Raw genomic sequence first — 72089 nt, 5'->3', positions numbered from 1 at the left:
ACATCTGAAAATAAACAAAAGAAAATGTGAAAGTGTGGCTTCACTGGCTAGCATGTTCTTCCATTGGTGTCAACTATAGGTTACTAGAAGAAATGAAGCCTCATTGTAGGCCTTATTAGAGTCTTCCTATAGGCTCCTGTACAGCTAGATGGAACCTGGTACGTTCAGGAAGAACTACAGTAAAATGTATGATAGAGAGATGCTGAGTCCGATAGGTAAGCTTGCCATTAGACAAAAGTGCAGTGAGTGATGGTGAATTGAGAGCTGTCTCCTTTTCCCTTTTGGCTATGTATACTTTATTCACAGTTATAACCTTTGCATGCGGCGTGAACACGAACATGAACACACACGCATGCACGCACGCACGCACGTCGCACACACACACACACACACACACACACACACACACACACACACACACACACACACACACACACACACACACACACACACACACACACACACACACACACACACATAAAAGTACCAGAGATGCTTGCATGCACGCAACACAACACCTTACAGCAGCAGTGGTTCTCAAAGTGGATTCCAGGGACTCTGTGGGTTCCTGTAAGGGGGCCCATACAAGTCTGTAACTCTAGCAGTGTACAAGTCTGTAACTCTAGCACCAAATGAAATTTGGTGCCATGTGTCCACTGCCAGAGTTAAGGGAAGACCTTGAAATTTGAAAGTTTGAGAAACACTGCCTTACAGGTTGTAGGGGAGGTATCCCAGTGAGAAAGCAAGATAGCAGGTGCAGGGGGAAGTCTGTGTCACTGTTCCCTTGTCTTAGACAGGAGTCTCAGCCTCACTACCTGTGGCAGGCACCAGGAAATGGCTGATCCTAATGTAAAAATAGAGCTCAGCGTTCTGCGTTCAGTCCTGCCCCATTTCATCATCTACTGATTGTGTTCTGGAAACCCCTCCTGGGCCCAGAGGAAAGGGGAGGGGAGAGTGGAGAGAACAAAGGGAAAAGAAAGCGGAACACAGTGCATTTGAGAGAGAGAGAGAGAGAGAGAGAGAGAGAGAGAGAGAGAGAGAGAGAGAGAGAGAGAGAGAGAAATGAACACATACATTTGAGCGTGATATGTGCATGCATGCATCTGTAGGAGAGCGCAAGGAGGAGAGAGGGGGTAGGGAGAGAGAGAGAGAGAGAGAGAGAGATAGAGAGAGAGAGAGAGAGAGAGATGATTTTATGAAGGAAGTTTAATATTTCAAAGCTATAATTGACACTTTTTTGTGCCAACCACAACAGTGTGAATGACAACTGCTTTATTCTCTCTTCGAACCTTTATTGTCAGTTGTTTACATTCAGAACATTTAATTTAAATGTTTCATTTGGGTTATTATTTGTACTGCAGTTGATTGTCTGCAGTTTGAGTTGAATTATTTATTACCGTTTCGTGTCATTCAATTCTATCTTATTGGTGTGTATGGATGAGAGAGAGAGGGGGGTAACAGGGAGAGAAGGAGGGAAAGCTATGTGGATAAGTGGATCTGTCCATTCTTTACCTGTGCAGATTGCATTGAAATGCAGGACAGCACAAGCAGCAAGATAGCATCACTCTTTTCACAGGACAAGAGAGGTCAATAGAACAGATGAATGAACGAAGAAAGGAATGAAAGCGGCAAAAGAAAAGAAATGCAGGGTGTGTGTGTTTGTTGGGGGGGGTAAACATTCCACGAAAGTAGCCGATCCACAGACACTATTGTGTTGTGAGCTTGTAGATCGGCTGTTTTCATAACAGATTAGGCAGATCTACAGGTTCATGCGAGTGATGCGACTACCACATAATCACTAGTGCAGGGGTCTTCAACAGGGGGTCCGGGACCCCTAGGGTGTCCTCAGAGTTACTACAGGAGGTCCTCCAAATCTTCCAATCCTTTTTATTTTAACAACTTGAACCCTAGCGTCCATATTCGGAGAACTTTAGCCAAAAATAGCAGATCTACAAGCTCGTTGTGAGCTTGTAGATCGGCTATTTTCGGCAAAGAGGTATGGTGTAGAGGGGAAAAAGAGCAGACTAAGTACAGAGTAAAAGGTCAAATTTATTAAGTATTGACGGTTCAAGTGTAAATATATGAAAACACAAATTGACATGAATCCCTAATACACTGATATTTGTGCTGTCAAACGATGAAACTATATGGAGTCTATGAAAAGGTTGTGGGGGTCCCTGCTTCATCTCTTTCTCAACTAAGGGGTCCTTGGCCTGAAAACGTTGAAGACCCCTGCACTAGTGTCTCCACAGTTCGATTCAGGCTGGAGACCTGCGTTGCGTGCTGCGCGTCGCCCACCTATCTCTGCCCTTGGATTCCTTTGTCTCTACTAGCTTATTTAAATGAAACAAAAGCTACCTGTCAGTGCAGTGGGGGTCAGGAAGGGCCATCAGCAGACACGCCCTTTTCAGCTCCATCACATTGACAGGAGGCCTTTCCAGATGTCAATCAGCGTAACAGAGGCACGGGGCCCCTATGCCTCCACCTCAACCCACCTCCCCGGCATCATTACCATCCATTCACACTGAGCATGTCACTCAATCACGCCACGCTACGCTTCGCCAGGCCCTGCCGTGCGAAGCCAAGCTGGGCCAGGCCATGCCATCATAAAACATCACAGACAGCCCATAAATCTTTTGTGCCAGACGGTATTATCTCCCAGTTGCATCCACGGTAAACCGCTATTAATAAGTGCATCCATGCCTTATTAACTTATGTAATGTGGCATGTCATAGAACATCTGCATCTGGATGTAAATCAACATAAAACACACACGCACGCACGCGCGCACACACACACACACACACACGCATGCACGCACACGCACACACACACACACACACTCAAACTGTGAGAGAGGGATGGGAGGAGCGGCTTTATTAAGGAGCTTTACATTTGAAGTTATTGTGATTTGAGTGGGATGCTGCAACAATAATGCAGCACTATGGAAATATGGCAGGATTACTGCAGCTAGGCAGATTTCATGGCTTCCCTTTAGATTAACCAGAGAGCAAGCACATGGAACGGTCAATAGATGCAGGGAGCCTATATGACACCATGACCCCTGCTGTCTAAATGGGGGACTGCGGGCATTTACCATAATGGCATCAAATGTAAATGTTCGCCATTGAGACAAAGAGTAATGTCTTCAAGCATATTACATATACTGTGTACTGTTGCTTTACTGGGAAATAAAATACACTATTTATGGAGGAAATTAGCACTGTTTAATTTTTCTAACCACACCGTTATTGCCCCTCCTTATTTTCTAAATGTATAAAGATGTGTTCATTTAACACATCCATGGAACTCAGATCTACATTTACTCTGGCTGCACTGCAAAGTCACTCACAAGCGTTAACTCATGAGCGGACTGGGTCCTTTTTAATACTCCCAAAGTTAGATTAACACTCAAGATTCTGCAGTGTAGGTACTTCATTGTCCTTGCCATGTTGTTAGTGCAATCCTAGTGTATGGTGACAACGAGAGTTAAGCTTCCTGAAGCAGGTGGAATAGATGTAATCTGACACAAGGGATGAAGAAGGAGGTGGAGGGTGGGTGGAGAAAGGAGAGGCGGAGGGGAAGGTCGGGAGACTGCGCTCTGCATGATAAAAAGGTTCTTTCCATCCTCTGGATTCTCAGTGCAATGATGCCGGGTATTACCTCTCTCCTAAGCTTTCATTAGAACACGTTCTGGCTTGATATAGGCAATGGAAAGGAGGAAAGTCTGTCTGTACAGGCACGTGAAGGATATGATTCTTTAATTTCATACACTGGTCTAAGCTCTTAACCTTTAAATGAAAGTGCTCCACCCCCACCTCTGCTTAAAACAACACATAAAAGTCCAACTTTCATTGTAAAACTATATCCCCAGCAATTATTCATCTTGGTATCCCAAAGAGGTGAAGTGGTTTCTCTTCTAATGCTCTGAGCATATAGCTTTATGCGCTGGAGGCCTGCAGGTGTTTTTGAGGTGTATTTCAGAGATGGGGAAAAAACTACAATTATTCATTTGTATCAAATTACGATGGACTGGCACACTGGTATTGCATTTTATCCCTGAGAGCACATTTAACCATTGGGGATTATGTGCACAGTAATGCACTTTATTTTGTCTGCTCTCTCGCTCAGGGACGTGCAGAGAATGTTAGAGAGGCAGGGGCTGACATTTCTAAAAGGGCCTTTTTGTTGAAATATAGAAAATAGCAGACCTCCAAGCTCACAACGCGTCGCAGCGCAACGCGTTGTGAGCTTGGAGGTCAGCTCAGTGATAGCACACTGAATGCTGCCTTCGGGTATGGCACGGAAAGGGGGCATTTATTTGCATCTCTTTCACCATAGTAAAAACTGCATTCATGGTCTGGAGAGGGCACTTTTTTTTACAGATGGATAAAAGGGCAGGGGCTCAAGCCCCCTTTGATGTCTATGTGTGCACGTGCCTGCTCTCGCTGTTTCCTTTCCCCCCTCTCACGTGAAGTGGTTCATACCGTTGGAGATGGGGCGATTAATGAAACAGACAATGTAGGTTCTATCATTAGGCTGATTTCAGCGGACTGATTAGAGGGGGTAATTACTGGAGGGCCTCAAGGTTTTCATTAGTGTTATTCCAGAGCGTCAGTAGAAGGGTGTTTTCCTGGGGTCATGAGTGCTCTTATCAGTGAAGAAGAGGTGATAGCGTCAGAGCCTGGGGAGGCTCTGACTAAAGAGCCAGAGTGAGCCTATAGCGTCCCTCCTCTGCTGGTGTAAAGTAGCTATGTAGATTTAAGTACAATTTTGAGGTATTTGTCCTTTACTTGAGTATTTCCAATTTCCAATACTTTTACTCCACTACGTACATCTCGGATCCAAATATTGTACTTTTACTCCACGACATTTATATGAAAACTTTAGTTACCATAGTTACTTTGCAGATATAACTGATTATATTATTAAACATACATTAATTCACTTTAGCCCTATTTTATACCCTCACAACGGGTCGCATCTGCTATTTTCAAACATTTTGCACTTTTACTTTTGGTACTTTAACTACATTTTGATGCCAATACTTTCATACTTTTTACTCAAGTACATTTTGAATCCCGGACTGTTACTTGTAACAGAGTCATTTCTATATTGCAGTACTGATACTTTTACTTGAGTAAAGAAGTACTTTTTCCACCACTGCCTAGTGTCCCTCTCCTGGTCCCCCGAGGGACCCAAAGTACCAGGCCTCTCTCTCGCCCAGTGGCGTCAGTTCAGCAAAAGCTAGGGTATGGCAAAGATGGGAGTCCTCATGAAAAATCGGGGTTTGTAAATTTTCCACGGTTTCTGGGGCTGGATATGGCAGCCTGGAACGGTTGTTCAAGTGCAGTGCAGCTAAACTTGACATGTTAGTAAACGTGCCACGATTAACAATAATGCATTGCTCCTGTGCAGCTGACCTGCGAATATATAATTTTGTCAAGATGGGGAGAATACAAGTGTGGAGAATATAATTATAATACATTGTTAAAGTGATAATTTTTGTAGTTATTTTACTGTAATCTAACAACATAGTAACCAGCCAGGAGAGACAAAGAGACATTCATGGATTTATATTTAAAAGTAACTTTTATTTTCCTCCCTGGACCATGTCAGCTGCATACCCGTGCCATACCTAATTGACGCCACCCTTATACCCCCACCCAGCAGTGTCCTCCCCATTGATCTCCTCCTCCTCCTCCTGTCTCTTCCTCCTTCCTTCCACCGTTCTCCTCCTATCTCCCCTCTCTCTCTCTCTCTCTCTCTCTCTCTCTCTCTCTCTCTCTCTCTCTCTCTCTCTCTCTCTCTCTCTCTCTCCTGCCCAGGGACGTGCTGGCCATTGGGAAAAGCGGGACAACTCCCGAACGGCCGCTTCATTCCTGGCCGGCCATTAGGAAAAAATTTAACTGTTTGCACAAAAGTAAAAACAGCAGATCTACAAGCACACAACGCCTCGCGGTGCGAGGCGGTGTGTGCTTGTAGATCGTCTGTTTTCACTAGTTTAAATCATTTTTATAATGATAAATACAAAACAAACGGTTTTGGACATACAAGGTTTCCACCCGACAACGACGAAATATAACTCATGTAATTGGCCCACTGGCTTGTCACTTGTCACAAATCTTTGAGTAGCAGCAGCGCTATAGAGAGAAATCTCGCAATGAGGGCGGGCCTCTACAACTCTTTTTCCCGGGCTGAAACAGGGGCCCAGCACGTCCCTGCTCCTGCCCCTGCCACCCCCACCTGCTCTCTGGCCTGATTAATAATGAATGAAGGGGATCATCTATCGATCCCATCCTCTTTGTGTTAGCACAGCAGAAGATATCAAACCTGTCAGTGGATCTTTAAATAGCCCTGTGATGTGGTGGTGCTGCTGGAGGTGGTGGTAGTAGTAGTCGGTATTTTCCGGTAGGGAGGGTTTGTTGAGACGAGGGTAGCAGGGTTTGTTTTGCAGGGTGCACAGAGGGGTGGTTAAACGGGTATAGGCAGGTGTGCTATAGCGCAGTGGTTCTCAACCTTTTCAGGCCGTGACCCGGGGACCCCCCCCCCCCCCCCCCCGACGAGCACTAAGAGTTGAGGCAATATTTTGGATAACATGGTTCTATTGTGAAAATAGCCGATCTACATGCCTCTAATATTTGACAATTTGGCCAAGGTTTAATTTGTCATTTTAGAGGTATTAAAAAGTCCTTAAATTGTCACTTTAGAAATATGCAGATACCCTCTAGTTTGTTTACTGTTGAGAGACAAAACAAGGTTGCACATTAAGTGAATCATCTGGGGACCCCCCAAAATAATTTGGGGACCCCTCTGGGGGGTCCCGACCCACAGGTTGAGAACCACTGTGCTAGCGGATACAGAGATGGGGGACATTACGTGCGTAATTGCACGTCTCCACCAGCTACCAAAGCAATGCTGACTCCCCGTGAAGGTCATAGGTGATGATCTGTGATGAGCACGACGCCCGAGGTCGCTTAGACCCTCTCAATCTGCGTTTGAGTCTTTATTAAAGCCCCTCCACGGTGGGTGCTGTCATTGGCCCCAGAGTCTTTGAGATATTCTCCAGTCAGCCATTTCTGCCCTGCTGCTCTTGCTAAATCAATCCTGCAGATTGGCTTTGCTCTCTGACAGTGGAAGGACCCTGATGGTGACTAAGAGAGATGTATATCTGTCAAAGTTGGTTATAATCACTGGTAAACATTACATTAAAGGGTTCAGTAGTCTGTCAGGGACATAGAGGGAGGAGGAATGACTGTTGTGGAGACATGCTAACAGATTTGTTCCATCATTTGCATGCGCTGACCTGTAAGATTCAATACGTACGTCTGAAATAGTCCTGACAAGTTGATGTCATAACTCTTCATGTATTATGTACTGTATGTACTGTATGTATTCACATGTGTATTTGTGGGTGTGTTATTGGTGTGGGAGTGAAGACTCCCAGTGCTTTTTCATGTGCTCAGTACTCTTCCTTGGGGGACTGCGTTAAGTTCACCAGAGATGCTAATGCAATCACATCACACGTGCAACTGTTTCGTGCTCCTCCCATGGGTCAGAATGTGCATACTATCAAAGAAGCTGGAAAATAGATAGAATTTTCCTTTATTTTTCCTCAGGCAATGCTCACCTAATTAATGTTTTCTGTGTGTGTCATTGTGTGTGTGTGTGTGTGTGTGTGTGTGTGTGTGTGTGTGTGTGTGTGTGTGTGTGTGTGTGTGTGTGTGTGTGTGTGTGTGTGTCAGCGTGCGTGCGTGCGTGCGTGTGTGTATGTGCCTGCACGCATGCTCACAACTTGTATTGGCATTCAGGCTAAAAAAAAATCACATTTCCTTTCTTCTTTTATATTTGTTTTCTTTTTTCTTTGTTACTAATAACAGACTTGTCCTTTTTTGCCCTGCCCCGTCTCTCTCTCCCCGTAGGATAATTTCACTCCAGAGTGCAAGTTCAAGGAGAGTGTGTTTGAGAACTACTACGTCACATACTCCTCGCTGCTCTACCGCCAGACCCATTCAGGTCGTTCCTGGTATATTGGTATCAATCGTGACGGCCAGGTCATGAAGGGTAACCGGGTAAAGAAGAACAAAGCGTCCGCACACTTCCTGCCTAAAGTTATCGAGGGTATGTGTATGTGGCACCTTTGTTTTCTGGCTTCTCACGAGACTCTTGCATAATGAAAACTAGAGCAGTGCACTCAGTGGGACATGTACAGTATCTTCGCCAACATACAGTACAGTACATAGCCTACTGCAGTGGTTCTCAACCTGTGGGTCGGGACCCCCGGGGGGGTATAATTTTGAGGGGTCCCTAGATGACTTAACATGCAACATTGCTTTCTCACTCAACAGTAAACAAACCAACATGAAATTTGAGTATATAGAGGGTACGTGCACATTTCTAAAGTCACAATTTAAGGACTTTTTACTACCTGTAAAATGTCACGCTATGAGGCACTTGAAGTCCCATTCCAACATTAAAGCGACACTTAAAGACCATATGCCCTGATTGAGTTATTTAGATCGTCCGGGGGGGGGTCCCCTGTTCAAACATGGTTATTTTGGGGATCGCAGCCTGAAAAAGGTTGAGAACCACTGGCCTACTGTATGACTCCATATTTGAGTGAGGTTTCAGCTCGATTCGACAGCCGTACGTTGATTTCCATCTTAAAATCAAAGTTCAATATAACACACAATATTTGAGAAAGGAAATGCATTGAGACACTTCTTTTGCCTTCTGACAGCGTGCACAAAAAATGCTGGTGCTGACCGGTTCAGTTGCAAGATTCGCCCTGGGCTGACAGAAAGGGGGTGAAAACATAATCTCCCCCCTCACCTTCGGCCTGGCAGAGATAATGATGGTTCGGCATCATTAGATGCTATACATCACTGCTCATCAGCATTATTGTATTGCTGTCGGGCAGAAACCTTTTATGTTCCAAAACTTTACTTTTCGAGAAATAGAAAAAAGATCCTTTGTTCCCATGGATTCAGTGTTATTATCTTTTGCCCGCAAACAAGACGAATCTGTCTGGCTATGCCAGGCTAGTTATACTTGTTAATACTTTGCATTGGTTAAATATTTACAAAACCCAGAGACATAATTAACCACACTTTCACTTTCAATCGTAGATAGAAATTGGCCTAAGGGAGGGCCGGACGGCCAGCGGGCAGGTAGACCATGTCGTCCCACTCATGTCACTATGACTCACTCAGCCATAACCATATAAGGAGTTCTCAATGCAGCTATGCCCAAATATGGATTGTAATATCTAATCTCAACGTGTCCTCATGGCATCAAATAAAAGGGAACGCCCAGTCTGTTTGTTCCTCTTCCTTTGGCGTAGCTATCAGAGTCTGTCTTGAGAGATTAGGCGCAACCAAATCAAAGGAGTCATGCTCATATATGGGAATACTGATCAGAGATCTCCATATATGGCCATGAAAGGGATATACTCATACTGTATGGGCATATTGATCGGGTCGGCGGTGCGAAGTGTAGGTGTGAGGGCCAGGACTGTGAGGGCCACGTATGGTCCACTCCAAACCTCTGTTTCAAAAGATCAGAAGAAAGCAGTGTCACAAAGCGACACATGGTGAACACTGTCATTATTATGAAGGAGGGCATTCATGAAAGAAACACACCTAGTGTGAAGTGAGCAGTGCTATTTATGAGTTAATTTCATTAAGTTTCCCACGATTTGGGCGCTTTGTGCAAAGATGAAGGCCAGATGTAGCCCAGATGTAGGCCAGATGTAGGCATCCCGCGAACTTTGAACAAACGGACACAGCCAGATGCTGGAGCTTAGCTCCTTCCAGGAGCACCACTCAACAAACAAGCAAACAAAAAATAACATTAAATGTTGAAATATGAAGATACAAGGTTTCTTCTGCCCAACAGGGACGATATTCTAACATTAACTTATAGTTTAACCCTTTCCCCACAGTTGCCATGTACAAGGAGCCGTCGTTGCACGACCTAGCCAGTGAAGAGTGTCCTCCTCCTCCCAGGAAGACGGTGAAGACAGAGTCGCCGACCCAGAAGAACGGCAGGAAAGAAGCCCCAAAGGCTGATGCCTCATAGCCCAGGAGCTCTGAGGGCGGGGCAAGGTCAGCAGTGACACTGGGAACTCAGTCCGGCCCCCTCAAGCGCAGGGGGTTGGCCGAAAGAACGCCGCTCCCCCCACCCTGTGGGCCACCATAGCCCAGGAGTGCACTACTAAACGCTGAGGGACGAGAGCGGCCCATCAGCAGCCAGGCCAGGCCTGAGAAGGGGACTTCCCCCTTCAGCTGTCACCACAGAGAGAAGGACCAGGTCCCGAGTCAGCACTACTACCATGCCCCTCCCTCCTCCTCACTGCTCTGTTGTCACTCCACACTCTGCGTCCTCCGGCAACCAGTGGCATATCGTCGTTGTTGCCTGGAAACCTTGTATGTCCAACACTGTTCGTTTTGTATTTATAATTTTAAAAATGCTTGAAAATAGTGAAAATAGCAGATCTACAAGCACACAACGCCTCGCGATGCGAGGCGTTGTGTGCTTGTATATCTGCTAATTTCACTACTTTTGTGCAACACTCCTATATGATGAAGTAGGGCTTTAATTTCGAAAAGAAACATACACATTTGAAACTTGGAGATACCAGGTTTCTGCCTGACAATGACGATATCTTTTCTTATTCGTTCACAGGCTCATTCTCTGTTACCTCTCGCTCCACACAGAAAAATCCTGTTGATTTCATTTAACCCTCTCAGAGTTACAAATGGATAACCCCACACACGCCTCACTACTGTCGTTTCAATTTGTCTTATTTCGTTTGTATCCGTACGTGGCGAGAGAGTGGCTGCAGCACCAGCTCACTTAGTCATCTTAGTGTCGCTCTCTCAAAACTCACATAGCTATAGCCTTGGTGACCTTTGCCCTCTGCCCACCAGCCGATCACCAAGACTAATGTCGTTCACTGAAGCAAAAATATATATTAATCAGCTAAAATATCTGCCTCCAAAACTACCTGAAATCAAAATCTATTTATTTTGTATTGTTCCATCAGTCCATCATGTGTTTGAAGGGTGTGGCAATCCACCGGCAATTACTGGGTCCCCCAAAAAAAGAAAGATTTATCCTTACATAGTATGGAGTTTCCTAAAAAATAACATGATGAGGATGATAGTAATAATGAATGATGACCACCGGTAACAATATAATGATTTAAAATAATGACCATGATGATTTAATACAATATAGTGTTTGTTATTGTCACACAGAAGTGAGACAGATGCTCTGTACAGACCCCACTGGAATGTGAGGACATAACATAACTACAGGCCCTCTGAGTCAAACATAAAAAAAACATGAAAAAGGTCACTGAGCCATTGAAAAATACTACGTAATAATAGTACTTCCTCAATTTATTTTTAAAACGAATGAAACCTCTGACTATAGAAAGCAGTGAAACCCAGTGGAGAATGCTGTTCTGAACAAGCGCCAGCTTCTCGCCAGCCTTTCTCACCAACCTGGGTGGTGGTGGTAATTATTTATCTTTGCGTTAACCCAATTCAGAGAACCAGTAAGGTAATGGGCACCTGGCTGAGACAGCGTGGTGGAGATCTCTTTTGTGTAATAGTTTGCTTGGACATAAAGCCGAGTTTGAAGTGAACATCAAAGCCGAAGCAGGCTGTGATTGAGCAGGAGCCCCTACTTACTATTCTAAAGATGTCTCACTGCTTATCCACTCACCAGCCTTATCCAATCACCTTGGAGGTTTCGCCCACCAAAATCTGTGTGCATGTGTGCGCCTGCCGTGGTTTCGTGTATGGATGTTTAAAAAAACTTTTTTTCAGCAAAGTATACACGTGGCTTTAGAGTCTTTGCGTGTGTGTGTGTGTGTGTGTGTGTGTGTGTGTGTGTGTGTGTGTGCGTGCGTGCGTGCGTGCGTTTGTGCGTGCGTGCGTGTGTGTGTGGATAGAGAGGAACACGCTGTCCATGCCCTTCAGAACGAGTTATGGCACACTGTCTTAAAAGGCATCTCCCTGTGAGTAGGTGATATTTGGGACGCGTCCTTTTTCATGTAGCTTTGCTGCAGACCTTATAAAGGACATAACCTGGTAAAAGGTGGTTGCTCACAGCCGTACAGCATGGGAGCGGTCCCTTTGGTTGACCTTGAGTTGCATGCAGTAGTAGCATGTTGTCATGGCAATGGTGCTGTCAGGGTTGGGGGGGGGGGGGGGAGGGGGGGTCTGAGCATACATGTGTGACATGGGTGCTGTCTAGTCTAGTGAGTCACACACAGAGGATATGTCACCACAAGTGGTCTATGTATGTTAAGTCACAAATCACAATGGATGCAGTGAAGAACACTGACATATTTTTAGTGACTTTTTTGTTGTCTCAAGAAGAGCACTAAAATATCTTTGTTTAGGAGTGTCCAGTTTAATCAGGCTGAAAATAACCTTAATGTATATCCTTGTGGATGCCCGGTGCATTTGCGTGGCACAAATATTCTCCTTTGACATTAAGAATGGACAAGGAATGTGAAGAGGAGGTTTTGTTAATGTTTTCAGAGAGGGTGAAAGTATGTCGGGAATTGTATGGGGAATTGGAGAATAATGCAGGAGGTAAGAGCATGTAGGCAAAAGAAAAGGAAGATATAGTATGTTCTTAAGGTATGTTCATGGGAAAGGCATTAAGGTAAGCTGGATTCTTGGCAAGATTTTTAAATAGCAGGTGGAAATGCAGAATGTAAGACAAATAGACCTCATATGCATTTATGACAAGGGGTTCAATACAGTAGAGGAGAGCATTTAAAGTCTTATGAAAAAAATATGAAGGCACAACTAAAGTAAATATATTGTTATTTTGGCAGCATCTATAGTTCCTGAATGTGATTTTAAAATTATGATTTAACAAACACATGCACACTTCCAAATCACAAGTGCCAGAAAATGTGCATGCAATGCAAAGGAATATACAGAAGGTTTTCTGTTTTTAGCTGCTCACTAAATATGTTTCCCTAGCCCTAAAACATCATACCATAAATGCAATGCAGATATTGACTATTTGTCTAACACTCTGTTATATTGTAAAGTTGAAATGTTGAAAGTCTGAGTAAGTTGTACAGTCCTGAAACCGAATGTAGGCATGAGAGGAACACAGAATGTTGTTGCAAATTAGGTTGTCTTGTTGAGCGTGACAAACAGGATTTTAAGCAAATCTGAGATGGAAAAAGTATGTGATGGTATGTTATGTAGCAAGTTGAGTGGTAAAGACTAATTAAGAAAGTGTCATGAAGGCCGTCATGAGTTTGGGATCACTGACTGTAAAGCAGTGAATAGTATAATGGTACTGTAGGCTAATTAGTCTTGTCACTGAATGTCATTTCTACGGTCCTCAAATAAGCCAGATCAGGCATTAAAAGACGTCACTTCAACTATTTGAAGTGTGATGCAAAAGCAAAAAAGATCAGATCTGCTTCCTTAGTGAATTCATGGGAGAGCAGGTCTCCAGAGGCCACATGGAGGTAGTGACATGGAAAATACAAGGACAGTTGTGGTTCACACGTGGCCCCTCATGTGTGCTTTGAAGTTATAATCCATTTCCCACACAATCTTGCTAGAGCGTGTCCTACGCGTCCACGGTCCATTAACCTTCTGTCCACTATTCGGCCCATATGTGTGTAGTTCTAACACATGTGCATGTGCGGGGTGTAACCGTGTGAGAGTGAAGTGTGTGTAATGACCTAATTTGGTGTCGAAGATGTGTGCGGGTGAGCATGCGAGTAAAGTAGAGGAAGGTAAACGGCAGAGAAGTGGGGAGTGAAAAGGGCTGCATGAGAGAGAGAGTGTGATAATGATCGACAGACCCAATAAGAGACAATCTGACAGGGATAGCCTGGTGATGAGTGCAATAGCTTCCATTAGGAGCACAGGGGAGCACAAACCATGTCTCTTGATAATGAACTCAGAGGGCTGTTGTTTGACTTGTACCCTATACAATGGGCTTGAAGGAGAAGGCTGCAGACTACAACAAAAGTGGGGGATGTAGTTCCCTCATAGAACACAGCCTCACACACACACAGCATCAGCTACTACACAAGACTTAAATTAGAACAGAAATCAATACAGTTGCACATCTCAACACCCCCTGCTACAAAGATTTTTAAATTAGGAAATAATAAGTTAAAAGAAATAAAAAGAAAACATAAAACTAACACACAAATTCACAGGGTGTTCAAATGTCATCATTCTATCAGGGAATCCCTATCTTTACATAAAAATTTAAAAAATACTCAAACAAAGTTAATATTAAATTTAGTATCTACAGTATATCTCAGGGACATTTCAGCGGTGGGACAGCTTAGCGTCATCAGACACATGTAGTGTCTACATGTATTCTAAGAAATTTAAAATCTACGATTCTATAGGTAATATTTTCCATTCCATAAGTTTCCACTTTAGATTACAGGTGCCATAGTTATAAATAAATAAATAGCCCAAAGCTGTCTAAAAATGAAACAAAACAAAACTTTCCACACCAAATTACATCTGGACCTAATTAACCTTTATGAATACACTAATAGTGTGGTCTCGCTCAGCGTACGTATCTCAAATTCCAAAGAATGTCTATGCATAATAGCTCCCTCTAATGACACATCTCAAGTATAATACTAGCTGCTTTCTGAGAAGCCAGTCCTAAGCTACAAGCCAGACACCTTGTTCGATTGCAAGGATGTTAATTCTGTAGTATCCGAACTATGGATTTTGTAATAGTTTCCCAATCAGATTTTCACACAGGGTTTATACACCAGGGCAGGAACTACACTGCTTTTCTCAAGGTTAGGCTAGCAGATCTACATGCTCACAACGCCTCGCAACATATCGTATTCAGATGCAGTTGTAATGTACCTATAATGCCTGTGCAATTTCATTTTGCCCTGCCATGCTTTATGAACACGTCAAGTGAACAGGAAGGTCCATCTCAACTGCCATTGGTTTATGTAAACTGCATTTATTTACTCTGATGGTCAAGAATCAACAGGGGTTTATGGTACATGACAGTATTCCGTACAGGTACCTGACTATTTGTTTCTTTAAATAATTCTCTATAAATCCAAGCATTATTTTAAACCCTGCCTATATTTTGAAATGGACAATGGTGACTGAGATGTGGATATTGGTGATATTAAATCTAATCAATATGCAAAATTGATATGGTAACAGAAATGTTGGTCTTGAGATGTAATTTGTTTTTTATTCAAATCTAATAGTGTGTTATGTGCCGAAAAGCTAGCTGCTCCACTTTAAAATCGCCAGTGTTAATTCATCCATTTGTTAACCAGAGAGTGTACTGTATCGCACACAAATGAACACTGAGGATTTTCACTGTGATACTATTTTTAATCATGTTCAGAGTGGGAGGGTTTACCATAATTCTCAAAGGTAATATTCATCCAAACAATGTCATTCAAGGGTAAAAAAAAGAAGGCTCAGTATTTTCCCATTGATTAACATACTACCGCAATCAGCTTCAATCCGTTAAAAGTGTACGGAATGCTGTCAGTTTACATGTGCATTATGTCAATGGTAAGACTAAAATGTCTTGTATTGATCATTTGGCAAAATAATTATTTTTAACTATCTCTGACCACCTAAACCCTATAGGCCTATACGTAGTTGACTGGGGTCCCATGTGGGCTCTATACTTGCCCCTTCCTTTTTTCACTCTATACCAAATCATTTTACCCCAGAATAGGGATGCTATAGGGTTCATGTGGTTAATTCTTTGTTGTTTTACGTTGTTAAGTTTCTCCTCAGAAGGAGGCAGAGTGGTGGTTTGATGTGCTTGTGTGTGTTCAGCAGTGTTGTATACCTACAGCATACTGATGTGCCCCTTCTGTGAACTTCACCTGAACTGAACCCCACAGTGTGACTGAGTTATGTGTGTGTGTGTGTGTGTGTGTGTGTGTGTGTGTGTGTGTGCGTGCGTGCGTGCGTGCGTGCGTGCGTGCGTGCGTGCGTGCGTGCGTGCGTGCGTGCGTGCGTGCGTGCGTGTGTGTGTGCGTGTCTGTGACAGACAGACATGCTCAAGAGAAAACATGAAGTGGAACATGAAGCTCGCCAACTAGATCAACGACTCCTAAATGCCAACACGCGTCGTTTCTGACTAAGACCTTGATGGACTTAGAAGTCTTCCAAAAAAAAAAAGAAAGAAAAAGTATAATAATCACACAACCCCTTAACCCTACCCTTGTTGACTCTTTTTTATCTCAGTGCTATCTTGTCTTCCGAAAGCAATGGAAATCTTCAAATCATTTATAAATCAATAAAAAAGGAGGAGGAAAAGAAGAACATAAGCCATACATGACAATGCAACGGGCCTTGGCAGACTGAGCTGCTGAGAGAAGGGCTGAATCATAAGGCCCCACCCAGTGTTACCAGGGACTTAGAAGAACACATTGATCACGTCAATAATTGTTGGGACTCCTTAGGAAAACCAAAGGAAGTAAACAGGAACTAACTGGATTTGTGACGACTCCAGAAAACAAACCGGTGCAGGTATTAAGACCAGCAATATACAAAGAGAACTACCAGCCTGCGACCTAAGAACAGGGACAATACCAATAGGCTGTAAAGAGGTTTAGAAGACGTCCAAGACAAACCCGTGGTCTGCAATAAATACAAACATGTCCATTGTGGACAGCATGCATACTACATCATTGTTCATCTTAAGAGATGACTCCTCAGTATCTAGAGACAAAAGAACCTTCAATTCACCTTCTCTTTGAGTTTTACATCAGACCTGTACATTTCTACATTAACTCTTACCTGAATTGAAGGGAAATGTCTTATTAAGAAATATTATTCAATAAAATGACATATATTTGTATGATTGTAAGCAGTGACCCTGTCTTTTTTTATTATTAAATCTTCAGCTTTTGTGTGTAGTTTAGATATAATTGAATATCATCTAGACTGCTACCACAGAATTAAATAATGAAATAAAAAAAAAGATCCCAGAGAAGAAATTCAACCCTGCCATGACAGAAAATACTGCCTACTGTGCCTAGTCAAATGTGTTTCTGCCTGCGGGTGTGTGTGTGTGTGTGTGTGTGTGTGTGTGTGTGTGTGTGTGTGTGTGTGTGTGTGTGTGTGTGTGTGTTTGCGAGCATGCAAGTACACACTGATATCTTAACTTGAAGACAGAAATAATGTCAGGCCTAATCACTTACAAGAACGTCCTGTTCCATTCCGAGCCGAGTCCAGCAGGGTCCAGTCCAGGGACAAATCCCACGAAATAAAACATCACATTACAAAAGTATGCTTTTCGAATTGCCCATGGTTAATGTTTGCTGCTAGAAAGCGACAGAGGTCAGTGGCTCATGCTGTGCAGACAAGGCAGGCTGAGTGGAAACATAATACAGACAATACCAGCTGAAATGACTGTGCTTTTCCCACTCATTCCCACAGGCTCATTAATAGGGCAACGGGTTCACCATGACCTGCTCAAACTGCATTTTGTGAAACCCACATTGACTTTGCATTCCGGGCTTTAACGTTTTAATTGCCATTCAAAAGTACACAGTAAAACCTTCCGTATTAATTTAACTCTGAGAACTCTGTTACTGTGTAATTGTCCAGGGTTGTGATTTTTCAGGTGGGAGGGCACCAGCACTTCTGAATTTAGTCAAGCACAAAACGTCACCCCATCCTTGTACCCAACTTCCCATATCTTTGCACTCTAAACCACTATCAACTAAAGTGCAGACATAACACGGATTGCAGTTCCAACCTATACTGTAGCTACAGCTGGAGTCAGATTGACAATTCCAATTAAAGTTTTAGAACATGTGGCACATGAGTCAATAGAAGTTGATCCTCTGGGCTGAGAAATATAATACTCTTCTCCGTCTGATCAACTTTATAATCATCTGTGTAGAAAAAAAGTGGAAGACGGATGAACGGTAGCAATTACATCTCTTCATGACTCCATTAGACACTCTGTGATAACCATGGTAAATGGATGACGGATTATGTCCCACATGAAAAAAAAGGTAATTATGCTAACAGGCCTATGCCAGCACACAGCGTGGGGATCTAGAACATCAGCTTTGCTGGATTATTGTGTTCTATAAGAACTGTCACTGACTTTCACAAATAACCCACCTTTGAGCTGTGACCTCAGTCAGACTAAGCCATCTGCCTTTCCTCCTCTGCAGGGGTGTCGCACCAAATTCTGGGCTCTGGGTACAAGGATTCACTCACATTTTGTGCTTTAACTATTGAAAAATAGCAGATATACAAGCTCACAGCGCAGCACCGAGTACGAAAGACCCCCAAAATTATATGCATTTGGCCACGGACCCCCATCTAAAAATATGATGTTCCAGGGACCCCCCAGAAGCAAAATTTGAGTTACAATTGTACGCTTAAAAATACATATATTCAAAGTTTTGCACACATTTTCACGACTTTTCAAAAATAGCAGATGTACAAGCTCGCAGCGCGGCACTCGGTGCCGCGCTGTGAGCTTGTATATCTGCTATTTTTCAATAGCTGAAGTATAAAATAATTAAGGCCCCTCCACCTTGGGCCCTAGTAACTCAATCCCACTTTTCCCCCCCAGTGTGACACCCCTGCTCCTCTGCTCCTCCTAGTGACAAAATCTCATGGATGCATGAATCTAGCAGAGCCTATTCACATAATATTACTCTGTATAACGCCCACAGAGAGTAACAAACACTTAACAGAGCTTTATGTTTCCAGACGATTAAAACCCGGTGTCATTTTAGACCACTTTAACCATTATCTTATGCTTCGGCTATTCAAAAATAGCAGATATATAAGCTTGTGTAGTGCATCACTTCATGACACGCTATGAACTTGTAGATCTGCTATTTTTGAAAAAGCTTGAAAATCTTTGAATATAAGCAAACGTTTTGCTCAAATCTTTGCTTCTGGGGTCTGTGGAACTAAATATTTTGAAATGGGGTTTGGCGGCCAAATAAATATCATTTTGGGGGTCGACATGAAAACATTTGAGAACAACTGATATAGCAATCAATTTTATCAGAAAACTGTTAGGATTTAGAAGATATTTTTAGAATCGACTTCAGGTCTTAATAAGTCAGTGACTGTGGATTAAAGCATCTAAAATCTAAAATATTCAAAACAGTTCTCATATACTTCAGGAAACTCAAAGTACTATGCATACTGTCAATTACAAGCATCTAACAGTTATATTTTACCATTGGACAAGTACCCATGACATTGAATGTTTTCCTGAAACATCTCTCCATTTGATATTTTAATTGGTGGAGGTATAAATACATGCGTCAAATAATGACATCATCTTGTTATTGCTTTTGTTCTTGCCAAATATCAGAAGATCTGCTTTTAGTGATATTAGGCTATATGAAATAAGTAGCACGTAAGTAATTATTATACTTCAGTCAGAAAAAGAAGGGAAAATATTGTATTTATCAAATTTGAGATGCATTTAATTCTGGTGTCAATGGCTTCGATGCTCATCACTGCCTGCTGAGCGTAAAACAGACACGAGAGGAGGAAGTGATCAATTACCAAACGCCCCAGGGGAACTCGTATCAAATAAAACAGAGCCAACAAGTGGATGTACAGCAGCAGGTATTAGCAGCTGGCATGAGAGTGAGATTGACACTGGCCTACTGTCATGGACATCTGACACCTGAATCAGGGCACAGGCACTACTCCTGTTGTCTGCCTGGCTTTATTTACAGGTCCAGTTGATTGAATTTCATTTTTTTTGCAGACACCTTGATCACGGATGACAATTATTAAAGGTCACATTTTTATCTCTATTGTGTTTCCTGCCATTGCCATATGTTTTGATTGTAGTTAATAGATTAATGTCAGGTACTACTACACACTACACACAAGGAGGGAGCTCACGTCTGGGTTGGTGAGGTGCTGGCCACCGCAGATAATAATAATGTTTAATGAAAAGAAAGAGACCGCACAGCTGCAGCCACGATGCAATAATGTAACCAGCGTTTGGACTGTAGCAGTCTTCCTCGGGGACCCTGAGGCCTCTTTCTTTTTAAACATGTTGTTAATAGATTAACATTGCTGTCAACAATGGAAAGAACTCCCAAACAAACAAAACAAGTCCTGCTGGCATTCTCAGACAGTGTGGGGGAGACGTATAGACACACCTTTGTTGGAACATTGGCATTCTTTGCAAATAAACGCTTGATGTGTTATATATTTGTATATTGAAATATATGTTTATCATAACCGTTCTTTATTTGACCTGTGTAAGAAGAGTAATATAACCCTCTGAGGTGCTTTAGCTACAGAGCTCAGCCAGACCATGTCAAGTAGAATGTATGACATGTAGAATTCTCAGCTAAGGTCGAGGAAATGCTGGAATTCATCTGGATTCAAAGGAACTAAAACACTCCAAGAATACCAAGGCTGCAGCACCACATTGAATGCTGCTGTGTTAGAATTAACTACAAATAGATGACAAAAGAATAGCTTCCACTATTGTCCACTAGATGACAGCAGTGAGTTGTGTGTTTTCATTTATTTGTCATTTTAGCCTGGTGTGATCTTTTGTCCTGTTTAGTTGTGCTTCACCAATCTGAGTTCCTAAACTCATGATTACCCTGTGAGTCCTTTGAGACTGTTAGGATCATCCTAGCATTTTGAAGTCAAATTTGGTATATTGGGTTTTATTTTAATGCAAGTAGTTATTATAAGTCTTTAAAGGACCTACACCATGAATTTTCACTTTTTCTATTTTAAAACCTTTTTTTGGGGTCCCACTGGCACCTTCTATCCTCACAAAGTCCTATTTCTGACCGTTGTGTCTTTCTCTGGTTTTGGGCAGACAGAGATGAAAAGCTTTCCACGGGTTCTCAGAACAGTGCTGTTCTGAGAGTTGACGAGAGTGACTCTCGGATTCCCAATTTTTTTTCAAAAAAAATGCAATGCTTTTCAAAAAACTTTTTTTTTTTTTTTAACTTTTTTTTTCAAAAAACTTTTTTTTTTCAAAAACTTTTTTTTTTAAAAACTTTTTTTTCAAAAACTTTTTTTTCAAAAAACTTTTTTTTTCAAAAACTTTTTTTTTTTCAAAAAACTTTTTCTTTTTCAAAAAACTTTTTCTTTTTCAAAAAACTTCTTTTTTTTCTGGAAAAACCCCACTAGATGCGCCCCTGAGCAAACAGAGGCCGTTTTGGTATTGCAGCTGGAGAGCCTCATTATAGTAGAGCTAGAACAAACAAAAAGAATGGTCAGAGTGTTTTTTGAGGGTTAAAACCTGTCTAAGACTCAATTTTGAGCATATATTTATACAAAAAATATAGTTTTAAAAGCATGGTGTAGGCCCTTTAAAATACATATATTCTGAAACAAGTAACATATTTGCTGCTTTAATCTGTATGTTAAAAATAGGCATAGTCTGGTTGAGGCTTTCACAAAGCTATATGTCTGCTTGACACTGAGTAATTAAGTAACATTATAAACCCTTGGCCCATTTTAAAATTCATTGGATAGCTGTGTTGACTTTGGTATGACCCACCTTTCATAGCTCAGTGGATACATTTTCCAAGAGGAATGAGACAGTGAACCAAGACAAACACTCACCCTCATTGAAACAAAACTTCACTGCCATGTGAACCGTTTCTGTTGGTTGATGAGTCATTCAAGTCAAACCAAAACTCTACACAACCAAAACAGACTGCCCCCACACCTAAAACTACCACAAGAATGACTGGTTGAAATATTTTAAGATTGCACAAGTGATTATGAAATATTCTACACTGTATGTATGTTTATCTCATACTGAATAGCTCTGCACATACCATGCATTTCAACACTGTCTTTGAGCACTAAGCATGTGAATGTACAGTAGGCCTACTTGTACGCATGCACGTTATGCGCATTGCTTTCATTTTGTTTTCTTTTTTCGCTCTACACTGCTTTGAGGTAGACTAATGATAAACATGTTCAGTAAACCTGTTTGACTGGTGGCAGGGACAGACTGATTGACTGACTGACTTCATCCACAGTACTTTGGAAGGGGAACTATACAGTTCTGGTAGTTGCTCAACTAGTCATGCAACATCTAGGCTATAACATCATCAGATTTATTCAGAGTATACAAATGTAACCAAATGGCTCCATTTGTATTCCTTCGTACACAGACTTAAATGAACACTGGGGATTTTACTGTGTACAGAACAACCAGGCAACAGCGTTGTCTCATATTGAAACATAAGCTGGATCACAACATCTGTTGGAGTCCCTCCCCTACCTCCATTACATCACATAATTGCAGTAGCAAAACTGTCATCTGAAAACAGTGCTGCCTCGGGTCATGGCACACCTAAAAATAAAACCCTTAGTCAGTTGCCTGGATCACAGGAAACAGGAATTTACTCATTCAGGAACTCAAAAGTAAATTTAGATTGAGAGATGAGATTATTTTTTCTTCTTTTTTTCCTTTCTTTTTCTTGTTTCATGTACGAATATAATGAAATAATATAGCTTGTACTGTATGGTACATTTTGAAAGGCAGAATGAAAGATAACGAGATGTAGGAAAAAGGAAACAATAGTATACAATGGTGAGTATTCTCAACATAACAATCTCAAGATTGTTATGTTTTATGCTCAGATTTCCCAGCAAACGATCAGTCTTGGCTACCACCAGAGATCAGTGGAATCCCTTCCATATTGAACCCTGAACTTAAGAAACTACAAAATGACGTTACTATGACAATTTCTGTCAGCTCTGGAAAAGACATTACTCTATTATCTATCCTTCAATGATAAAAATCACTTACATTAATTAGTATGGGAGACTCCAGTATGTCTGTAAATAATGTGAATTGTGCTTATCAGAGGATTCATGCAGTATCACCAATGGCATTTTTGGCTCATTAGTCATTACGACCTTGACCTGTTCTCTACTGTTTCTGCTACAGGAGAAGATACATTTTACATTTTAAACTCAACTCTCAACAGAGCATGCCAACAAGTTCAAAGAAGATACAGTTCATAACTACAGAGCAGAGACGAGATTGAAAACAAATATGAAAGAACTTTGAATTGTATAGGCGAGGCCTAGTTTAATGAAAAGAATACAAACTAGTAAGACACCTCAGGGCGTCAATTCTTGGCCATCTGGCCAGTGATGTACCGGTATATCGGACCAGTTACCCATATATGGAGATCCATGTACTGTATGTAGTACATCCCATTTATGCCATACAGGGAGATCCCTGTCTGAACCAGCCACACAGATATGGGCCATGTCTTGGCCATCTGGCCAGTGATATATCGATGTTGATGACATCAGGGATCTTCATATGTGGGCATAAAAGGGATTCTGGGGAATACCCATATATGGACTTTTACATAGGTGATGTCACCTGTGATATCACCTGTGATTTCACAGTGATGTCACAGTGATGTGTCAAGGGAACCAACCCATAGACTGCAAAAATGTGTACACACGGAGACAAGCTGTGACATTTCTCATGGTAAACTGCGACCTTCGGTCGCAATAATTCATAACTAAAATCGTCATTACCTGTATGTAGTGCGCATGACTGTTCAAGTTCCGCTTTGTGTCTGCTCTGTGTCTCATTGGTGTGCAGTGTGGACAGTTCAGAAAACAGCCTACTAATGACATCATCAATGGGGATTCCAAGCAGCAGTCTTTCTCTTTATGGAAAGTTAGCATGCTGATAGATAGATTGTGGTCCTTTAAGGTAGCATCACATCATGGTGTGTAAAAGGTAAGTTAGTAGGATATTTGTTAAACACACACAAACACATTAAGCACACACATAACAACAATAACTGAATGTAGAAAACCAAGCATTTTATATACTCTAATCATTACAAACTCTCTTGTGAAATAAAGACCTATTTCAGGAGGATACCATGTGTACACACAAGCATGGGTACATGCAAAAACAGTATCCGCTATTTGCATGTAACATGGAAATTACGAATTCTCTGCACAACCAGGTGACTTTGATCATGTTGGCAGTGCCCTGGAATCGCCCCCAAAATTAATGCATACAGTATGTCTGACATGAACTGTAACTATAGCCTGCAAGTTAATAATACAATTGACATGTTCAAGCAATGGGTGAACAAAGATTGTGTCGTGACAGCACATGCTCACAGAAAAGAAAAGAGTGTGAGTGTGACACATAGCTTGAGTATCCAAGGGTTCAGTTATGGGGGTGATCCATGCATCTGTTTTGATACCCCCCTCTGGTTATTCATTTGTGAGGATGTATTTTTACTAGAGGTTCGCGGCCCTTTGGGCCGCTCACATCTAGAGTCCACGCCCGCTTCTTTACTAAAAAACAATTTTTTTCAAAAAAAAAAGTTTATTGAAAAAAAAATAAAATAATAATAATAAAAAAAAAAAAAAAAAATTAAAAAAAAATTTTTTTTTGGGGGGGGAACTATTGTGGCGGAACTATTGTGGCGCAGCGCACGTTTCCGGTCGGACATATTTGACCGCCGGACGCACTTCCGGTTAAGAACTCCGTGTGCCACGTGATCAGTCCTAGCCAAGTGGTGTATACGGATGTTACTGCGATTGAGGTGAAAGAGAAAAGTGGAAAGTTGTGAGCTAACTATTAGCTATTTTTGTGCAACGGGGGGCCAATGATAGAGTTATGGGCGGTATTCCCTACGTCCCAACTCCCTACCGTTGAGTTGAAGTTGAATTGAAGTGGATGCAAAGTGGGCGTGAATGGGCTTGGAAGTGGGATGCGGCTTTTGCTCAATTGTATATACCAGTAAGACTCCCTAATCGGGAGATAAGCGACCGTAGGTGGCTTATCTCCACAAATAGGGCAAAATCTTCCTGATCCATGTTGATGACATGAGTGTAGACATGCTGTGTAGTGATATTCGTGATTTTAGGGCAAAAACTGTAGGAGCAGTGTCCAAAAATGTGTTTTAAAAATCGGCCTGAAGGTGGCGCTAGAATAGGGCCATGTGAGAAATGAGGGGTGTGGTCTCCGCGTTGCCTTGGCGGACGAATAGGTACCGGCCCCGGCTCTCCCGGACGCTCCTAGCCCGAGTTACGGCATTTTATGTGCGCTGCAGTGGCAGGGGGTCCTCCACTGGGGGCGCCACCACTTTTGCATCCGTTCTGGAGCACCAGGAGTTGGTGGTCCCCGGGAATTCCCCGTGAGCAGCCCCGTTGGGGTGGTCATTTGGTCATTTTTGCACATTTGGTCATTTTTTACATCTGGGGGTCCCCCAGGGACCCCCGGGGGTCCTTGGAGGTTGTAGTTTGGCAGGCAAGGAGTGTGTGTGTAAAATCTGGCATGGATCGGGTCAACGGGTGCGGAGATATAAGCAGGGAAAAAGTGTGACGTGTGACGTCTGAGCACATTTGGTCATTTTTTACATCTGGGGGTCCCCCAGGGACCTGGGGGTCCCTGGGGCTCCGGGGGTCCTTGGAGGTTGTAGTTTGGCAGTCAAGGAGTGTGTGTGCAAAATTTGGCATGGATGGGGGCAACGGTTGTGGAGATATGAGCAGGGCAAAAGTGTGACTGACTGACTCACTCACTCACAGACAGCCTGTGGAGGTTTTGGTAGTAAATGCGACCTACGGTCGCAATAAGATCCCTGCGTCTGGTCAGACAGAATTAAATACTGTACATGCATTTCCTTTTGGTAAAAGGCTGCAGAATGTCTGATATTCTTTGACAATGTCACTATTTAACTATTTACACAACCTACACATCACTAGATTCTGGGTTGTGGGTTTGATAAATACATTTCATCAAATAAATGCAAGGCTCTATTGTTTGCTAGACAACGCTTAATTTAAAGTGATCCCTGGCTAATACGAAAAATATGCCTTAATACATTATAATAGTCCTCTATAACTACAATGTAAAATTAAAAACACCTTAAATATTTTATTTCTCCTAGAAATAACGAATCTTTCACTCGATAGGGGAAATGCCTGTCGCAAGTTGATGATGTCATAAATGTCATGTGTGATCTATCCCTATGGAATTTACGGCATGCATGTGCAAAAAACACATTTGAAATATTGATTTGATGCTCATATTAACCATAGGAAATATTAAGTTAGTTTTTATTTTCACATGCATGCACAAATTCCATAGGGATAGATCACACATGACATTTATGACATCATCAACTTGCGACGGGCATTTCCCCTGTTGAGTGAAAGATTAGCTATTTCTAGAAGAAATAAAATATTTAAGGTGTTTTTAATTTTACTTTGCAGTTATAGAGGACAATTATAATGTATTAAGGCATATTTGTCGTATTAGCCAGGGATCACTTTAAGCACACACTACGTGCAAATATATTGGTCAAATGCACGTTTTGAAATATACCTAGTTAAAATCGTACTCATTAGTATCCCTTCAATAAAAAAAAAAGGTCATGGATATAGGAACTACATATGTAAACTGTAAGGCTATATGTGTTCCCTTACTGACCAATGAATTTGAGGAAGATTAAACCTCATACTAGTGTACCTGGTTGAATAACATTACCATAATGGTTCCTTTACAACACTGACCTGGATAAATATCACTACATCAAGTCATATTATTTGTCATAATTATGTACTATAAACCCATGCTGTGTCTGAGTCCCCAGAAGTATATTCTTTTTTTGTAATCTGGGACGGACAAAACAGCTAATGTGGGATATTTTCTACACTTTGTGAAAATAAAAAGTGTGCATATACCAAGCCCTACACAGCAAATAGAAAACAATCAAAATTAATCTTGAATCAACATAATAATGGCTATGATCTTATGCCAAAGAGTCATGAAATGGAGAAGTTGAAACTGTGACTACAAAACAAGAAATTATGATTACGGATTCAGCACCAGCAATGAATTTGATGATAAACTTTTTTTTTGAAAAGTGGTAGAATCAGTGGTTCTCAAAGTGGATTCCAGGGACTCTGTGGGTTCCTTTAGGGGAGGTCTAAATTGACCCATACAAGTCTGTAACTCTGACAGTGTTCAAATGAAACCAAATTAACCCCATATCAGAGTTAGGGGAGACATTCACATTTGAGAGTTTGATCTACATTTACAGTCAATAGATCAGATGTCTGATCTGATGTCATGAAATAGCTAGTTGGTTTTGTTTACTTTTTAGCCTAAGGCTATTATGGGTTATTTCAGTGCGGTGTGGGTGCAGGGTGGGTGCAGTGCTTTACCTCTAAATGGTGGGTGGTTGGGTGCAGGTGGGCGGATGAGACGCAGTGACATCATGAAACTTCAGGTCGTAGCAGGAGAAGAGCAGTCTGATGAGTCGATACTACGTGCGCGTCCCCGCCCCCTTGGAACTGAAACCGCCTAAAAAATAAATGCTCGTCCCCGACCCTTCTTCTCCATTGAAGGTGCGGCAGAGGAACAGGTGCGTCTAGGAACAGTTGTCTCCGGTTGTATTAGCGAACACATCTCTGACTGCAGCTTTCACAACTTATTGGGGAAGGACAAGGAAGTAACTTTCTGAATACTTAGGTATCTTCAGGAAACCTTTTCTTTGGAAAGAGTAAAACGATTTTTTTCAACCCCATCAGATTGAGGATTTGAGGATCATCTTTTCAGCAGGTGGACAGTTTTTTTGTCTTTGAGCGAAGAACTTTAAAATGGCCAACTCCGGGATGCAGATTTTGGGATTTGCCCTATCGTTATTGGGCTTAATCGGATTAATAATCGGCACAATCTTGCCTCAGTGGAAGATGTCTGCGTACGTCGGCGACAACATCATCACGGCGGTGGCCATGTACTCGGGGCTGTGGATGTCCTGTGCGTTCCAGAGCACAGGCCAGATCCAATGCAAGGTCTACGACTCCATTCTGCAACTGGACAGTAAGTGAATATTTTCGGGAGTTCCAGGGGGTCCCCAGATAAATGATATTTAGGAACTAAATGTGTCCTTATGGGTCTGTAATCTTCTCTTATGGGGGTCCCTGGGATATCTTTCCGGGCTAGTTGGTTTGGGGGTCCTTGACATGAAAAAGTTTTGAGAACAACTGGCCTATTCATCCATTCTTTCCAGAGAGTAGCAGAACAGCATTGCTGAAATAACTGCAATTATGTAAATCATGTGCACCTGTTGTGCAGGCACGAACCAAAAAGGCCTAAAGTACAAATCTATTTATTTTTGTTTCTTCATCTTTTTTTCTGGTGTTCTTCAATCGGAAGAATTAAACTGTGCTGCTTTCTTCTCTACTAGAGCTGAGAGTGGATCTTGTAACAACTAGGCCTGACTCCTGTAACCAAGGCCTACTCATTAACCCAGTCCCCATGACACTGCAGCTGCACTCACAGGACTTTCTTGTATTGTGTAGGCAATATTAGGCATACTAGCCTACTGTAGGGGTCCTCACCTGTCATTTTAGGGTAAAACCAGTAGGCTATCCTACTTAACAAACTTAAAGCCAGGGCATAGGAGAATATTCCACTGTCATTGCCACAAAGAGAAAGCCAAAATGAGTTGGTTTCAGTAAATGTGTCTGACTTGTCAGGCAACTAGATTCTAGGTAATGATTATCTAGTGCCCATTGTCCTTTACCTGTATTATGGCAATTCCTCTGAAGGGATTGAGAACAAACCCTGCTCTAGGTGTTAGGCCTAGATAAGGGCCAGGGTGGGACATTGTTAGGCAAAACATCACAGCCTATAGACCACTGTTTTGTCAACATGGATACATTGCATACCCTACTGGGTTGATGTATGAATTTGACTGGTGTCACATACCCTACAGTAATTTACATAAAATTCCTTCACATTGTGCAGCTGTTGGAACTGATTTTCATGTGGTAGGGTTACTGTCTGCAATGGACACTCCAGATGCGAGAGATTTTGTTTCTATGCACTCCATAGAAACAAAATACAACGAATTAAAGGTGATTTGACAAAGTAACTATTCAAACTGCTGTTCCCTTTACTCCCAGACTCCCTTTTAGCTGTGTGCTGTTTGTGTCAGTTACTGTATGTAGACAGAACCAAACAACCATACACACCTAATTCTTTTAACACAAAATACAACATGACGTTACCTAACCCATCAATGGAAGCAACTACTACTATAATCTACCATTGTGTTCATCACTACCAGTACCTTCAAATGATTGTAATTTGTAAGATAAGATTTTGTGTATCTGTTTCAGTTATTGTATTCATTTGTTTGTTCTTTCACCTTCAGCCAAGGCATATTTGTAGCTGTCCAGGATTTAAACATTTGAGTGAGCTTAGATATACCAATTTCCTATATTTTAGTGTCTGTAAAACCATTTGAGTTTGACTTATCAAAACATTTGATAAGGTGTCTGTAAAACAATATATCTTATCACCTCTTATCGCCTCTGTAAACACGAACACAAGCCAACCTTGATAAATGTGGTGTGATTAAAGCTTTCACCATAATGGAGCAGGGCCATAAATAAATAAATGTGACTACTATTATGACTAGTGGAATCCCTCAAATGGTATCTTTTAGAATGGAGCCTCAGGCTTGAGCACAATACAAAATGGGAAAGTATCATTGTTTTACTTCACTACTTGTCTTTTTGTTAGATAGATGCAGATGTGAAGCCATGATCATAAGATCTACTTTACTGAAATGTGCCACTGGATACACAGGCCAGGCCTGTGTTTGATTTTAATGGTAGAATCAAGCTGAAGGGGGAAATCCACCTGTTGAAAGGCAGGTTGTGCGCAGTACACAGAGGGAGTGTCTTGTCTTGGTCGGAGTGAAACCTGAGACTGTATATGCGCTTAACTGGTTAGACCTGTTCTTTCTGACATGACAACCTACACCCAAAAGCCAAGAGAGTTTCACTGGGCTTCCGGTTAGAGGCCGTTTTCTGCATGGGGGTGGGGTGGGGAGTGGCAGTGAAGAGTTGTTCACAGGAATTTTACTGAACAACTCCTCACTCCTTTGCAAGTGTAAATTCAACTTGAGTGTACAAAATGTTACTGAATATTTTAACTGGTTTATGTTTCCTCTTTCCTCAAATGGTTTATCACAGTTTTTATCAAATTTCAAGTTCTCCCCCTTTGGTTCCATTTGTACACTGTCAGAGTTACAGACTTGTATGGGTCCATTTTAGACCCCCATAAAGGAGCCCCTGGAATCCACTTTGAGAACCACTGGTTTATCAGAGTACACTTAATATAATTCTTGTGTTAAAATATTTAAACAATCCTCCTGTGGCCTTGATGCTTTTTAGGATGCTGTTTTGTGCCGTTGACTCCAGAAATGAATATCACACACCAGTCAGTTGTTGTTGTTGTTACGGGTGCTTGATTTTTGTCACATGACTTGATTGTCTAAACCCTCCCCTTTCACCTACCCAGGTGCCCTTCAAGCTACCCGTGCCCTCATGGTCGTAGGCATCATTGTAACGGTGGCAGGACTAGGTGTGGCTACTATGGGAATGAAGTGCACCACCTGTGGAGGAGACGACAAGATAAAAAAGTCCCGCACTGCCATGGCTGGCGGCATCATCCTTCTGCTTGGATGTAAGAAGCTCTACTTTTATACTTTTATTTTGTATTTGTTTGTTTGTTCTTTTTTCATTCATCTATTTTCATTCTCAGTCATTAAGATGTTGTTTTTCTCCACCTTTCCACAGCTCTGAGTGCGATCATCGCCTGCTCTTGGTTTGCCCACAACATCATCCAGGCGTTCTACAATCCATTCACTCCCGTCAATACCAAGTAAGTCCAGAGTCAAGTCTGATTTAGGGCTGTCACGATAATTACATTTTACATGACGATTAATTGTGACTCAAATAATTTCATTGTGTTTTGGTCGTTGACAAATACATTTCTGTTTGGCTTGTAGGCTTTGAAGTTGCACATGGCAGACATGACACATAACCTAAATATACAAAGAAATTACTGACGTATTTGACAACTTTATACGTTGTGAGCTTGTAGATCTGCTATTTCCACTATATGAACATTTCTCAACATGGAAACGATTATGACGATTATGCAAAAATAATAACGATTACCTCAAATAATTGATTATGTAATAATTGTGACTGATTTATACTTTGACATACAATGGCTTTGTCATACAATGGTGTCACTCTAACATGTGAGCTTGTAGATAAATTATTTCCATAACACTGTTGTATGACAGAGTATATAAACTATGCATTATGAGAGGTAAATGGGCATTTCTACATCATGCACCCATTCATAATGTTCCTGTTCACCATTCCTGATATTTTCATTTGATGTTTGTTTCATTGATTGGTTTAGTGGTAGTCAACAGACAGCCCATGGACAAGAACTAGCCTGCCTGTGATAATATTCCGGCAAATTATTTTGTGAATCTAATATTTTGTAAATAATTTAAAATATCTGACGGACTATCCCACATATAGAGCATCTACCCTCACCTGAATAATGGTTAATTATATTTGATCCATTTTGAGCGTGGAATGACAGACACAGTCACACATTAGGCTGCAGGGTGCACTGTGGCACACAACCCCTCAACGTGGGGTCTAGGGTAGGGCTGTCACAATTATTACATAATCGTCTAATCGTGGTTATTTGACATCATCGTGATTATTTTTCATAATCGTCATAATCGTTTCCAGTAAAAAATAGTGGAAATAGTAGATCTACAAGCTCACAACGCGCGTTGTGAGCTTGTAGATCGTCTATTTCCACTATCAATGTTATTTTTTAAGTATAAAGTTGTCAAAAATTATGTCAGTAATTTCTTTGTATATCTAGGTTATGTGTCATATCTACCATATGCAACTTCAAAGCCTAAAAGCCAAACAGAAATGTAATTGTCAATGACAAAAACACAATTAAATCGTTATCGATCGTTATCGTTAAATCGCAATTATTTGAGAGAAAATTAATCGTCATGTAAAATGTCATAATCGTGACAGCCCTAGTCTAGGTGCCACTGTTAAATTGAACTATTCAATGTAATCAATTTATAAAATATTTGAAATTAATTAATCAATACCCATATCGGGCATGTCCATTATAGGCGAAATGCTTCAAAAGAAAGTTTGGAACGTGATTTAAGTATAAGAAGTGAATCGGTTTGTGTATAAAAAAAAATATATATATTCAAAAATGTCATCGATAGATTAATTGCTAAGAAAATAATCAATAGGTGCAGCTCTAGTGGAATTAATAGGTAGGATGTGGACAGAAAACAGATATCGATGAAACGGCTAGAATGCAAGAATAGTTATCTTTCCATTTCTCTGTGAATGTCCTGTTTTCACTGTGTCAATGTTCCTCTTTAAACTTCTGGGTGAAAGTGTTCTCCTGTGTTCAAGTAAAATATGCCTACAATACACTGTTTCTCTCCATACTGTCTATCCAAGATAAAATGAGCTCTTTAACTTTTTTAATGAACTAAACGTCCTCCAAGGATGTGGTCTGCACAAAATGATTACACAAGCATTTCTATCTGCACCTGTAACATTTACTCTCTCTCTCTCTCTCTCTCTCTCTCTCTCTCTCTCACACACTCACTCACACACACACACACACACACACACACACACACACACACACACACACACACACACACACACACACACACACACACACACACACACACACACACACACTTCTCAGTATGCACTTATACCACACATCTTTATTAACTTGTATAGCAATATATAGGCGGTCTGTTGCAAGTTCCAGCTCTTAAATTAGCCCTTTATTATGTTCAAGCCCACCGTCTAATGGCTTTGAAAAGAAATTGGCCCCAGGCCAAACTTAACTCCCCGAACTCTATATTTCATCATGATGGCATGAATTGCACACATAAAATTTGAATTAATTTGACATCAACTTGTTTCCCACCAACTCTGCAGGTATGAATTTGGGTCAGCCATCTTCATCGCCTGGGCCGGAGCTTTCCTGGATGTGGTCGGGGGTGGCATGCTGGCGGCATCCTGCCCCAGGGGCAAACCTTCACCCAAATACCCCATCTCTAACAGACCCCCCAGCAGCTCCAAGGAATACGTTTGAACAGGATGGTAGCCAGTGCCTGGAGCTTTCACATCTACACTGGTCCAACTCGATATATGGTTTTAAGTATGGTTTTAAGTATGTTATTCTAGTCGCAATGTACAGTGCAGGCTTTATTTTTTATGTTGCTGTTTTTATTGTAATGTTATTTGAACACACAACGACACATTTAGATCACAGCTCATGTTTACTTCAACTTGCGTTCCCTGTTCAAGTTGAGTGGAGTGACTGATAATCAGAAGAGGCTTTATTATTATTTGTTTTGTTTTTTAGATGGCAATTGTATTGCCTTTTGACACACTTCAGTATAACTACTGTATGTTTAAAATTGCCATGTAGCCTTTTTTCACATGCTACAGTAAACAGCCTGGTTAGCACACTGAGTGTGCATGCTCTGAACAAATGTGACATGGCTTGTTGTTTGTGCCTCATTTCTCCTTGACTTCATTTTATGATTTTAATTCAAATGTCAACCGACCATAATGGCACTGTGGCATCAACTCTCAATTGCCTAAGTGGAATCCAGTAGTACAGCTATTATACCCAGCCTTTGCCTTATGATTGCCAAAGCGTTTGTTGTCAGACTGTAATACCAATTGTCAGGTTAATTAAGCACCATTGTGTGCCTGAATGGTTACTGCCATAACTATTTCCACTCTTACCAAAATGTAATGTGTTAGGAATTTGATTATTTCATGATGTACATAAAATAAAACTGAACGTTGTACTGTCATTGATTCATGCAAATTCTTCACTGCCAAATGGAGGATACGAGACACATTTTCAAAATGAAGGAATCACAAGTATGAAATTGTCTATTTAATTGGCTCATGTACATTTTGATTGACATTGTTGATGCAAAGCAGCACCCAGTCCTCATTGTCATCAAACCGATGACATTCAGTGAAGAGGGGAGTGTTAACTTTGTCTTGTTGAGTAGAACTCAATTAAACGGTTTGTTCAATATCTAAGATCTTAGCTTTTTAATTTTCCATATGTTTTACCACCATAGTTGAAGTGGATGAAACACAATGACCTGTTCAACATTTTAGCCTTTCCAGTTGTCTTTTGATAGAACAATGTTTAGGAGTTGTAATCCTTGCTCAAACTTGCACACTGGGAAGGAGCCTATAAGATGCTGCCAAACCGGATCTGTGTGACAGCCGGCCACACCAAATGGTTCACACAAGGAACTTGAGCGTCCCAATGAAAATATTTTAAAGTCCTTTGGCTTTATTGCCATCTTGTGGTGTACATAGGCAACACACTGATATACAAAATGTGGAATTTAATAAATAAAATTTATATGGATGTTAAATCAGATTTTTTTTACATACTATTTTGTCGGTTTAGAATAACAGCTACCACAAGAACAAAATGTATGTTAAAGGATGGCCGGTGTCACATGCATGTATAAGGCCAGTAACAACATTGCAATGGTTACCGGGTGTGTGTGGGCTGTATATACGTTTTGTAGATGGTGTGGGAATACATGGATGATTTCTTGTATTCCATTGGATTTCCTTTTCCTGTCATAAGACCTCACATCTTACTGCTGTGCTTGCACATTGCTGTACTTCACCCAGCAGAAGTCATGTTTTCAAAATCACGTTCCAATTTGCTTTAGTTTTTGGTTGATTCTTTCCAAATGTGTCTGTTTCTTATAATTTGGTAGGGGGTTATGTCCCAGAACCAGGTGGCAAATGGGATCCCTTTCCCTCTAGCTCTAGCAGACGACTAATTATGTCTAATTTTACTGTGGTGGGTTTTGTCCCAATTCTGGTCTGCATGCATCATGTGGCGTGTTCCATTGGATGCAGAGAATTGATTATCAGAATTTAGCTTACATGCACTTCTCAAATACATTACTGAAGCTTGAAATCTTGGGAAGTCAATATATTTATTAAACAAAGCAGTGAACAATTTACTTCCTGTAACCTTCATTGTGGTACTAAAAGAACAGCAGCACATGGCTATAAAAATCTAATTTACAGCAACAATAGATCAAATCTTGAATCTTAACATGGTTACATTTTGTTAAACAGCAACAGAAAATGAATGATTAAACGCAAGCGCCTTGAAAGACCTGTAGGCGAGTGGGTCATAATAATTGGAAGTGTTGCTGTGAGAAGCCTCCATAATCCGATTCTGACATAAGTACAGTTTTACTTTATAGCTCGCTCGCCCCCCTTCATAAAGAAAACAATCTTCCTTTCAAAGTGTACAAAGGGATCAACACTACAGTAAATGTTTTCAATTGACTCGCACAATCATTCATTAAAACTGAGCCCACAAAGCAAAGCAAAATTAAATACACTCTTAACATGGAATGGCATTTTACAAACGTAACATTTTCTTAATCTCAAATGTTAATATAAAATTGGCAACTGAACCAAGAGGCCACACCCAACTTCCACACATGTGCCTGACCTAGATTGCAAAGGCCAAATTTTATGGTGATGGAACGCTTTATCTTGATTAAATAGAATAATGGACGGCAAAGTTGTTAATTACAGATTTTACTATGCAATGGCCATTAGTTGGTTTCTATGTGAAATGACAATTTGAACAAAATAATTGAATGAACTGAAATTAATTCAAGAAAAGAAATAAGACCGGTGTCTCAAGTTGGTTGGTGTTTGGTTATTAAAACTGCACTCAGGAATTGATGCCAGAATTTGTGCTCGCACAGATCCTGCATGAGGCCCAATCAACCAAAGACAACGGAAAGCCTTGGGCAGTTCCTGCATGCTTTCTTAGGTGCCATACAATACAATAATAAAGAAGCCACATATGCAACTTTCCAAGTTGGATCTCCTGATCCGATAAAACCTGGAACAATATCCACATACTGCGTACCACCCGAGAGGGTAGTTCAAAGACAGGACTTTACAGGGTCACTGCCCTGTTGTGTTCATATACACATGGCATCGGTTCCTCTCTAGTCTCTGATACAGCAGGGTGGTGGGAGCTGGACTCAACTTGGAACGGATACAATGGGAAAGACGAGGCACTGGCTGAGACTCCAGAAGGTTTGCGAGGAAGAATATGTAAGGAGGGAGATGAAGGAAGTGAAAATCCCTGGACCACATTATTTAGCATCAGTCACAGTCTGCCTCCACTTCCACAAGTCAGCAACAATCTATCGGAAAATAAACACATGACAGTATTGGTCAACATGTTCACCATAGATGTTGGAGCAAACATAACGTAAACATTTCTCATTTAATTCCACTCCTGTTTATGTGGTGGACCTAAAGGAGCTTCATTTGATAATAAATACGTTCTGATGACAGTGAAATGTCACCTCGAAACCATGGTCTGATTAAGTGGCTGACAATCTCTTATCTTTGTACCAAGTTACACCATTCACCTAGCCTGGACTGCATCAAGCAATACCTCAAAAGCAACATTGTGACTATAATATTGTATTGTGATGATTTCTTTTGTCATTTTTCTTGTTGCCAATTTTGAAAAGAATGTCAAAAGCATGAAATATAGCTCAAGTGATAATATATTACAATATCCAAAATACCAGACGATATCTAGTCTCATATTACTCATATTATTTAATATATGCAGCCCTAGGGGCTGCACATATTAAATAGATTATGAAGGAGCTGAGCCGGTGGGGGTCCTACGCTGTTTGGATATCCCAATCTTGAATCAAGCAAATCACAATCTATGCATTTCCTTATGAAACCAGAGTAGCACATAGTTATTCTTTTGACTTGCCAGCATGAAGGATAATTTACACTCTGTTGCATGGCAACAAAAACAACATTTGTAACTGACCGCATGCACAAGTCATGACAGAAAACGTAATTTTCAATAAATGAGGCATTAAAGATGCCATTTATAGATTTGGAATCCAAATCCAATTGTTCGGAACACGTGAGATCATACACAGTATATTAGGTCTTCAACAGGGGAAATACAACATGTCTTATCGTATTTCTCTACATAATGTTATTGTCATGAAATTCTGACATGTCTTTTCGGTCGTTCAAAATGTACTAAATGCCTGGCAGACACTGCACATTCACAAACAAGTACCAATCAAAATGCATTCTGTGATTAAGCAAATGCATAACAATTAATGGACCCTACCCAAACCTAGTGGTAGAGATTTATTGTATGTAAGAAGAGTCACAATTAAAATGATCCTTAGCATTGATTTATAGTATGTAAGAAGAGTCACAATTAAAATGATCCTTAGCATTGAGAGCTTGTCACATATTAATGAGTATTAACAGGTCACCAAAGAAAACGTCATTACTGCCTGTGCTGCAATGATGAATGCTTACATAAAAACCTAACCGATAAATCTCCATTAACTATACCTTGGGGTCTGACACTCTGAAGCCATTCTTTGCAAAGTTCTCAAACTTGGGCTGGAGTTTTGGCAGTCCAACTCCCTGTAATGGAAGAAGAAAAAAATGAACATGCAAAACAGGTTTTATGCAAGTTACAAGACAATAATAAATCCAAGAATTCAATTTAAGTTGTATTAAATGAAGAGAATAATCAAATTCGAGGGCATTTCTCTGAATAAAATTAACATTGCGCCATGCCTGTCACATTCATATGGTATTAAATAGTATTACTGGGGAGTGCCGTCCTTAGAGCACATTGTATTGATCTTATATTCCTGTTTAAGGGATATAAGATCAATTTGATACAATTTATATACTTTATAGATATAGATACTTTATAATCCGTTAATTTCATGGGCACTAAATTAGTTAAATAGTATTACTGGGGAGTGCCGTCCTTAGAGCACATTGTATTGATCTTATATTCCTGTTTAAGGGACCACTGCTGACACCAACCTTCTTCACCACCTCCATCATCTTGGCTTTTGCTTCTTCAAATGTTAATGGTGTACTGGGAGTCTGGGGTTTGGGGCTCTTAGTCTTATTTTTAGGAGTTTTGGCCTGCAAAGAGTACAGTATGAGCATTCAATAATTAAGATGTCACAATAAAACAGACTGTACAGACATTTTGCATATTACACATTTTTTTTTATAAACACCATCTTATCTTGTTCTTCTCGAAGCACGATAATTTCATTTTAATAATGTTGTTAAAAAAATGGTATTGTATGCGCATGACAATATGTTCTGCTATGAACTTTTATGCACACAACTGGATTCCCATGCTTCCATAGAAGTAGCCTCGTATCACCAGATCTTCCACAGTACCTGTGGAAAGTCTGGTTTCTATTTACTGCTCAGTGCTCTGATCACATCTAGAGCCCGTCTACAGTATCCAGTAATTTCCACAGACACACACACAGGTTCACATCACGGGCAACACACATGCAACTTTCAGCAGCAAGGGAAAAGAGAGCTCAATTCTCCATCGGTCATCACCCTAACATCTTGGCTTGGCTCATTGGCAATCGATCGATTACTGAATTTGTTGGCAACCAATTCGATTTTAATTGATTAACCTTACATTACAAGTAAACATAGAAAGGAACAGAGCAAGTGTGTTGCTCTGTAGTGTGTGCATGCTGTGTACAACATGACAAAACAAAGGAAAATTATTTACCCCAGGTGTAGTGGGTTTAGGACTCTTCCCATTCTGAGCAGGGCCTTTGCCTTTTGGTGTGGCTGGCTTGGCCTGTAAACAAAGACATACCAAACTGTTAACGAGCCAACTCACTAGGTTCAAGTAGAAGTCCAAGACTCCAAGGAGCAGTCAGTAGGGTTCAAACATGTTTAATAACTGATAAAACCATCAGTTATAGTGCCTTGCCTTTGGAGCGGTCTTCTTGACCTTGGCTGGGGATTCTTCTTCCTCACTTTCCTCATCATCCTCCCTTTAAAAAAGAAAATAAATATTTTAAATCATCTGCTGGTGTTACTATTAACAGTGCATATGTGGATTAAGTTATACACCCACTCATCATCGTCTTCATCATCGTCGCCATCATCATCGTTCGCCACTTTGATTTTTTTCTGTTGAGAAGAACAGAAATGGCTTATTTTAATTTAGATACTGATGAATACCGATACATTTTTAAGCCAACTGTAAAATATATACAAACCGATTTAGGCACAGCCTTCATCAGTGCAGGTCTTTTCTTGGACGATTTCACGTCTACATCTTCCTCCTCTTCTTCATCCTCATCATCATCACTATCCTCGTCAAATTGGTCATTTCCCATCACTAGCAACAAGATGGCAAGCACAATGAAATGGTGAAATTGTGATATAGAACCCTTCTACTGATGGTTCTACTGGAAGAATCTCCTTCAGCTGTTCTTAAAAACAAGACTAGCACACATAACCCACCAAAAAGGAATCTGCACATGTTTATAGAGCAGAGGACACTAGAGGGTGCCATCCCCCTGGGTCAGAGTTATTTTTTACTTTGGAGATCCATTTAACTTATGGATTTGAAACATGAACTGGTGGTGAAAAATGGTGAAAAGTAAGAAAATATAATTTCACATGCCTGACAAAATCGAGGGGCTTATGCGTTTATTTTTGGAACAAAGTTCTTATGACCCAAAATGAGATAGTGCCCCATTCTCTTCTGAATGGGGTACTTTTAGAATTAGATAATATAATTCTTTTTCAAATCTTTTTATTCAGTTATATGATACAATTCTAATTATGACTGAACATTTGCTTTATAGAATTGTATAGTAGCTAGTTAAAGTAGTTAGTTATACAATTTAATTACTTACAAATGATATGGAATAGGCAGCAGATGTGAGGTTTTCTGCTAGTTTATTTTAGGGGGATATTAAGCATTTTTATTTCAGGGGGAAACTCAGGATAAAATTTGTTTTCCTTATCGTGGGGATCAATACCCAACGAATGTCCTGAGCTAGTGGTTACAATTATGGGGCAAGTGATCATGACAATCGAGCCAGTGGGACATTTCCCTTAATACCGGTACCCCTGTGACTGTTCTCCCCAACCTGGGACTACAATGATGCACACAGCATACATGCATACGTTCATTTTTAAACAAGTATCACTATTTGCGTCATCTATGACAAATGCAAATTCTTGGTAAATGTCATATTTTCGCAAACAGTTCCAAATCATATTCCTGGTAATACTGTAATAATACTCACTGACAAGGTGCTGCCCACTGAGATGAATTGGACCAGAACCAGCCTTGAGGCGGAACACAGCTGGGGGAGTGATATTGAAACCACCAAGACACACCTGCATTGCAACACATAAATCAGAAAACTGAAGTTGTAACAATGATGAATATCATTCATGTTTTAAAGTCTGGAGTGCCCAACAGTTAAGGTGTCTAAGTGAAAAATATAGGAATATTTCAAGATTTCCTTGATGAGGTACTACTGAGGCTTCAGTAATTCTACAAAGGCTTTGTGCAGCCCTCTTGCATTTCAGTGGTTCTCAACCAGTGGTCTGGAGACCACCAGTGGTCCTTGAGGGGGTTCCAGTTGGTCCCCAGCTAAATGATGGAGCTGGTAACCAAATGGACCCTTATAAAATTTTAACTCTTCAGAGCGTAAAATGGACCCTGGGTCCATTTGGTTTCATTTTACGCTCTCAAGAGTTAAATTATTGTTAAACACCTGGCTGCATTACTTAATTTACAAGTCTACACGATTAGAAAATGTAAACGAATTGTTATTTTGCTCAATGTTTTGCCTGTTGTCTCTTCTATGGTATCAACATAAATACAGCATGGAATTGTGGACAAAATCTTATCCAACAACAACAAAATATTCTATTCTTAAATCTCATCAAATGGTGGCCCGTGGCTCAAAAGCCCAAAAAAAGTAATGGACCTCGATATGAAAAAGGTTGAAAACCACTGTTGTATTTCAACATTTGTCTGAAAAAGATTTTTACACTCACACTGGGCAATGTAGAGGGCTTCAGTGAAACCAACACAGCCTTGACCGTCTGGCCCTCCATGTCCTGTCCTTCCACCTCCACGATGTGAAGCTCATCCTTGGTGGTGCTGTCCACGATTGCCTAAGGAAGTGAAGGACCAATGTCAAACCTGGATGAAAAAGCTCTCTATGTTGGGGTTGACATTTAAGTGGTCAATACCAATTATTAGTATTCGGGGTGAGCCGATACCTGGGAATTTGTTGTACCAATGTTTAATTATAGTAAATGTAAAATGTCACTATAATTTATTTAGTTTTGTCTTCAATGCCACAAACTTGCATTTACATGTTTTAAATTAAATTACTTCTCAAACATACAGCTTTTGAATTTAGATTTCCCAGCAGGAACTAGACAATACCTTTGAGACAAGTAAAAGTTCAGACGGTATACAGTCATGCAAATAGTTTTAATTATAGTTTATGTAAAAAATGTATACCCACAATTTAAGAAACTTTATCCAACAAATTGACTATTCTAACACTTACCATTCTCAAGTCCAGCTGATGCTCAAAGTCATCATCCTCAGGATTGAATATAACCTCCTTCCCAGATTCTAATACACACCCTGGTGGGAAAAAAAGGTTCAGTCAGTACTTGCCAATAAGACAAAGAAAATAATATGACCATGACATGTTCATATATAGTAATTTGTAAATAGGTTCTGTGCATTAACAGGTTAACTTTCCTACTTTAATGTTTCAATGGTTTTATTTACACAAAGCTGTCACAACATTGCAAGCAGTTACAGTCTCGTAATTGGAGCTTAAAAATATAAAATACAAACCAGGATTTTATTTATGTTAAGTTTGTAATATAATTGCATATAAAACACTTAAGGCACAGCCCATTTGATTTATGTGATTAATTATAATATACAAACCCCTAAACTTAATTTAGATAATTATGTACATTAGGCCACATGTATCAATTTGTATCAATCACTGATTTGATGAGTATCTTTTGGGTAAAGGGCACTCGAAATATTACGCCATCATTTCATTTGTAAACGTAATGAATAATATTCTCAATCTCTGGTCACTTGAAGCTAGCTGATGTCCAACCATAGCTCTATGGGTGAAACTTGGGTTAGTGGGTCTCCATGAGGGTTAACTGAGGACACTCCACGTGGGAATGAACCCACACAATAACCATTATGGCTCCCCGAATCTTTGGAATATACCCTCATTTATGGCAAACACCATCATCTATCGCAGTTTGGTGTTTATGTTGGCGAGTGTCAAACACTAAAAGTGCGTGGTAAAGTCCTTATACTGGCAGTGTTAACTGTGCTGTGCACAAGTAACAGAAACGCGGGACGCCATGTTGCGGAACCACGTGGTTAACATTTCTAGACAGCCGAGTCAATACAAGGCTGTAGAAGAAACGCGTGAAATGGCAAAGATTTCAATATAGAGATGTAATCACTAAACAATATTCATAATATAATTCTGCTGGACACCATTATTCCACATCTCTAACATGCGCTGCCGTTTACTCCGCAGTCAGTATCTCATTCATTCAGTCATGCCGATAGAGGCGACAGTAAAACGCTGACATGAAATGAAATCAATGCTGTTAAACTTGATGCAATCTGGGAAGCCAATCTCTTACCATACAGAAAGGTCTGTGGTGACATCTGCCCCTCGTCCATGCTGCCGTTCATTGTTGTAGAGATTGTGTGGAAGAGCCTGCTAGTTGTAAAGAACACTGCTAGTGTTAGCGCCTAGAATGAACACTGAACAGTACTCAACGTGGGACTTTGCTGCGAAATGTGCGGATGCGGATGCTCTTCCTGCTTCCTGGTTGGTCTTCTGCGTTTATTTTTAATGGCGGTTGGCAAACCGCTTTCGTGTGCATTACCGCCACCCCGGCCGGTGACGCGAGGTAAACTAAAAAGCTGTCATCAAACATTCTATTTTTATTTTTTAATTCTCGGACCTCATCTACACTGTACAATTGTGTCAGTGTGTATTTAACTGTGTCTGTGTGTACAAATGGAATGGCCTTGGGACATTTGGACCATTTGGTTTCATGTGTAGGCCTGGCTTCAGCACTACCACTCAACGTCCTGCAATACGACCACCTGTTTTGAAATTGGAGGACAGTGATTTGAATTAAACGAGTTACCCAAACTTTCAGGACAGCTGCAATATTGGTGAGTTTATAGTCGTTTAATAGAATCAGATAGGACTTTTATGTTTCATGAATGGCCTGTCAATGGAGCAACTTACTTAGCAGATAGCATAAGTTGCTTGACCCAAAAAACAGTAGTCTACTGTTTGGCAAAAAGGTGTGTGGTACTGTGGTAGTGACCACAATGCCCATATATGGAGATCTCTGTAGGGCCTGTATTGACCATCTGTTTGCCTGTGTCCATTTATGCTCATATATGGAGATATCTGTTTCTCTCTGTCTGCATCCAGTGCTGGTTCCCCCTTTAATGCAAACCCCATTATACCTGTTGTCATAGGACCCCGTTTTGACCATCTGTTTGCCTGTGTCCATTTATGACCATTGACTCATGTGGCGTACGTGATGTCAGAGCCTTTTATGAAGTGATGTCACAATGAGTCAGCGCTTGCGCCGCTTTCCTCCGGAACAGTCAACAATCAGCTCCGCATAAGGAGATTCCGAACGTTTCGCGCCGGTTTCGGAAAAAATGCACGTCGGGTCGGGTCGAGGCCCGGCACTGCACTCCGCGGCGGGGAACGCGTGTGCCGAATCTGAAGCCGATGGGACGAACGGTTCTCGAGATACGCGGATTACATACAGACACACACGCAGACAGACAGAGATTTGTCGCATTTATAGATAGATATTGTCCTTCGCCATTAGGTGGAAACCTTGTATGTTCACAACTGTTACTTTTCAGGAAATGGAAAAAAAGAACCAGTGTTCCACTGGACACAATGTAGTTATTTAAACATCATTGGTTAAATAGATATAAAACCCACCGACAGACTCTCCACATTCACTCTGGCATCCCTATTTTGGACATGTCGTTATAGGCGAAAAATGTTAAAATGTCCACATTTTTGAAAGATAGTAGATCGGCTATTTTTTATTTACTTTACAAAAAGAAGAACTACAGAGATACAAGGTTTCTACCCAACAGCAACATTTTGCAAATATCCATGAAATGAGTACCACCAGTTCAGAGTCAGTGAACTGTGTTGGATAATATGACTGCAAGCCAATTAAACCATACAAGAGTATGCTGTCCTTTTTTCCATGGGCACTTCATTTTGATACAGAAGTCAAACTTGCATTATACACGATTAGATAATAGACAAGCAACCAGGAACATTTTTAATTTGCATACTAGTGCACAGACTGCACACATTACCCTTGTTAAAACCTACTTGAATCCTTCTTGAATTTCTAATGCATCATAACTGGCATTCAGACAAAAGCAAAGTCATTGCAACGGTGGAAACAAAATACGACACTTCACTTTGTGCCAGATATCTGTCGACAACTAGATGCATTAAATAAATAGTTATCTTAGACAACAACTTGTTGAGAGAAAGCTTTTTAGAGGGCAATTCGAAACCTCTCACTCTCGCATGCTATTTATTTATGGCATATTAAATTAACACTGTGACAGAAAACAAATGGATCTGCTGGTTGAAATATCTCTTCACTTGGAAGCAGACGTCTAAAGTAGGAGTGTTTCCATATTAACAGATCTTGATCGGAGGACTAAGAAAAGGTTCCATGTCCAAGTCTGTTAGATGTGTCACACTGTATTGTGTTACAAAAGAGAGCTAAAAGTATAACACAGGTTCTAAAGAGTGATCAGTAATCTTTTTCCAGTCCAGGGCCTTCCTTCAGGCCATTGTGGTCATAGTGTATCCACACTATTGCAAAGCAGTTGGACAAGATGGGAGTAGGATGAGAGATGTGTCGCACATATTTATCTATACACAATGTACACACACCCTGAGTTCTCCCATTCTGTCGGTCTTATGATGTCCCCTCCTACATCACATTTTCAAATAGCTGCATGGACCGCATCATTGTTTCATCCTGGAACAAAGGAAGAAAAGTCATGACAAAATGATTCAAGAACAAGCCTCCCTTAAAGACATGTAACATCAATCAGTATTGTATATAAGTTATATTGCATAAATAGTAGAGCCTACATATTACATATTTACATATATGTACATATTTCATGTAGAGCCACAAATTCACAACACAGGAAGTGAAGGACTTAATTGTTATGTCCTGTGTGAGGAAATGTCTTGCTCATACTGTAGGTCAGGGTTCCCCAATTAGTTTTCCTCAAGGGCCGAATTATGTCTAGGGTACCAACTACCAAGCCGACTGCCACAGCATTGCAGGGGGCGGCGGTGGCGTTCCCGCTACTCCAGCGACAGTTCAGATATCGTCATTGTCGGGTGAAAATCTTGTATGTCCAAAACAGTTCGTTTTGCATTTATCATTTTAAAAATTATTTTAACTAGTGAAAACAGCCGATCTACAAGCACACAACGCCTCGCACTGCATGCTTGTAGATCAGCTGTTTTCACTACTCTTGTGCGACGGCCTTGTATGATTTGCGAAAGAAAGTACAAATTTGGAGATACAAGGTTTCCACCTGACAACGACGATATACTAGTGTTGTTGCTGCTCTTATACCACCATTATTACTGGGGTTGGTGGGGGCCTGACAGTAGCCCCCCGCGGGCCGCCTATTGGGGAACCCTGCTGTAGGTTATAAACATTTATTAATTTAAACATATAGGTGGATATTAACTAAGCTGTAAAATGGCCTGTGTCAGCGTCCTAGGCATTGTCCCAACACACTGCCTCTGTCAGTTCATCTGTTTTTCAATTTTGTTTTCCTGACAAGTTCAGAAATAAGGAATGCTATGATGCAGTTTTATCATTATTTTACATACTTAAAAAATATATTGTAGCCTTATAACATGTTGGGAGTGACAGAATGTATTTGTCTCTAGGTTGATGCTTTCGAAACACTACTGAAATGTAAAAGTTGGTAAGAGGCCATAGTATACGCGGGACAATCAATATGAGCTGTGCTATTGACAAACATTGCACTCTGGGGAGGCAAATCTTTATCTAAAATTACAATCTTAATTTCCAAACTAGATATGGGACCAGCTGAGGACACGATGCCATCATCTGCACTGATGGAAGATGCTTTCTGGCGTTGACACTGCTGCTGCCTGCTGGTAGGTGCTGGACAGTTTACTAAGCTTTTGTTGTCGTTGTTCACTGGCCCCCAGAAGCCAACATATTGATGATTCTAACCACATAAGCCTGATTCATACTTCATACAAAATTCGTAATTTTCTTTAGGTTTTGGAAAATGTCCACCTGTAATGATATGCCCAACAGGATGTGGTTGATGTATCTATCAGGTAAATAATAAACTGTAGAACGTAAACAATCTAGGGACACACATCTTTGGATATGTTGGGGTTTAACGTGCGCAGCAGGAGGTCAGGATGAACAGAGAGAACTATCCGAGCTGTTGGATTTATTTCTAGTTGTCTTGTCTTGACTTGTGTTCACTTGGGTTGAGTACAGTAAAGCCCATTTTCCACAGGCCCAACACCACACCGCCCACTTGTGCCAGGTTTTCCACTACAAGGACCTGGGTAGAGTGGTGTGAAGGTGGTACTAAACGTGGTACTAAAAAGTATCCACTCTAGAGTAGGTCTGAGCTAGGCCAAACAGGGCCAAACACTTCATAATGACTGATCACTCTCTGACTTTTCATTTAGACCACCAGGATATAGTTGTAATACATGATAATAGATTCTATTGTGTTATTATAACCACTAATATTATAATCTATTATAGTGTATTATAATTATCATAGTAATACATTAATACTTTATAGTGTATTATAATCACAGTTATAATCCATTATAGTGTATTATAATTTAGGATAGTTGTAATACTACTTTATATTGTATTATAATCACAGTTAAACGGCTCAATTTGTTTCTTACCAATAGGGGTACTTTTGTGTAATGGAAAATGTAGATATTTTTATGTGGTGCGGTGTGGTGTGGTGTAGTGTGGTATGGTGTGGTGCTAAAGCTGCAGTCGAAAAGGGGCTTTAGCTAATTATTTAACAATCTCTACACACAATTTATGGTCATTTCTTTTTTTAAAGATTTGTTTCTGGGCGTTTATGCTTTTATTGATAGGACAGTAGACTGACAGGAATGGGGGGAGAGATGGGGAGTGAGTGACACGCGGCAAAGGGCAGATCAATATGCGCCTGGACCAGTAGGCCAGCGGGTGCCCCCGTTATGGTCATTTTCATATCAGTAGAGCAGTCTACAGTGTACTCACTACACAGTGGTCCTTTAATTCTCAATTGTGTGTATTGTAACATACCTCCTGGCATGCCAGAACGAACTCATCCAAAGTGACAACTCCATCCTTGTTTTTATCCATTTTCTATGGGAAAACAAAATGTGCAAACAAAATGGACATTATTACATTACTTTCAAGTGGAAAGCAATGTCTTGGAACTTAACTTGTGAACTCATCTTGATGCTGAACATTAAAGGTTGGTGTTTTCAAAACATTGCAACCTTTAAAAGTTTATAAGTGACACATTAAGCATACTGTTCGTCCATGCTGGAATGATGAATGGGACAGAAGAGTTTTAATGTAGCATAAGCCGCGAGGCGAACCCGGGCCACTTTGATAACAAGGCGCGTACGTTACCAGTCTACTAAAGAGCCTGGCTCGGTAGCGGACAGCAACACAGCACCCTGGAAGCCTACATTCCAGAGCCCTCTATTGGAGAGTCACGTCATCTCCGTTCACACTGCCTGGCTGCCGTAGGACCGCTGCCACCAATGTAAGCCGCAAGGCAACACCAGGAGGGGAACCTGGGCCACTTTGATAACAAGGCGCGCACGTTACCAGTCTGAGCCAGGCTCGGTAGCGCACAGCAACGCAGCACCCTGGAAGCCTACACTAAAGGCTCATCCATACTCCAGTTTTAGGTGAGTAACAACTCGGTGTTGTTTTCTAAAGTCAGAAAACTACAACATTACGTCACACACCGCGGTGAGTAGCAACTCACCTCTCACCCTGATACATCCAAGCCCCCAGAACCATGGGGGCGCCCTGAAACCAAATGGACATGGTGGCCGTTTTGAGGTACTGCAGTTGGGTCTACTCACATGAACGCGCGTCTAGGCTTCTTTGTATTGACGCGCGTTCATACCGGAAGTGCTCGTTCATGAAGCGCGTCCATGAACACAAATTATGACGAAAAATGCGTCACAGTAGACCCACTACGTCACGGTTTTACTAGCCGGAAGGAGGGATGAAAACGCCTCATGCGCTGGGTGAGCAACTCAATGCAAGTGGACGGGCGGGGATATCTGGTGTCCTCTCTATTCTTATTATAACTCTATGGATACATCTCTCTGTTTTTACTGACAGACAAGGTGAGTAGCTAGGTGAGTAGCTACTCAACTCACCTTGGAGTATGAATGAGGCTTAACACTTCAGCCATTCATTTGTCATAAGAAGTGGTCACCAATAATGCCCGGCCACAGTACAAGACTTTCTTTGATTCTATGTGTCATCCCCCCTGCTTTCCTTTTTTTTTGCAGAAAGTAAATTGATCTAAGCAGCCTAGTGTGAACACACCGTATCCTATAAATACTTTAATTCCCTACATAGAATAATGAGATGTTGGGGTTGAGAAAGCGTTTATGATATGGCTCATGCATGCTGTAGGTGAATTAACCTGGAAGAAAGCATCCACGTGCTGTTGTGGGACATCTCCCTTGAGCGCAGGGTAGGTGTATTTGCCCATCATGTCATAAATGGCGCTTACGATCTCAGTCATCTCCTAAAATGAAAGAAATGTAGGTAACAAAGTTTTACAATGTAGTACATGACACCTATGACATAATTTCACATCCTCCACTTCTATACCTCTCTGTTAATGTATCCGTCTCTGTTGATATCGTAAAGGTGGAAAGTCCACTCCAGTTTTTCTCGTAGTGATCCCCGGAGCAGTGTCGACAAACCCATTACAAAGTCCTGTCGGTAACACACAAGGACAGAGGTAGAGAACATTGAGGCCAGAGAGCGAGAGACTTCATCGGTCAAATTGTTTATTTCATATTATTTATTACCTCAAATTTAATAGATCCATTGTTTGTTGTGTCAAATGCATTGAATAGATAATGTGCATACGTGCTTGCATCTGCAAGAAGAGAAAGACAATTGTAGGCTATGAAGTCTTGAGGTTAGTACATATTATATTCTTCTTTAACATGGGTGAACCGTGTCCTACCTCCGTGGGGAAAGAACTGAGCGTAGATATGTTTGAATGTTTCCTCATTTACCACACCACTTGGACACTCCTGTGGGAAAACAACACTCTGGTTGCTGAACTTGTTATAAGTCCACAATACATTGAAAGAGAATTAAGGAAACTCCCTGGCATTATCTCAATGTCTATCATTAATATACTATCGGCAGTTTCAGATTGAGGTCATTGTTGCAGATTTGGTGATTGTCTGGGTCATTAACACGTTTCTGCACAATTATCGAAATGATTTGATCAAGGGTAACAAAGTGTTACTAGCCATGTAAGGCAAGGGCCAAGGCTAATCATAATTATAATAATCTGGGCTGTTACCGTTTTCGAACTGGTCTCGAACAACCCTAAAGGCACATCAAACTGAAATATGTCTGCCGTGTTTATGAAGAAAGTCTGTTTTCTCACACTACTAGGGCTGTCACGATTATGACATTTTACATGATGATTAATTGTCACTCAAATAATTGCGATTAACGATTTAATTGTGTTTTTGTCGTTGACAATTACATTTCTTTTACGTTGCACATGGTAGATATGACACATAACCTGACACATAACCTAAATATACAAAGAAATTACTGACATATTTGACAACTTTATACTTAAAAAAGAACATTGTTAGTGGAAATAGACGATCTACAAGCTCACAACGCGTTGCGTTGCGACGTGTTGTGAGCTTGTAGATCTGCTATTTCCACTATTTTTGACTTTTTTTGATATAAACATTTTTCAACATGGAAACAATTATGACGATTATGAAAAATAAACGCGATTAGGTCAAATAATTGCTATTAGACGATAATGTAATAATTGTGACAGCCCTAGACACTACTAAAAAAAAGCTCTAAAACAAACAAACATGAGATGCTTGTGCTCACATTCTTGAATCCACGGTAGAGGATCTGTAGCTCCTGCTTGGTGAAGTTGGTCTGTGCTTCCAACTGCTCAAGACCCTCAGGTCGGTGACACACCATGGTCATCTCCAGCTCATCATCTGTCTTATCTACAGAGACGAGAAAAAGGCAAAGCGACGAATGTCTTATTGCTATTATACAGTAGCATGATTACAGGATAACCCCTGTCTAACAGATATCCACAAACACCTGTGGTAGAGCCGGTGAACCACAGATGCTCTGAAGCTGTGTGACAGAGACAGCTGCCGTGGCGATGGGAATATTTAGTCAGCATATCTTAAAAATATGAAAAGGAAAGCAGAAAAAAGAGGTCAAAACTAGCAGGAAAAGCGAGAGAGAAAAAAGTTTAAGGGGAATATAATATACAGTGGCATAGAGGTCAAAGGCACGTCGCGAGCCATATAAAGCTGTGCTCGTGCCACAATTGGCCCCATGGCCAGACACTACAGTGTAGTGTATAGTGTATGCTATAGTGTATATATAGCAGTAAGGCTTAGAAAGTGTAAAAGAGAATGATCTCAAAATGAGTGTGAACTAGGACTGCATCTTTAGAATGGGGATGAAACTAATGGCCTTCAAGTTGTTCAACAGTGTTGAACAACTATGAAATCGTTTTCCGTGGTTTCACATTCACTCATGACTATTTCTATTCCTCTTGAGATCAAACATCGACATCACCATATTTTAGTTGTTTGCAAATTTGAACTTAAAGAACTGAATGCTTAACAATATTGTGCCTCTTTCCCAGACGAGTCACTGTGTGAAACTGAGATAATTAAGATAAAGGTAGTAACAATTTCCCGCTTGGGTGGCACAGGGGTAAAGCACTTGCCCACCACCGTGGAGTCTAGGGGTTTGAATCCACCGCGGTGCATTCAACTTAGCCGAGCGTCTATGTGAACACAATTGCCTGTGGGGAGAGAAGCATGCCGGGGAGTTTGATGTATGTCACTGCACATACTCCCACAGGCGGGGGGCGGTACCTGTCAGTGGGGAATGCTGACAGGTACCTCACCAACATTGAGTAGGATGGCGGAGGCGGTACGTTCTCCCAGTGGGAGCTCCTCACTGGAAGGTGAACAGCAGTGACACCACAGAAATGTGTGGGTAGGATTTTAATTGGCTCAACTGGGGAGAAATAATAAGAAGGAAAGATAATATCTTCACTTTTCCTAGTCTCTCACTCGTATCCGTTTTACTTCTGTCTTTGTCCATATGTGTCAAATACAAATGGATAATTGATCAATCTTTCAAGGATTCTTTGGAGATAGACAACCACGTGCATGTGAAAACATGATGAATTATTTCGCAGACCTGTATAAAAGTTGACAAAAAAAAAGATTTGCCACACAAACTACCTAAATGTAAACCTCTAAAGAAATGCTGCCTTATGTGTGTCTTTATATCAGTCCGCTTTTAACCACTTTCTACCAGTGTCCCTATTTTGAGCATGTCATAGGCTAAACTTAAAAAAACTAAAAAACTAAATTTATAATAAACAAATTCACAATGCGTACTGTTGCTCACTTTGTGAGCTTGTAGAAAGACTATTTTTAGGGAGTCATCAATATGTCCGTACAGAGACAAATGTGTCCGTCCTTGGCCTCGTCCGTGACAAATTCTAGATTTTGTTACTTTTTATTTTGATCATAAGACCCAATTACTGAATGTCAGTCTCCAGGTTTTCTTCAGAATATGTGGGACACATTAGGAGTCCACTAGGACAGCGGTTCTTTAATGTTTTATTTTCAAGGACTCCCATAACTCTGAGAGTGTACAAATGCAACCAAATGGACCCGTAGGGACCTGTAATGGTCATTTAGAGCTAGCTCTTTATGTGTGTGTGTTTACTTATTTTGTATGCCTGTGGCAAAAATTGAATTTTGACAAAGATGTCCACCATAAGCCAGCATGACGATGGCTCCTGACTATTTTTTTGCTATTCGTCATACAACAAAGTAGGCTATATAGAGAACAATATAGAGAATATATAGAGATAAGTGGTTAAAGATAACATTTGACAAATCCCTGCAATCACAGTGTGATGAAGAGGAAGCTGGCAGAGGTGATGAATGGAGGAAGGAGAGGTGACAGTGTGAGATATGAGGAAGCAGGAAGGGAAGGATGGAGGAGGTAGAGTCTGTAGCAAAGGATAACTAGGTTGAGATTAATGACACCGACATTAATTGTTTAGATAGTTAAGACAGGGAAAGGGCAGACTCACTTGTGAAAATAGTCATTTTACCTGCTTAAAAGCATTGTTTAAACCAACACACTGTGTTAAAAACAACAAATTCCAAATTGTATTTTATTTGTATGAAACCTCAGCATGGGAAATACTAATCATTTTACTGCCCACACTACTAGGCCACTCTGCTTCCCCAGGGTCTACTTAAAAATCACCTTTTACCACCTTCTAAATGGCAAACCAATAAGCCATTATTATTGCTGTCATAGGATTCAGCTAAGGAGCCATTTGAATCCCATGACTGGAAGGTCACAACACCCATATACTGGATCTGCTAATGATGAATGTCAGCTTGATCAATGCTTGATCAATGTCTTCCACGCTTGTGGCGTCGAGTCTACGACACACATGCTAGCCAGTGGACATACGTATACACCTGGTCCTGGTGGCTATTACGGGCAATCTGGGAAACAACTGTTTTCCTCACCATCTTTTTTGACAGAGGTGTTATGAGAAAGCCTTGGTATATACTTTTGGTGATTCTAAGACAATTGGCAAGCTAACGGTATGTTTCATCATCAGCTCTCAGTGGTCTACTGATGATGAGGATGTTGAAATTCATTATCATTAGAGTAAATGCCGGGTGTCGTGCAGCTGGTCAAAGTGTAGATGAGAAGCGTGTAGATAAGTGCACTACCTATCAGGTTTAGGACATTACATTTTAATTTTGAACATTGTTTGTGCATGACCCAACTCTTTAATATCTGACTATAACCATTTGAAGTTTACGGTCTTTTGAACACACTGTAGAACATTTTGTTAAAGCATGAAGGACATTTATTTTTGGGGTGCTCCTCTCAATCCGTGCTATTGAATTCCCAGGGACGATCATGGCGTTATTAAAGCTAAACCTTTAGTAGTGTCGACGAGATTGAAGATCAATCCCTCTGTTTAACTGTACGCACAAGATAATTGGTTATTCTTCTTTACTCTTCTTTCATAGTGTAACATTGCTGTGAAATGCACTGCATTATGAGATGACATTTTTGAATGGTGTTAATATTGTATGACTCTTGTACATTCACTTGTGTGGTACAGTACAGTACAGTCAAGCAAACATTTCCGAGTAGAAATCCTAAAGCTCATAAGCAGTCAGCAGGACCTTGATGTTGCCTAATGGTTATGTTTCAGTTGAGTGGTCTATTTTAAGTGATATCAACCAAGCAGAGACACACACTGGTACTGTACTGCAGGGACGTGCAGAGAAGGTTAGAGAGGTAGGGGCTGAAATTTCTAAAAGGGCCTTTTAGTGGAAATATCGAAAACAGCAGACCTCCAAGCTCACAACGTGTCGGGAGCGTGTCGCTGTTACTACATGTCATCTTTTCGACACCTGACTCTAACCCTAACCTCCGTGGAGTGAGTCGCTATAATCCTCCGGTCGAAATGATGATCGTTCGAAAGAGCGCGATTTTACCCAACACGTTGCAGCGCGTCACGTTGTGAGCTTGGAGGTCGGCTTTTTTCGGTGCTTGGTACAACAATGAACTAAGCATAATCAAGTCAATACTGTAGATGTGGCATAACTGCATGGATTTCTACACAGAGAGGGCAATTATTTCATGCAGCATTCAAGTTCAGGAGAGTTTGGACAAGGCAATTCTCTTGAATGCTGCCTTCAGGTAGGCCTATAGCATGGAAAGAGGGCATTTGCATTTCTTTCACCATAGTAAAAAACAGCATTCATGGTCTGCACTTTTTACAGACGGATAAAAGTGCAGGGGCTAAAGCCTCCTTTGATGTGTGCCTGCTGGACTGTATGTTTCAGTGTGTCTGTACAATACAGTCATTTACTGCTGTGTCGTGCTGCTTTAACTTCATCATTCATCCATCGTAGTCAGAGCTGAGAGTTGTGCATGCGTTGCGCTTGTGCCCCCACAACCCAGTCTCCATGGCAACGTGGTTCTCAAGCATAAGCCCAGAGAGAGGTATGATATGTGAGCTGAGTGTTAATGCTCATGCTCTTGTTCTAACACCCCCCCCCCCACACACACACACACACTGACTCCATCACCCTGGTCTCTGGGATGATTGTTTTGATCTTCGTCTTTCCCAAGGGCATCTGGATGTATTAACCCATGTTATAACCCTCGGCCATCACCATGGTAATGGTCTATGCCAGGGGTCTTCAACGTGTTCAGGCTAAGGACCCCTTAGCTGAGAGAAAGATGAAGCAGGGACCCCCACAATCCGTTCATAGATTCCATATAGTTTCATCGTTTGACAGCACAATCATCAGTGTATTTTGGATTCATGTCAATTTGTGTTTTCAGATATTTAACCACTTGAACTGTCAACACTTAAAAAACTTGACCTTTTCCCCTTTTTGCCGAAAATAGCCGATCTATAAGATCACAACGCCTCGCAGTGTGGGGCGTTGTGAGCTTGTAGATCTGCTATTTTTGGCTAAAGTTCTGAGAATATGGACATTAGGGTTCAAGTAGTTAATATAACTATCACACAAAGATTTGGAGGACGCCCTGTAGTCACTCTGAGGACCCCCTAGGTGTCCTGGACCCCCTGTTGAAGACCCCTGGTCTATGCCATGTTATATCACTCAGCCATCACCATGGTAATGTAATATTATCTGTCTCACTCCACTGATTATTCTCCCTCCCACCTCTCACACTTCTGTTTCCCCTTCATTCAGTAAGGTTTATGTGTTTTTTTTGTCCAACTAGCTATATTTACACTACGTTGCTGTTGCTTTTAATAGTTCTTGTATCTTCACATTGCTACTTGAAGTAAACCACTTCAGCTTTAGATAAAAGGAAATCAAATGTGGCTAAACGACAAATGATCTTCCCCATTATGGCATTCCGTATTCGTTCCACAGTCATTTAACAGACCTTTGCAAATATTTGACTCCATAGAGAAACATAACATTTATCATTGACGGGCATTCCCACTGAATGATTATCCGAACGCTCGCATCTATTTATCTGTCTCCCCTGTCTCTGTGGTGATCATTGACGTACCTCTGGAGGGTCTCCTCTGCTTGGTTTGCATGGTCAAAGTGCCCACCACTGCACCCATGTTGTCACCGTGGAAACCAGCCTGTTCAAGCGACCCAGAGAGTAGTCCTTTTATTTATTTCTGAATATATGTCAGAAGCCTTTTGTTTCTTTCCCGTCTATTGCTCGGTATCTTTGAGGGGCATTCCTTTTTATCTCCTCTCTGTTGCTTTAGATCTATCTCTGATGAATGTCCTCTTCTTTCTCATACGGTCTCTCTCGGTTTACTCATCTCTCTCTCTCCTCTCTCTCTCTCTCTCTCTCCAAACACACACACACGTTGCCCTTCCGTTGCCACTCCCCTTATTCTTTCATCTTTCTTCCTTTCCCCTCTTCTTTTCTCTGCTGCCCCTGTTGTCAGATAACATCAGTAACTGTTGCAGTACCCACCCCCTCCCCACCCACCCACCCACCCCACCCAGCATAGTGGCTAATGTAAGTGTGTAACGGCTCAGAGGTCTTTTGTTCTTTGCATTTATCACTGTACATTTCCCTCTCTTATGTTTTGCCCTTGCCATGCACGCACGCACGCACGCACGCACGCACACAAACACACACTAAAAGTTAAGGTGTATTTCGCTACTTTGTCATTTCTATGCAGGCCTCTACAACTTACTGTTTTGTTTTGCACATTCGTATCCTTACAAACAATATCTTTGAAAGCATCCAGACTATGAAAGGTATAGGATTATTTGAATAGCCTGTAACAATTTGAGAAACAGAGATTGCAATATTGATAGACTTAGAGAGAAATTAAAGTTTAAGTTATGAGGTCTGAGACAAGAATTTCAAATAGTTATATAACATCAGGCCCGGCCACACAGTGTGCAGTGGTAACATTGGACTCTCTCTAACCTCCTGAACAAGAGTCAAGAGATAATTCCATAGATCACAGTTGTCAGGACAAGTCGTCAAATGTATTTATAAAATGTATACAAAAACAACCATTTTTGACCAAAGTGCTGTTCAGACCAGGAGATACGTTGCTAAAATCGTAAAAACAGAAAAGTGTGATTCTCGGGGGACAGCTCATTTTGTGGATCCACAGATAGAAAGCCAATTCATTTATATTAAATAGCCCATAAACAGGAAGTACCCTAACCCAGTATGATTAGGCATATAAAACAGTATTATGTATTCAGTCAGAGTCAGACCACAGAATAATAGGTTATAAAATAATAAAGTATATCAAATTTGGTTTCAAATTGTCATGAAAAATAAGCTGTAGTTTTTCTGCTAAGGGCGGTGAGATGTATCAGGGAAAGAATTGATGACGGTGCACTCTAGGGGCACCTTGGTGTAACTTGGCAGAAGGCTGGTGTAGTTGGGAATTCTGCCATCAACACTGGCACTGATGACATCACCGAAACTCAACAGGGCATTTCCTGGGCTCTTTCATTATTTTAAGCCTGGAATCAAGCCATCCAGGCTCCAGGTAGGTGAATCATGACCATAGAACAGTCACTGTTTGCAGGTTTTCTAATATGTTTTGACACAGAATCAAATGTTTTATGGCCATGATTCACCAGGAGATGATGGGTGTTCCGTTGAAGATAATAACGTATTTGGGAAAAAAAAGGCCCCCCCTCACAATTTAGTGAATCATAGTACAGGTAAACGATATGGAGTATGAAAACCTTGTTTGGTGGTCATTGTCACCACCGGCCAGACAAATCTGCCTTTGCAAAGAAAAATGATGCCCTTGGCTGGCTACGCAAGGCTAAATAACTGTATGCTTGAAGCAGGATGGAGAGGGACCAGTAGCCATGGACTTGTCAAGGTTGCAGGTAATGGGTGGGAAACCTTTGGGCTGTATTTTTGTATTTATTTTGTATTCAAGGGGAACAATAGTATTCAGAATAGCAACACAAGTGGTATTAAATAAGGAAGTGAGTTCTCAGTGTTGATACGGGGAGCAGAAGCCTCATTAATGCATGTATTGGGAGCAGCTATTAGAGCTTCAGATTGGCAGTTGAATAGTTAATGTGAGCGCAACTTAGTAGAGATTTAGTAGAAGAGAAAGACAGAGGTGCATCAAATGTAATAGCACTATAATCTGCCATACAGGCATCAATGAATCTACATAATATCTTCTGATTGGAAAACCAAATCATAAAGCTGTGTTATTAGCTGAAATCAAAACTGTTATCACTAAAGAGAACTGTTATGTTGTGGACAGTGCCACTTCCCCAGTGTAGTAAGGTAAAGTTAGCCGAAAGTTAAACCAATCTGGGAACTAAATCTAAATCAATATCTTTCTTCACAAATGTGTTCATAAAGGTGTCTACTATCACCTCTGAACTTTATGGGAACCAATCAAAGTTGGGGGTATCGGGATACCTGGGCCTGGAATTTAAAGGGGATAAAATGAAAGAAAATGCCAATAGGAGCATATGGGGTGTGTAATTAGGGTATTTTTTGCTGCTGAATCCATTCCAACCATTAGTTTTCAGTTTAAATGACTCCTCGGCCATAAAATAGGCCTAATTGGCTAAGGCTTAGCCAATCATGTCATTCGAGTTCACCTTTGTCCTGTTAGTCCCTATGCTTAAACCCTTTTGAGTGTTCCTTGTCAGATTGTATCATGTTATCATGTGTGTCATGATGTGCGCTTACCCACCTGATCTTGAATAGTTTTCATGAATTAAAACCCTACTCCAACCATTTTCTTTATTGCCAATATTATGTCTCGTGGACACAAAAAGGTAGTTTGTTGTGGCCTATTTTATGGCCAAGGAGTCATTTTTACTGATAACTAATGGTTGGAATAGATTCATCAGCCCCAAAATACCCTAATTACACACCTCATACGCTCATATTGGCCATTTTTTATTTTTTCCCCCTTTAATCCCAGGCCCACGGGATACCCCCAACTTTGATTGGCTCACACAAAGTCCCCCAAGGGAGTTGTGATTGAGAAAGTTCAGAGGTGATAGTTGACACCTTTATGAACACATTTGTGAAGAAAGATATTGATTTAGATTTAGTTCCCAGATTGGTTTAACTTTCGTCTAACTTTACCTTACTAGGGTGTGTGGGGATGGCTGGTCTCTCTCTCTCTCTCTCTCTCTCTCGCTCTCTCTCTCTCTCTCTCTCACTCACTCACTCACTCACTCACTCACTCACTCACTCACTCACACAGACAGACAGACAGACAGACAGACAGACAGACAGACAGACAGACAGACAGACAGACAGACAGACAGACAGACAGACAGACAGACAGACAGACAGACAGACAGACAGACAGACAGACAGACAGACAGACAGACAGACAGACAGAGACACACACACACACACACACACACACACACACACACACACACACACACACACACACACACACACACACACACACACACACACACACACACACACACACACACACACACACACACACCATCCAGGTGGTGAATTAATTATTGAGATTGTCCTCAGCATCCCTTTCCTCAACTGAACTCTACACATTTTACTCTCTCCCTACCAAATCCCACCAGAGTTGACTGCAAACTTCATTCATGATTCAGCATAAAACAGAGCTAATTGTGGGCTTGCCTGAAAGACGAGACCCGTATGTTATACCACAACTTTATAGGTCAAGTTTATTCTCCTCAAAAAAATTACCGACATTACAAAGGAAGGGCCTTTAGCCAATGAGGAGCAGCATTCTTGGTGACATCACCACCAACAAGTTCACTACGCTGAAAGCTTATGTTCTCCCAGGCCAGTATGTTCTCCCAAATCTTTATACTCGGGTTATTCCCCTCAAAAAATTGTCTGACAGTACAAAGGCCCAATGAAGGAGCAGCGAGCCCACACTGTTTCGTAGGAACAGTCTTTCTAGTTCATGTTTAATATTTGCCTTGAAGACTTCAGTATAGATTTAACCTTGTTGAACCTAGCAATTACAGTAGATGCAGTTGATATACAGACCTTATGTAGTTGTAATTATATCACTTATATCACCCACATAGACACATCTTCTTTTTACATATCAGACTTAAGTAAACATACTCCTGTATTGAAATATTATAGTTTTTAGATTTTTAGAAATCTAGATAACCTTTTGTTGTCATGTGCTACTGGTGAGCAGAGAGTTGTCAGCCTCACAGGTGACCTTACAAAGGAACCTTTGACCACTATTTGTCTCTGAACCAAAGCCTCATTTATTAATGTGGACAGTCACAACTATAAACTAGCACTAATAGGCCTATATCAGTGAGATTGTTATTCTACTTCTTGAACAACAGGTGGCAGCAATGTAAGCGCCTCTTTGGCCAAGGTTGGGCTGTGCACACTGCCAGCTGTTTTTGAGCGGTGGTCACAACGCTCCTATACGTGGCCGTGTGTGTGGGTCTGTCTGTCTGTCTGTCTGTCTCCGTGTCTGTCTGTCTGTCTGTCTGTCTGTAGCCTGCAGTAACCTTTTCTGACCACACATGTTAAGGGAGGGGCGCTGTTGCACACACACACACACACACACACACACACACACACACACACACACACACACACACACACACACACACACACACACACACACACACACACACCACCGCTCAGTTCACACGAGTGTAATTTTTTGCATTTGATTGCATAGCATAGACGGAATCAGATCAGATAATTGACAATGTGCGAAGGTATACTATAGCCCAATTCCCCTGGTGCAACTTAAAATAATTATATCACAGCACACCAGACCACAATGCAGTGCCAGAACCCTTAATACTGAATAATTATGGGCTCTAATTATGAACAACAAGTGGTGGAGGTAATGGAAGACGAATGCAGAGAATGGAATAGAGAGTGAGAGAAGGCGAGGGATAAAAATAAACAGGAGGGCAGGGAGGTGTTACATAAAAATGGGTAGAGAGATTATTTAAAAATTAAAAGCAGAGACACATACTGTCAGCTTCAATCCACTCCCTTTACAGCCACAGAGTGTGTGTGTGTGTGTGTGTGTGTGTGTGTGTGTGTGTGTGTGTGTGTGTGTGTGTGTGTGTGTGTGTGTGTGTGTGTGTGTGTGTGTGTGTGTGTGTCTGTGTGTGTGTGTGTCTGTGTCTGTGTCTGTGTCTGTGTCTGTGTCTGTGTGTGTGTGTGTGTGTGTGTGTGTGTGTGTAAGAGAGGGTGAGGTAATTTAGGGTAGATGATAAACAGACTGGGCTGTATTTTGATTGTCTTAAGTACCAGCTCTTATACCTTAACTTAAAGGCATGCCAATAATGTCTCCCACCACCGACTTTCCGACGTGCAGCTTTCCAAACTCTAATTCGGGGTAATGCTTCTCAGAAGATGCGAGTGACTGCATTTTCTAGTTGAACCGGACTTTTCCGACGACAATTCCGGTGGTCGGAGACAGTATGGACAGGCCTTTAAAGATGCAGTGCCATGATATTTCCCCCTCTAAAACATGATGATCAGGTATACTAGGAGGATTTTTTTCTTCAAAAAAGTGTACAGAAAGTGTTAAATTGGGTTTTTATGTGGCCACACCCACCAGTTCATTAAGCATGCCTGGTGGCTGGTAGCCTCGGAAACCCAGACTTCTTTTGGTGATCGGAAGAAAAAGAAGTCTGGGCAAACCCCCCTATAACTGTGCTGGCTCATGACATTTTAATTGTATAAATAAATGTAGCCGTTCAGATATCTTATTTTACATCAGTATTGTTCATGTGAACTGGTTTGTTTAGGCTTATCCATTATAATGATAAAATCACTATGATTTATCAGTCGTTTTCCACGCGATCACTTCCTCATTTACTCAAAGTAGACAGCAGGGGGAGTCATGTCCCTCCTCATTTACTCAAAGCAGACAGCAGCAGGAGTCATGTACCCCTCTGCGTCATTTTGAGACGTCGGAGGACACGGCGAGATCCGCCGGCCAACAAATAATGTCCGCGTTCCCTCAGAGTGGGTGGCTGGTGGCCCAGCTGAGGTTAGCCACACCCACAGTGTTGGGTGAAAGGTAAAAAGGGAGGGGATGATTATATGATTACTGAATGAATTTCCCCCTTGGGATAATAAAGGTATCTATCTATCTATCTATCTATGATGTCATTTAATCTGTGTTTTTCGACTGGGCCTTTTAAGGCCCAGTCTTTCAGCTTTCAGGAAGTAACCAAAACTACACAGGGAATACAAATCTGCACATTATAACCACACCTGGGGGTCTATTAGAGTAATGTCAACTCCATAGACACACAGAAAAAGTACAAAACTATTGCACCACCTCTTTAAGTTAAGAGCTGGTACTTAATCAATCAAAATAGAACCCATATATAGTGTGAAATTGTGAAAAGTTGATGCACTCCAAATCTGCGCTACACTATTGGGCAGGAGGTAAAGGAATGGTAGAGATGCTTGGACCACAGATGTGGAAGTCCTGACTGCCTGACTGCCATGCGAGGCCATATGACTACTCTGCCAGAGTTACTAGTTAATGTTAAGATGTAATGGACGTGAAGGGCAGGGAATGTAGGCTAAAGTCAGACAGAAAGTCTTAGGACCTTGCAGTCATTATTACTTGTGAGGTCTTAGTGTTGTTATTCTTTCAGATTATTTCTTGGTATTGATGCTTTATTTGGATAGGGACAGGAAAGTGGAGGAGCGAGAACAGGATGACATGCAGCTAGCGACTTCGGGTTGGGTTTGAAGAACTTGCAGGAAGGACTTATATACTATAGCCTTATTTGTGTGGTATGTGTGCAGACCACGTGAGCCACTGAGGTGCCATGTCTTTAGTATTATTTTTGTCCATCATTTATTAAGAATGAATGAGTTTGAGAAAAATTGCTGAGTTGTGAAACCGTGTGCCTGGTAGGAGGCATTTCAACTGCGTGGGTTTATTGCATGTGTGCATTGTGTGGGCTTGCTCACATGCACACCGTTTCACAATGTTTGTTACAAAGCATGCATGCATACTCTATGCATAATGCAGTGACTGTTCTAAAGATCTCTGCACGAACATGTACTATTTCCATATTTATAAATACACAGCAATTATTTAGGAGTGAATCCATTAAAAAAATTTAGCTCATTTGGTCATAATACTTTTAGTTTTTAGTTTTCAGTTTGCTCTAACTTCAGTCGGGCAGAAACTTCAAATTGTATGTTTCTTTGCAAAGTAAAACTGCTTCATCATACAAGACTGTCACACAAAACTAGTGAAAACAGCAGATCTACAAGCACACAACGCCTCGCATCTACAAGCATGCGAGGTGTTGTGTGCTTGTAGGTCGGCTATTTTCACTATTTTAAATCGTTTTCAGAATAACAAAAAAGGGAAGGTTTTGGACATACAAGGTTTCCACCCGACAACGACGCTATATAAAGTACCTATATACAGTATGCTATATATTCTAACCTCATGCATATAATGTATGACAAGTGCATGATGGTCCTATAATAGTCTAAGGTGATCTCTAGAGAGATGTTATGTTACTTGGCAGAGGGTTGATGGGGCCACAGGTTAAATTAAACCAAGATCTGTGTGGCGTGGATCAGTTATTTACTGCAGGGGTTCTCAACCATTTCAGGCCACGACCCCCAAAATTATCATATTTTAACTGGGGACCCCAACCCTGACAAGCACTTGGAATCATCAATAATTACAACACCAGAGGCAGCGCCACAGATCACTTTCAACCCAGAGTCAAAACCAACAAGGCTATACCACCAAAATGTGGAAAGCCTTACCGAAGGTCGTAAAGGAGTGTGGATCACTAGCATCCTTTAAAATTGCCCTGAAAAATCACTTACAGGCAGCAGCCGTTCGCAACTGGTAAACAAGAATTGACACAGTCAATATAAAATCTGTGTGCTCGTTTTAGTGTAAAAAAAAGTTTGTAAAAAAAACATTTTGAAAAAAAAAAAGTTTGAAAATTTTTTTTTTAGAAAAAAAAGGTTTAGGTCCAAAAATGTGTTAAAAAATCGACCTGATGGTGGCGCTATATGGGACAGATCCATGTCGATGAGATAAGTGTAGACATACTGTGTAGCGATTTGTGTGATTTTAGGGCAAAAACTGTAGGAGCAGTATTCAAAAATGTGTTTTAAAAAAATTGGCGGGGGTCCCTGGAGCTGCGGGGGTCCCTGGAAGGGTGGAGGTTGTGGATTGGCAGACAAGGATTGTGTGTGGAAAATTTCACATGGATAGGGGCAAAAAAGTGTGATGTGACGTGACAGACAGACTGACGGACAGACAGACAGGCGGTGGAGGTTTTCATAGTAACGGCGACCTGACGGTCGCAATTATAATCATTAGTATTGTTTATTTTAAAGCTGTACTGTGGAAGCTGCTCAACTAGTGGTCAGTAGCGGTATTGCTTTTTTCGGCCGGAGTCGCCGCGGACCACCGGAACGGGGGTCCGCGGACCACCGCGGCCGTCGCGAGCACCTCCGCCTTGCCGATACGATTCCGTAGAGCCGTCTCCCATCATTTTTAGACCAGAATTGAGGGAGTAGCAAGCAAGATTCCTTCACCAATGTAAACACAGTTGCTGAGGGAAGCTACTTCCTTTAGAGACAGCAAGACTCGCTGTGATTGGCCGGTGGTGTATGATCGGCGCTGTGATTGGCCGGTAGTGTATCATGTGGGAGATGACATCATTTTGCCGGGAAATTCTCCCCCCCTCACAACTCATAGAAAACATATAAAGAGAAGGCTTCAGAAGCTGAAAATAACGGAGTGGATGTTCTAAAACTTTAGCGATTTAACAGTTAGGACAATTTTAAGATTTGTTTTATAAAAAAAGTTACATGGTATAACTTTAATTATTATTATTAAGGAACTCTAGAAATCTCAGTTGGAACTGTTACCCCAGTGACCCGATGCTGGATAAGCGGTTGAAGATGGATGGATGGATGGATGGATTATTTTAGAGTAAGCTACTTTATTTACCATTATTGTGTACTCTGCCACATGGGGAGCAATCTTCAATTCAATCTTCAATTCAAAGAAGCTTTATTGGCATGAGAACACAAATGTTTACACAGTGGTGGAAAAAGTACCTACATTTTTATAATTAAGTAAAAGTATCAATTCTGCAATGTAGAATCACTCTGTTACAAGTAAAAGTCCAGAATTACAAATGTACTTGAGTAAAAGTACAAAAGTATTGGTATCCAAATGTACTTAAAGTACCAAAAGTAAAAGTACAAAATGTTTGAAAATAGCAGATCTACAAGCTCACAACGCGTCGCACCGCAATGCGTTGTGAGCTTGTAGATCGGCTATTTTCAAATAGCCTTGGTATAACATAGGGCTAAAGTGGTTTATGTATGTTTTAAACTGTAGTTATTGCTTTGTAGATTAGCATTATTGGGCTAAATGTAAAGACGCTACGCTGCGCCAACCGTGAATTCAACACAATCTGCTGTTGAGCAGTTTAACCAATTTGCTCCGTACGTCTACACAAACGGTCAGATTACAAAGATAAATTGCTTAGTGAAGGCTCACGGATGTCACCATAGGGTACGCTCCAGCAGAATGTCCCGTAATGATCGTATTATTTAAAGAGGAGCATTTTAATCCGATCGGTCGTTGTTTCCTTAAAAAGGTATTAATGTATCTAAGTGCAGTACACCTCGCAACCGATGGGGTCGCATGGCTGAAAAACAACAGAAAATGACGTCTGATCGGATTAAAATGCTGTTTATTAAGCAATACGAAAGATACGGGTAATTCTGCTTGAGCGTACCATACTGTGACATCTGTGAGACTTCAGTAAGCACTTTATCTTTGAAATATGAACGTTTTTGTAGACGTACGTAGCAAATAGGTTGAACTGCTCAACACGAGGTTGAAGTGAATTTATTACGTGCCCTATCTAAATTGGTCGGGCTAACAGTGCTAAATGTAGCATAATCAGTGTTTGTGTAACTTCAGTTAGAAAGATAATCTGACGGTTCTGACAGACTTAACCTCCTCGCGTTGTGAGCTTGTAGAAGAGCAAAAATAGAGTTGGGTCGCCGTTTTATTCCATGAGTAATTGTGTATAACATGCCTGCGTTAGCCTGCAGCTAGCGCTAGCTAGCGTTAGCCTGCAGCTAGCGCTAGCTAGCGTTAGCGTTAGCCGTTAGCCACACATCCAGAATAGTCTAATAAGTCAATTTTCCAACGGCGAGTGAACGATTGCATTCCGTGTCCTTCATGGATTTTTTTCCCCCTGGCTGTCAATGTTTTTATTGTCCAAAAAGAAAACGTTCTGAACGTTAAAACTAGATAGTTTTACGATCATGACAATGTTGTCAATGCTAAGTCAATGCTAAGCAGGGACAACAAACATTTGAGTACTTTTGCCAACACTGCTAATGTCCCCATAGCCTGGGGGTACTGTCCTGCGATTGGCCCTTAACTCAGTACCATGTGACATGGATAGCCAGTCCAGAAGAGGTACCCAACGGTCGCTAGAATCTCGTCTAAGAAAATGAGCTGATGAAAGAAATCTGTTACACAGATTTAAAAACTAACCTAGCCCAACCCTACCCTCCCCTGCCCCTTCTTTGTATATACTGTTTGTTTAGACTTACTGTTTTCTTTTTTCTTTTTCTTTACATATCTACTGCATAGTACTGTGTTCTATTTGTCTGTCATTCAATGTTATATGAGATACTTAAATGGTTTCCAGTGGAAATAAGCTTAGTCTTTTCATGGATCTCCTTTTAGTAGACCTTGTACCAGTGAACTGTACCGTCATTAAACTGTACCTTTTCCTATGCAAACTTCTAATAAAGTCTTCAATCAATCAATCAATCAAGGCATTAGATTTTGTATAACACGGTTATATTGTGGAAATAGCAGATCTACATACTCTGTGAGCATGTAAATCAGCTATTTTCACAATTCTTTTTAACGTTTAAGTCCCTTAAACGTTAAAAATACCCTTAAACGTTATGTTGGTTTGTTTACTGTTGAGTCCCGGGCCCACAGGGTGAGAACCACTGATTTACTGCACCCCTCATGCTAGGTGATTTGGATTCACACACACACACACACACACACACACACACACACACACACACACACACACACACACACACACACACACACACACACACACACACACACACACACACCTTCGGACACACCTTCGGACCAATGCCATGGCACCGATAAGCCTTGGCTAAGGCTCTCAGACAGTCAGTGTGCATGACTGTTTCTCTTGTGATAATAATAATAATAGAATAGTTACCTATTTCCTCCCGCGAGGGAAATTCAGTATTTTCAGCCCAACCCAGCTGATTTGCTGCCCACAAGAAGCGTGTGAGCAATAAGGGGTTACCCTGGCCTTGAATCAAACCTGGGACAACCAGGGGCTCTGGTTCCCCAGGCGCGCTCCCTAACCATTCAGCTATGCTGCCCCAAATGTGATGACATAGTGCTGTTGTAACTGAACACCGCCTGAGAGACATGTACCTCAACCTCCCTTAGTGGACATACTCTTCTCTGTTGTTTATATTATTATTATTATTTTTAACAGCAACATCATGTGGGGGAACATGGCACAACTCTAGGCTTGATTAAAACAATATTATTAATACCTCCTCCAGTCACGATAGATTATATCTGACATCTTCCATAACCGTCACTGTCTCTTTTATCGGTTTCTTCTGACTCTCATACATAATACACCAAAGGAAAGTGACCTCCTGTCACTTGGACTTTAAATCAACTGCTCATAGTGCATCAACTCAGCAGTACAAACAGACTCAGAGATCGAGAAATTCAAGATACACACATACTGTAGCCTGAGGGTTTGCAGTGTCGGACAATAATCTGTATTGTGTATACACCAGCAATACATGACCAGAGACTCCATTTAATTCATTTGATTTCATTTCAGCTCTGTTGCCATCATTATTTGGGTTGAGTAACTTGACTATAGGGTCGCATGTGGGCTGTATGGTCTGATTATTTCTTCATGAACAAGCTAAGTAACACAACTTGCACGTCTTACTGCACTGTGTGCGTGACTCCCTGAGGCCCTCAGGTCACATTTACATTGATGTCCAGACAACTGAGGCAAGAGGTGATGTTTATTGACCTTACATGATTATGTAATATTTTTGAAGGTCTACATCCATAACAACATTGTAAACTAACTAGTAAATTTACTTAAGTACTTTACTTAAGTACAATTATGAGGTACTTTTACTTTACTGTAGTATTTAAAAAATGTTGTACTCTTACTGTAGTAATTCAATTGTTTTGTACTTTTACTTCTACTCCACTACATCTCAGAGGCAAATAATGTACTTTTATTCCACTACAATTATTTGAAAACGTTAGTTACTAGTTACTTTGTGAATTGATTATTATTACACAACATACATTAACCACTTGAACCCTATATACATTTTGGCCATTTGAAAATAGCCAATCGACAAGCTCACAATGCGTTGCATCGGCTATTTTCGTCTACTTTCATCTTTGAAAACTGTCAATCTGTTAGCAGATATGCCTGAAGAAGGTCGTTGACCGAAACGTTGCATTATTATTAAATAAAAAGGAGTGTTTTGGCTAAGTGTAAGATGGTGTGCGGGTCATATGTGCTACTGGTGCATGATTGAAAGTATACATTGAACCCTGCCTACGCACCCGTCTCTAAGCCTATCAGGTGTGCATAAGACCTCGTTGCCTATCTTTGAAAACTTGAAATGGGACATTCTGCTTTTGTACTTTTAATGCCAGTCTTGTAGTAAAAGAGTATTTTTACATTGCGGTATTGATACTTTCACTTAAGTAAAACATGTGAGTTCTTTTTCATGGGAACAGAAGGAAGTCTCTGCCTCAGGAAATAGCTGCTCAGACGCTTACCCTTGAATAATCATTCATGCAGGTGCGTGTCACAGTGTGGCCTAGTTCTGATCTGGGCTGACATATTGTGAGCTTGTAGATCAGTCAATCTTTGATGTGCAACACCGTTGTACGCCTAGATTATAAACTAGAAAAAGTGCTCCTCTGTGCACAGGTCTCCGCCAGGTCAAGTTGGTTATTGTTGTGGGCAAGCAATGTTTGAAATTCGGCCAATCAGGATGGAATATGAAAAATCTGACAGATCCATCTCTATAGAGATAATGTGTACCGATTTGTGTGATGTTTGGACTGTAGGAGTAATATTGTGTGATGTTTGTTCTGTAGGAGTAATTTGTTTAGCAAAGATCTGCCTCCTGGTTGCGCTATAACAGGACAATATGAAACAATTTGCCTCTAGTTTAGGGAGGGTGCGTGCAAAGTTTCACGCCAATCGGTCCAGTTATAGGTAAAAACATGAATCGGCCTGTTATAGCGCCACCAATCCCACCATAAGGCCGATTCCTTAGCTAGCCTAATGGCAATGACCTGGCAACAGTCTACATAACATGTTATTTAATTACATTTTAGCCTTTGCCTAAGCTAGTGGTTCTCAACCTGTGGGTCGGGACCCCCAGAGGGGTCCCCAGATTTTTTGCTAAATGTTTACATTGTTTTCTCACTCAACAATAAACAGACCAATCTACATTATAAGTATATACATGGTATCTGCACATTTCTAAAGTGACAATTTAAGGACCTTTTTAGTACCTCTAGTACCTCTGGTCAAAATTAGGGTTAGGGTTAACCCTAACCCTAATTGCAATGGGGAGTTCATTCCACAGTTTGGGAGAACAAGGGAGAAGAGTCTGGGATGAGTGGAGCATTGTCCCTTATGTTTTGGCGAAGGTTCTGCCAGCTTTTAGCTGATCTGAGTGAGCGGGAGGGGTTTTAGGGTTGGTTCAGGCTTTGAAGGAATACCTTTGGTTGCTTTGCAGGCCAAAATCGGTAGGAATAATATCCAAAAATATGCCTCCTGGCTGGTAGCACTATAACAGGTCGATCTCAGACATTTGGGACACAGACGGATGGACAGATGGACGGACGGCCTGATGGAGACAATTAACCATCACTTGTTTCTGCCTAAAAAGGCTATGGTAATTGGTAACCACGTTGGAGAGTGAGCAGCATGACTGCTACCCTCATCAGGGGCGTCTATACTTTAGCTATTGAAAAATAGTAGATATACAAGCTCACAGCGCGGCACCGAGTGCCGCGCTGCGAGCTTGTAGATCTGCTATTTTTGAAAAGTCATGATAATATGTGCAAATCTTTTAATATATGTATTTTTTAAGCGAACATTTGAAACTAAAATGTTGCTTCTGGGGGGTCCCTGGAACTAAGTATTTTGAGATGGGGTTTCATGGCCAAATAAAAAATGAAAACATGTTTTTGAAAAAAAAAATTGAAATATTCAAAGACACAAATGTCCACGATTTTTCAAAAAATAGCAGATCTACAAGCACTCTGTGCCGTGCTGTGAGCTTGTATATCTGCTATTTTTCATTAGTTAAAGTATCCAGGGCCCAGAATTTGGTGCGACACCCCTGACCCTCATCTCACCGAGCAGAGATGTAAATGTGACAAAGAATGTGTACCTAGCTCTGCATTGGAGCAAATACTTTGACTAGAAATGGTTCCATCTTTACTGACAGTTCAAGAGTGAGAGCAGTGTTTAATGGAGATTTGGCCTGTTTTATCTGTAGTGACCCTATAGCCAACTGTGACGTAGTGACTCGGCATGTGCTGTTTAGATTGCTGTTACGTTGAGATATTGAAACATGAGAGACATCAGGTTGATACAGATGTTGCTGGGGTTTTGTGTATGTTATGTGAAGAAGGGATTTATAGAAAGTAATTTCAGATACAGATTGACCTGAAAAGAGAGATAAAGAGATTCATGGATTGCGCAACGGGTGGGAAGTATATAGAGTACAGTACAATCCTCAGTATTCAATTTACGCTGAGAGTTTACAAATGGAACCAAATCGACCTGTTTGTACTGTTAGGGTTAATTTAATTCTATGGATTTTATAGTGTATGGCTGTTACTGAAATCAAATGAAAAGAGGTGATAACATACAGTAAGCACATCACTCAGTATTATTAAACTTAAACAATCAGGGAGGTCCCCAGCTAAATGATTGAGAGTTAGGAACCAAAATGACCGTTACCGTTCTACCGTGCTTTCAGCGATTTTTTCTATAGCTACCAGCTACGTACAAGGCAAGCTGAAAGTTGATTAGACATCCAACTACATACAATACATTAAAATCTAAACATAAATAAATAGGTGAAAGACAAGCTATTAAGGCAAGACATTAAAGTACCTTTCACGAGGGTTCCTGACACAAGTCTTTGCAGAGACTGGATTAATTTGAGCACCCCCTGTCTGCAGCGGCTGGTACAACCAGACATCCTGAAGCAAGTGGTGGTGGATGATGGGGCCACGGGTTCAAGACGGAAAATGAATCCACTATCCTCCAATATGGCTTCAAACAATGTCAACACAAGGAATGCAAGAAATGTGATATTTTTCCTCCTAGAGGAATATAAAATGCAACAAGGAATGGTCCCTAAAGGAGAGAAACAGTTGAATAGTTTACGAGATATGAGGTCGTACTCATAATGTCTTCTTGAGGAAATCTTCAGTGAAAGAAAAATGAGATAAACGTGAACGTCATTTACAAGATTGAGCTTTTATGCACGTTTTCCAACCCGGGTGCAATGCATGATTTTAAAGTCATACAACAATTATTTCCAGGTATCTGTTTACTCAGACAGTTATTCCCAACATGTGCATTTCACTGAAGCGTACACACGTGCTCTGAGGCTGTTGTGCTGTGTTGAACCACGCCGGCAGCTTTGACGGGAAGGAAAAGCCCAGGCCCGTGTCTCAGACAAAACAAAAAAAAGTTGTGTTCCACAGACCGGGAAAGAGGCAGAAGAAGATGAATTATTGAAGAACTCCGGAAAGGAGAGCGTGAAGTGCCTTGAGCAATAAAAGTTCCTCACGTCTGAAGAAACGCACTTCTTCTCACCTCGCCTCTGTAATTGCCCAACCGGGCATTTCTTCTCCTAATCCGTCTGTTTTGTGTCCTGTGCGTTCCTCCAGTGGTCCGAGAGGCAGCAGCGTGTCTTTTACTATTATACTAGTATAATACTAGTGTGTGTGTGTGTGTGTAGCAGGTTTCCTCTGGGCTGCAGTGGGAGCCCTGCGGCTGTGCTCTGTAGTGAAGCTCTGCCCCTCAGCAGATCTCTGCTGCAGAGAGTGCTAGCTGGCTACTGCCACGGCTGCACCTTCCCTCCCTCTTTTACAGTACACACTCCCCCTCCCATCTGCCATGTGTGTGTTTTCTCACTGTCATCTTCACTTACAAACAATATACACATTCTCTCGCACTCTGTCTGTCTGTCTGTCTCTCTCTTTCAGCTTCTTTCTCTCTGTTTGTCCGTCTGTTTGTCCGTCCATCTCTCTCTCTCTCTCTCTCTCTCTCTCTCTCTCTCTCTCTCTCTCTCTCTCACACTCACACTCACACTCACACTCACACACACACACACACACACACACACACACACACACACACACACACACACACACACACACACACACAGTCACACACACTCTCTCAAATATGTGTCTTGTGCATATGACATTAAATAAATGTATTGCAGGTGACCCACCACGACTATGATCTATTTGTCCATAGTGCCATAAAAAAAATGTCTGAAGGCAAGTTTCAGGCCTGTAAACTGTCCCTGTGTCATACAAACAAACAC

The 72089-nt window shown here is 41.1% G+C and overlaps 4 protein-coding genes across 5 annotated transcripts in view; 2 read left to right on the top strand and 2 right to left on the bottom strand.

The window, feature by feature from the left end:
* fgf11b (fibroblast growth factor 11b) overlaps positions 1 to 10080 on the top strand; it is a gene marked incomplete at both ends in the record, with an annotated part of 52052 nt that extends 41972 nt beyond the window's left edge. The window contains 2 exons of the mRNA XM_080749820.1: positions 7923 to 8121; positions 9944 to 10080. Of these exons, the coding sequence (XP_080605946.1) occupies positions 7923 to 8121; positions 9944 to 10080 (336 nt within the window). The remainder of the gene's footprint in view (positions 1 to 7922; positions 8122 to 9943) is intronic.
* Positions 10081 to 27568: 17488 nt separating this feature from the next.
* Positions 27569 to 33530, top strand: LOC308304005 (claudin-7-A-like). Its single transcript, XM_080748558.1, has 4 exons — positions 27569 to 27885; positions 30379 to 30543; positions 30657 to 30741; positions 32889 to 33530. Exons 1-4 carry the CDS (start codon positions 27663 to 27665, stop codon positions 33043 to 33045), a joined length of 630 nt encoding a protein of 209 aa, XP_080604684.1. The 5' UTR covers positions 27569 to 27662; the 3' UTR covers positions 33046 to 33530.
* A 1396-nt stretch (positions 33531 to 34926) lies between these two features.
* npm1a (nucleophosmin 1a) lies at positions 34927 to 42718 on the bottom strand. The gene is made up of 11 exons (XM_080749035.1): positions 42555 to 42718; positions 41429 to 41508; positions 40905 to 41024; positions 40142 to 40235; positions 39101 to 39222; positions 38956 to 39011; positions 38809 to 38872; positions 38602 to 38673; positions 37878 to 37982; positions 37389 to 37463; positions 34927 to 36187 (listed from the first exon to the last, which is right to left on the bottom strand). Exons 1-11 carry the CDS (start codon positions 42604 to 42606, stop codon positions 36137 to 36139), a joined length of 891 nt encoding a protein of 296 aa, XP_080605161.1. The 5' UTR covers positions 42607 to 42718; the 3' UTR covers positions 34927 to 36136.
* A 2206-nt stretch (positions 42719 to 44924) lies between these two features.
* kcnip1b (Kv channel interacting protein 1 b) lies at positions 44925 to 70727 on the bottom strand (the record flags this gene model as incomplete). Of its 2 annotated transcripts, none has more annotated exons than XM_080748900.1 (8): positions 44925 to 44972; positions 47325 to 47387; positions 48700 to 48804; positions 48891 to 48998; positions 49094 to 49164; positions 49255 to 49324; positions 50163 to 50287; positions 70640 to 70727. In XM_080748900.1, 8 exons carry the CDS (start codon positions 70725 to 70727, stop codon positions 44925 to 44927), a joined length of 678 nt encoding a protein of 225 aa, XP_080605026.1. The 2 variants fall into 2 exon arrangements, with proteins under 2 accessions (XP_080605026.1, XP_080605027.1); XM_080748901.1 differs by lacking the exon at positions 70640 to 70727 and adding an exon at positions 55425 to 55497.
* Between the last annotated feature and the right edge of the window lie 1362 nt (positions 70728 to 72089).

The sequence above is a fragment of the Nannobrachium achirus genome, assembly GCF_963921795.1.
Source record: "Nannobrachium achirus genome assembly, chromosome: 19".
Taxonomy (NCBI): domain Eukaryota; kingdom Metazoa; phylum Chordata; class Actinopteri; order Myctophiformes; family Myctophidae; genus Nannobrachium; species Nannobrachium achirus.
Note: the sequence above shows the minus strand (reverse complement) of the source record. Positions and strands in the feature narration are given on the sequence as shown.

What these genes read in the sequence shown, in the direction of transcription:
- LOC308304005 (XM_080748558.1), top strand. Translation starts at nt 27,663, where the DNA reads ATGGCCAACTCCGGGATGCAGATTTTGGGATTTGCCCTATCGTTATTG. An exon ending in CTCCATTCTGCAACTGGACA is followed by an intron (nt 27,886 to 30,378) that starts GTAAGTGAATAT and finishes TCACCTACCCAG; the next exon opens with GTGCCCTTCAAGCTACCCGT. An exon ending in CATCATCCTTCTGCTTGGAT is followed by an intron (nt 30,544 to 30,656) that starts GTAAGAAGCTCT and finishes ACCTTTCCACAG; the next exon opens with CTCTGAGTGCGATCATCGCC.
- npm1a (XM_080749035.1), bottom strand. Translation starts at nt 42,606, where the DNA reads ATGAACGGCAGCATGGACGAGGGGCAGATGTCACCACAGACCTTTCTG. An exon ending in AGCCCTCTACATTGCCCAGT is followed by an intron (nt 40,236 to 40,904) that starts GTGAGTGTAAAA and finishes GTTGCAATGCAG; the next exon opens with GTGTGTCTTGGTGGTTTCAA. An exon ending in TCAAGAAGACCGCTCCAAAG is followed by an intron (nt 38,674 to 38,808) that starts GCAAGGCACTAT and finishes CTTTGTTTACAG; the next exon opens with GCCAAGCCAGCCACACCAAA.